We start from the raw sequence: 60,948 nt of genomic DNA, 5'->3' as shown, positions 1-60,948 counted from the left end.
ATGGTTGTTGAAGTTGATGTTGGATCCTCATCATCGGTAGAGTATGTCACGACGGGAATTCCGATAGGTATCTTCGTTGAGGAAGTATATGATGCAGTTGCTTGTTCATCATCATCATCTTGGCACGCGTTGCGTTTCTCCTCCGCTTGACGATAAACTCTCTTAACTCTAGCCATTGTTGAACGGGTGTTCTTTTTTTCCAACGAATGCTGCATGTAAAGTGCAGAGTTTTATCTCTGTATTTAAAGTAAACACTAAGGCACACCCTATTGTTTTCATTGGGTTATTCAAGGTTTAACGATGCTTACAAACACACCCCCTCTATTTTTAATTGGTGCTGATGCCAAACAGTTTCCGATAATACTATATTTGTCTTGTTCTATTTATAACAAACACACCCCTGTGTTTTAATTGACTCATTTAAGGTATTGCCCCTAATGACGACAACCAATCAGCATCCACTGTTACGCCCCCCTTGGACACACCACCTGCTTGACCACGTGACCTCCTGCCCACATGGCAACCACATGGCGCCCATATGGCGCCCACCGGAAATCCCGCCCTCACCGGAAGTCCCACCCACCTGTCAAAAAGTTTGATGAAAGGGTGCACTTAAATTCTCTTATGTGCAACTGAATCCGCTACAAAGACAAGATATGTAATGTTGAAACGGATCAACCTTATTGCTTTTGGTAAATATTCACCTATTTTGAAGTTAATGCTTGCAACATGTTTTAAAAAAAGCTGGAACTGGGGCAATCAAAGACTGGAAATTTTCAGTAATGCTCAAAAAACACCTGTTTGGAACATTCTACAGGTGAGAACAGGTTCATTGGAAACAGGTGAGTTTCATGATTAGGTATAAAAGCAGCTTCTCCGAAAGGCTCAGTCGTTCACAAGCAAGGATGAGGCGAGGTTCACCACTTTGTGAATGACTGTGTGAGCAAATAGTCCAACAGTATAAAGAACGTTTTTCAACGTAAAATTGCAAGGAATTTATGGATTTAATAATCTACAGTTCATAATATGATCAAAAGATTTAGAGAATCTGGAGAAATCTTTGCATGTAAGCAGCAAGGCCGAAACCAACAATGAATGCCCGTGATCTTTGACCCCACAGGAGACACTGCATTAAAAACTGACATCATTCTGTAACAGACAATTACCATGTGGGCTCAGCAAGACGTCAGAAAACCATTGTCAGTTAACACATTTTGTCGCTACATCTACAGGTCCTTCTCAAAATATTAGCATATAGTGATAAAGTTCATTATTTTCCATAATGTCATGATGAAAATTTAACATTCATATATTTTAGATTCATTGCACACTAACTGAAATATTTCAGGTCTTTTATTGTCTTAATACGGATGATTTTGGCATACAGCTCATGAAAACCCAAAATTCCTATCTCACAAAATTAGCATATTTCATCCGACCAATAAAAGAAAAGTGTTTTTAATACAAAAAACGTCAACCTTCAAATAATCATGTACAGTTATGCACTCAATACTTGGTCGGGAATCCTTTGGCAGAAATGACTGCTTCAATGCGGCGTGGCATGGAGGCAATCAGCCTGTGGCACTGCTGAGGTCTTATGGAGGCCCAGGATGCTTCGATAGCGGCCTTTAGCTCATCCAGAGTGTTGGGTCTTGAGTCTCTCAACGTTCTCTTCACAATATCCCACAGATTCTCTATGGGGTTCAGGTCAGGAGAGTTGGCAGGCCAATTGAGCACAGTGATACCATGGTCAGTAAACCATTTACCAGTGGTTTTGGCACTGTGAGCAGGTGCCAGGTCGTGCTGAAAAATGAAATCTTCATCTCCATAAAGCTTTTCAGCAGATGGAAGCATGAAGTGCTCCAAAATCTCCTGTTAGCTAGCTGCATTGACCCTGCCCTTGATAAAACACAGTGGACTAACACCAGCAGCTGACACGGCACCCCAGACCATCACTGACTGTGGGTACTTGACACTGGACTTCTGGCATTTTGGCATTTCCTTCTGCACAGTCTTCCTCCAGACTCTGGCCCCTTGATTTCCGAATGACATGCAGAATTTGCTTTCATCCGAAAAAAGTACTTTGGACCACTGAGCAACAGTCCAGTGCTGCTTCTCTGTAGCCCAGGTCAGGCGCTTCTGCCGCTGTTTCTGGTTCAAAAGTGGCTTGACTTGGGGAATGCGGCACCTGCAGCCCATTTCCTGCACACGCCTGTGCACGGTGGCTCTGGATGTTTCTACTCCAGACTCAGTCCACTGCTTCCGCAGGTCCCCCAAGGTCTGGAATCGGCCCTTCTCCACAATCTTCCTCAGGGTCCGGTCACCTCTTCTTGTTGTGCAGCGTTTTCTGCCGCACTTTTTCCTTCCCACAGACTTCCCACTGAGGTGCCTTGATACAGCACTCTGGGAACAGCCTATTCGTTCAGAAATTTCTTTCTGTGTCTTACCCTCTTGCTTGAGGGTGTCAATAGTGGCCTTCTGGACAGCAGTCAGGTCGGCAGTCTTACCCATGATTGGGGTTTTGAGTGATGAACCAGGCTGGGAGTTTTAAAGGCCTCAGGAATCTTTCGCAGGTGTTTAGAGTTAACTCGTTGATTCAGATGATTAGGTTCATAGCTCGTTTAGAGACCGTTTTAATGATATGCTAATTTTGTGAGATAGGAATTTTGGGTTTTCATGAGCTGTATGCCAAAATCATCCGTATTAAGACAATAAAAGACCTGAAATATTTCAGTTAGTGTGCAATGAATCTAAAATATATGAATGTTAAATTTTCATCATGACATTATGAAAAATAATGAACTTTATCACAATATTCTAATATTTTGAGAAGGACCTGTACAAGTTAAAACTCTACAATGCAAAGAGAAAGCCATACATCAACAACACCAAGAAACACCGCTGGCTGCTCTGGACCAGATCTCATCTGAGATGGACAGATGCTAAGCGAAAAAGTTTGCTCTGGTCTGACGAGTCTGCATTTCAAATTGTTTTTGGAAATTTTGGACATCGTGTCCTCAGGGTCAAAGAGGAAAAGGACTATCTGGATTGTTATCAGGGCAAAGTTCAAGAGTCAGCATTTGTGATGGTATGGGGGTGTGTTAGTGCCCATGGCATCATGGGTAACTGGCACATCTGTGAAGGCACCATTAATGCTGAAAGGTACATACAGGTTTTGGAGCAACATCTGCTGCCACACAAGCAACGTCTTTTTCAGCAAGATGATGCCAAGCCACGTTCTGCATGAGTTACAACAGGATGGCTTCATAGTGAAAGAGTTCTGGTTCTAGACTGACCTGCCTGCAGTCCAGACACATTATGAAGCACAAAATATGACAAGAGATCCTGAACTGCTGAGCAACTGAAGTGGTTCATCAAGCAAGAAGGGGAACAAATTCCACCTACAAAGCTTCAACAAATCAGTTTCCAAACGCTTACAGTGTTATTAATAGGAAAGGTGATCTAACACAGTGGTAAACATGACCCTGTCCCAGCTTTTTATGTACATGCTCCAAGCATCAAATTATAAATGAGTGAATATGTGCAAAAAAACAAAGTTGATCAGTTTGATCATTAAATATCTTGTCTTTGAAGTGGATTCAATTGCATACACACTCACCGGCCACTTTATTAGGTACACCTGTCCAACTGCTCGTTAATGCAAATTTCTAATCAGCCAATCACATGGCAGATACTCAATGCATTTAGGCATGTAGACATGGTCAAGACGATCTGCTGCAGTTCAAACGGAGCATCAGAATGGGGAAGAAAGGTGATTAAAGTGACTTTGAACGTACCATGGTTGTTGGTGTCAGACGGGCTGGTCTGAGTATTTCAGAAACTGCTGATCTACTGGGATTTTCACGCACTACCATCTCTAGGGTTTACAGAGAATGGTTAGAAAAAAAGAAAATATCCAGTGAGCGGCAGTTCTGTGGGCGCAAATGCCTTGTTGATGCCAGAGGTCAGAGGAGAATGGCCAGACTGGTTCCAGCTGATAGAAAGGCAACAGCAACAGTAACAGTAACCAAGGAATGCAGAAGGGCATCTCTGAATGCACAACATGTTGAACCTTGAGGCAGATGGGCTACAGCAGCAGAAGACCACACTAGGTGCCACTCTTGTCAGCTAAGAACAGGAAACTGAGGCTACAATTCACACAGGTTCACCAAAATTGGACAACAGAAGATTGGAAAAACATTGCCTGTTCTGACGAGTCTCGATTTCTGCTGCGACATTTGGATGGTAGGGTCAGAATTTAGCGTCAACAACATGAAAGCATGGATCCATCCTGCCTTGTATCACGGTTCAGGCTGGTGGTGGTGTAATGGTGTGGGGGATATTTTCTTAGCACACTTTGGGCCCTTTAGTACCAATTGAGCATCGTGTCAACGCCACAGCCTACCTGAGTATTGTTGCTGACCATGTCCATCCCTTTATGACCACAGAGTACCCATCTTCTGATGGTTACTTCCAGCAGGATAACGCAACATGTCATAAAGCACAAATCATCTCAGACTGGTTTCTTGAACATGACAATGAGTTCACTGTACTCAAATGGCCTCCACAGTCACCAGATCTCAATCCAATAGAGCACCTTTAGGATGTGGTGGAACAGGAGATTCGCATCATGGGGACATGCAGCCGACAAATCTGCAGCATCTGTGTGATGCCATCATGTCAATATGGACCAAACTCTCTGAGGAATGTTTCCAGTATCTTGTTGAATCTATGCCACCAAGGATTAAGACAGTTCTGAAGGCAAAAGGGGGTCCAACCCGGTACTAGCAAGGTGTACCTAATAAAGTGGCCGGTGAGAGTAGGTTGAACAGGATTTGCAAATCATTGTATTCTGTTTTTATTTACAGTTTACACGACATCAGAACTTCATTAGAATGGGGGTTACAAAATGGATCAGTTTCTTTTCAAAACATTTCATTATAAAACAGTGGAAAGTTTGACAAAATCTAAGGTTAGTTGCATGTCTGAACGTTTTCCACTCCGCAGAGATTTTGTTATGACTGTTTTAAGATGATCCAAGCAGCCTGCAAGAACATACGTACAGACAAACTGTCTGCTCCCCTGGCAAAGATCTGGAAAAGGTCTTCAAATATTTTCATCTTTTATTACAGCAGCATAACATCAAAATGAATACAGTGGAAAACAAAAGCTTGACAGTATAACAAAATTACTGGTGGCACAGTGGTTGGTATCCCTAACAATCCCTTTAAAATTAATGTAACTGAAAACTTTTTTATTTCTACTTTTTGAGTTGAGTAACCCATGACTATTTCCCTGGAGTTTCATTTAGGACATGACACAGAGACCTCTTTCTTCTAGCCCCCAGAACAACCAGCATACTCCATGTGCCAAGCTGTTGTTTGACGTTCCTGTTCTACCATCACAAAATTAAACGTGGTGTTTGTTAAACCCTGCAGCAACCTCAACAGGAACTGTGAGCGTTTACCAGATAAAATTCAAAAAGAGCTTTTCAGCAAAAAAAAATTTAAAACCCAGTTTGTGGGAAATAAAGGATGAATGTGTGGAAAAGCACACTAGGGGATCTACGCTGTGGGTCCAGGGAACACTTAAGAGTGCATGGCATCATGAACTCCCTGAAAAACTAGATTTTAAAGAAAAATCTGGTGGGGTCTACCAGCAAACTGATAATGCTTCTTCATCAGGCTTTTCAACATGATAAAGACTTAAATCACATGGCCAACAAAGAAAGTTGTTGTGTATTAACATCCGGCGTTCCAATAATTATTCCACCAGGGATTTAATTAAAAATTATTAAATTCTTTCCATGGGTTGAATGTATTCAGATAAAAAGATGAGGTTTTCTACATTTTGTACTGTGATATTATGCTGCTGCAATAAGATTATTGTTAAAAACTATTTGTTTCAATGCAATTTGAAAATCTTTACCAGGGAAGCCAGCAATTTTATCCCAGTAGGTACATAAGCAGCATTGATGTTTGGTCCACAGTTGTCCAATTTGCAATTAAAACAAACTAAATGTAATTCAGACATCTAAAAAGTTTTGTAGCAGCTTAAGATACAGTAATAAACTACTCAAACAGATCTGCACACAGATCTATGTTCATCCATGGCAGTGTTTCAGAGTGTGTGATGTTTTTTGGTGCTAGCTGTTAGAATCTTCTCACGATGCTCCTCATACTTGTGCAGCATCTTTTGGAGGTCATGGTCAGCAGGGATGACCTGGAAAACACATTTTTCAGAAATAAGACAAAGAGCAGACAGACTCAACCAGTCCTAAACTACCTCTGCCAAACATCTGCCTTCCATGATTTAACTGTGACATTTCTCCAGAGTCCTCACTCATATAGTTAAAGGATGCCCACAGTGTGAATAGGATGGAACAGAGAGTGGATCAGACAATCTGCTGCAAGTGAGCTGAATGGACAGCAAAGATCTGCCTGCAAGTGATCACTTACTCACCAAAACAGGAGCAGGAACTGGAGAGGAGCTGCCCTTAATGAGCCAGTCCTCATACAGCTGATGAATGGACTCCAGATACTCCTGGTGGACACACACAAACACACACACGGTAGAGGCTGAAACCATGAAACAATTGCCTTGAAGCTGAGTAGATCCAGCCTGGATCAGTGACATGAAGCTATGTGCTCTGAGCTTCGAGAAGTTCTCACCAGTGGAATGACTTTCTCCTCCTCTCTGCATCTCTGCTTTAACCTCTCATGGCAGGTGCGAGGAGATGTCTGCAGGTAAACTAGAGCCAATGAAACAGTCAGAGAACATGTATCAGAAGATATTGGAACCAAATGTAAGAGAAGCATCTGTGTGGTTCTTTAGCCCGATTACAACACAGGTCCTCACACAAAGAGCTTATACAGGGTTACAGAACCTCATGGGCTTAATCTTCTCTTGAAGCTCAATCATTTCCTTGGCAGCCGGTATAATCAGACTGTACCGTGTATTTGTCAGACTGAATCTCCAGCATGCTAAGACTTGCTGTCTTTGTACTGCAGCTAGTTTGATGCTTTTCTTAAATGAGATTTTTTGGCCTCTAATAAAATGTTGATCAACATTCAGTGAAAGTTTAAAGTAAAACTTGCTGATTTCAGAGGAAACAGCTCAGCACCTTCAGTTAGCAAACAGAGTTCATCATAACTTCATCAAAGTGTTTGAATTTCATATATCAAACTGAATTTTCTTACCAATCAGGTCGACTGGGAGGGAAATGTTTGTGGTGATCCAATCAAACCACTCGCTTAGAACAACATAGTCCACCTCCGGCATTTTCCCACTGATAGGAGGGGTAAATACAGAACGATCAGTCCTCTGTCACCAGAAATCCAGAGCCATCTAACTATTTTATTGTCATTTACGGCTTTAGCAGTTTTGTTTGTTTTTTGGTCAGATCAGGTTTTAGAATCTGAGGAAAACACAACAGTACCTCCGTAAAAGATTCTCCACAAAGATGTACTTGGCACTGAAGATAGACCGTTCCATCATGGTGACAGGAGCAGCCTGAAATCATAAAGAATCCATCAGATTTCCTAATGGGTCATTCCTCACCAGCAGGTTTGACACCATTATCGTCTGCCCCTAGCTAGCAGTGCACTTACAGTGGCTGACAGGTGTTTATCCAACATTGTGAGCTGAATGTACGTCTGCAGAGTGATGCCCCATCGCTGAGGGTCCTGGTACATCAGGGCCTGCAGATACAGGGGTGAGAACATGGAAAGTTCCCCTCAATAGACCTAACTGAAGAGGTGCAAGTATGCTTTGGAGGACTTTGACCTTTGCATACTTTCTGCCTAGTAGGTTCATTTATCATGCTGGGCAAAAGTACTGTTTATGCTACAGCCACAGAGTTCAATGCACTTTATTGGGGTTTTATATGGTAGACAAACACATGGTAGCACATAGGTGTGAACAGGAAGGAAACTGATGTATGGTTTTCAATATTTTATAAACAAAAATCTAACCTGGGAGCATTTGTAGTTACCCCCTTTAAAATGACACCCCAAAATGAAATCCCTCTGGCAGATTAAGGCTTAAAGTCATCTTTTAATGTGGCCATCGTTTTCCTTCTGACTGGAAATAATAATAATATTTTGGATTGGCCCAGTCAAATAGAATTAATAGAGAATTTGTGGAGAGATCTAAAGATTGGGGTGATGGTTCGGAGGCCTTGCAACCTCAAAGACGTGGAGCTCATTATCAAAGATAAATCATTAAAATATCAGAGGAAACCTGAAAAAAGCTGCTTTAACAGTTAGAAGAACAGTCATGCAATTTCTGGTTAAAATATGAATAAAAGTTAAATCATTCTTTTCAAAATGATCCTCCTTTTGCATGTCTCCTTTTGCATGTTTTAATTATCTTTTAACAGCTATCGGTTTCATTTCCTTTTAGAATCAAACTTATTGGTTTATTGAAAATCAGTTTTAACTAGGTTGGGTTCTATAAAACAGGGTATGAACTGGACCTGTTCGTCTTGTAAGGCTTGACATCATTATTATTTTTTTCTAATTTAGCGTAGTCTAAATAAACTGAAATGAGTGGAGTTATTTAGAAAAATTATGTAGTTAATTACCAGAGGATTGTGTCCATGGACATCCCTCCATTTAGAAACTGGTTCTGTCTGGACCTGGGACAAAGCAGACCAGAAAACAGACAGACTTTTAAATGAACTTACCTACTGAGCTTGTTCTAAAAGAACACTGCAGACAACCAACTCTGGGGGTTCAAAAGCAACACCTCCAAAGATGGAATCAAGAAAGCTCTCAGAGAAGGTCTGTGTACGAAATAAATCATCGTTTGAGTTGGAATTCCGAATGCCTTGAAGACCACGGCCCGTATTCACCAAGAATCCTAAGACTAAAAGTAGATCCTACTGACGTCATTCTAAGAAAAATCATAGAATTTTTCGAATTCTACAATTTTTCTAAGTATTTTCCCTCGGTAAGATAAAAGTTATTCACGAAGCATGTTAGACCTTAAGAGATCTCCTAACGTGAGGAAATGTTTAGCGTAGCGAGGAGAACTTTTAGTGAGCCCAAGAGCGTCTTAAGCCAAGAAGATGGCGGAAAGACCGAGAGAAAGGAGAGATATTCTCTGAACAATGAATAACAGCGAATTAATAAAACTCTACCGGCTCGACCGCGCAGGGATCCACGCCCTTAGTAGTCAAATAAATAAGGACATAAACTCCTATAACAATCATACAATTATCAATATAGAGATCAGATAAACTTTATCATCCCCCTAGGGTGAAATTAAATTGTTTCAGCGGCAGGACAGAATAAAGGTCAACCTCTAGTGAGGTAATATTAGAAGGGATAAATAAATAATACAATAAGTATTTGCTGTATTGTACATGATGATGTCAGCAGCCTAAATGGTCATCTCCAATGCTCCCCGTCTGTGGAGAAGTTCTCTGGTGTGCTGCTATCTCCTCTCTAGCTTCTGAATGCAGCAGAAACCAGAGCTGCTCACATTCCAGGCTGGTGCTGAAAGCAGAGGGAACGACGCAGTGATCTGCTGGGAATGTCTGTTTGTTCCCACCTGTAACCCAGGACCAAATCTACCTTTCAACACTCCTCTCTTCTCCTCCATCAGCAGGCTCTGCTCCTCTGTTCAGTTCGGTTTTCTCACCTTTTTTCTTCATTTTGTTTTGGTCATTTTACCAAACTAAACCTCATTATACAAGAAGGAGATCACAGTAAAATGCTGATCACTCCAAGCAATGAGTCCTTGGCAGGAACGTTCAGGCTACGCTAGGAGCTCTCTGAGAGACTCGGACAGTCTTGGTGAATATGGGCCCTGAATTCTAACTGGTTTATTTCCCACACAGTGAACACCAGACAGCTGCCATCTAGGCCCATATCCCTCTCCATGTCTGACACATGCAAACCACACTGATTTATTTATGTTTTAGTTCCTGTGAGAAATAAAGATTATATCCTCTAAACTCAGTAGATTCACACTTTCACCATCATTTGACGACAGTGTAGAACCTCTACGTTATTTGAGATACCTCGATGTTGCTGGTTTTGCTGAAATACTCCAAACACGTAGTCTTGCCACTTGCTATATTCCCCTCAACGCAGATCTGGAATCGATGAACAGATACACACGTCAGCATTATGCTGTAGACAAAGAAGAATCAGTGTCAGGGTAACCGGGGGAGGCTCACCACAGTCTTCCTACTGTCTCCGTTCCGCACCAGCTTCCCTTGAAATGAAGACAACATAGTGAGAGAGACGTCTGCTTCTGGACTCTGTTACATCAGCAAGTTACTGAGAAAGGTTCGGGCGTTTTCAGGTTCAGTGAGCCCCGACACACCTGCAATAACCATCTGGTTCCGGCTGTGAGCTCCCGTCCGGATCCCTCTGGTTGTTCCGCTCCGAACAGTCTGAACCACCGGACGGCGAGCTGGCATGAAGTTGAGCAATAACCGGACAGGAGCTGCTGTCATCTTCTACCGCATCCTTTCCTCGCGACTTCTTCTGCTTCGCTTTGTAGGTGGTGGGCAAAACACTTAAGGTGTGCACCACCGCCACCAAGTGGAATGAAGTGTGGTTCATGACGGTTTAATGTCTGAGCTACAGGGGTTGGACAATGAAACTGAAGCACCTGGTTTTAGACCACAATAATTTATTAGTATGGTGTAGGGCCTCCTTTTGCGGCCAATACAGCGTCAATTCGTCTTGGGAATGTCATATACAAGTCCTGCATAGTGGTCAGAGGGATTTTAAGCCATTCTTCTTGCAGGATAGTGGCCAGGTCACTATGTGATACTGGTGGAGGAAAACGTTTTCTGACTCGCTCCTCCAAAACACCCCAAAGTGGCTCAATAATATTTAGATCTGGTGACTGTGCAGGCCATGGGAGATGTTCAACTTCACTTTCATGTTCATTAAACCAATCTTTCACCAGTCTTGCTGTGTGTATTGGTGCATTGTCATCTTGATACACGGCACCGCCTTCAGGATACAATGTTTGAACCATTGGATGCACATGGTCCTCAAGAATGGTTCGGTAGCCCATCTAGCACAAGTATTGGGCCAAGAGAATGCCATGATATGGCAGCCCAAACCATCACTGATCCACCCCCATGCTTCACTCTGGACATGCAACAGTCTGGGTGGTACGCTTCTTTGGGACTTTTCCACACCGTAACTCTCCTGGATGTGGGGAAAACAGTAAAGGTGGACTCATCAGAGAACAATACATGTTTCACATTGTCCACAGCCCAAGATTTGCGCTCCTTGTACCATTGAAACCGACGTTTGGCATTGGCATGCGTGACCAAAGGTTTGGCTATAGCAGCCCACCCGTGTATATTGACCCTGTGGAGCTCCTGACGGACAGTTCTGGTGGAAATAGGAGAGTTGAGGTGCACATTTAATTCTGCCGTGATTTGGGCAGCCGTGGTTTTATGTTTTTTGGATACAATCCGGGTTAGCACCCGAACATCCCTTTCAGACAGCTTCCTCTTGCGTCCACAGTTAATCCTGTTGGATGTGGTTCGTCCTTCTTGGTGGTGTGCTGACATTACCCTGGATACCGTGGCTCTTGATACATCACACAGACTTGCTGTCTTGGTCACAGATGCGCCAGCAAGACGTGCACCAACAATTTGTCCTCTTTTGAACTCTGGTATGTCACCCATAATGTTGTGTGCAATTCAATATTTTGAGCAAAACTGTGCTCTTACCCTGCTAATTGAACCTTCACACTCTGCTCTTACTGGTGCAATGTGCAATCAATGAAGACTGACTACCCGTCTGCTCCAATTTAGCCATGAAACCTCCCACACTAAAATAACAGGTGTTGGACAGTTTCATTGTCCAACCCCTGTATGTGTACATTCATGTACTATATAAACCAATTCGATTAATCAGTTTCTCTTTTAAACTGAATAATAATTGGCATATGTTTGCTCCTTAATTTCATTTGCAATGTGTCTATTATGTAAAAGTTTTCTTTAATCTTTTCAAATTCTCTCCTCATAAATCTTTCTTGCTCATATTTCTGACATTCCGACACAACTTGTTCATATTGTTTATTCCTCCCTACACAGGTCACATTTTCCTGTATTTTGTTTTTGTATTTAAACAAATTATAATTAAGTCCTGTATGTCCTAGTCTTAGTCTTGTTATTAAAATTCACCACATCATCTGGATTCCTGCTCTTCTTTTTCTTCTCTGTTCTGTTCTTCTTTTGCTTTTCTTTCTTTCTTTGATGTGGAAGAACATGCTTTTGGTCAGGTGACTGGAAAAACTAACACCCTGAACACAACATCCTGTTATGGATGTATGATTCTTTGGCCTTTTTCTAATCATCTCTTTGCTGCCCTAATTAAATATATCTGCCAACAATTTAAAGACCTTCACACCCTCATTCATTATGTTCTTTGCAAGGTCTGTAAGCAGAGATCCAGATCCAGATATTATTGTAGCAGGGAAAAGACTTTCAGTGGTTCATGATTATAAATATCTTGGTGTAATAATGGATTCACAACTTACTTTTAAAACCCAGGTTTAAAAGGTTTCTTACAATTGAATTCAATCTGAAGAATTTTAGACACGCCTAATGTGTATATGTGAGACTTCACATATACACTCATGATTCTGTCCACATATGAGTTATTATACAATCTTGGATGGTCTTGCCCCTCCTCCACTGAATAATTTCTTTAATAAAACTCAAAATTGGCCACAAGAGCTTTAATAAGAGCAGACGTTAAGACCTGTGTAGGAAAAGTGCATTTGGGCAGTCAGCCTTCTCTTAGGGCAGTTCATACCTAGAATGCTGTACCCACCAAACTGAGCAATATTACATCTTATAGGCAGTTCTTTAAATCCACAAACAGTGGTTGGTACTTAATCTGTGATCATATGTAGACTGGTTATTGTTGCAATCTGAACGTGTGTCTTTATTTATTTATTTATTTTGTTTTGGTATTTTGTAATTTAACAATTATACTTTTTATAGTTTTTATCTTGTTTTATCTCATAAACCTGCCAAAGCCGCCATCTGAAAAACAGCCTTCATGGCTGGCACATTTACAAGATACACTGTTCATGTTAATTAACATACGTTGTTCATTGTCTAAATTAACTAAACTGTAAAGCAGTTTAAGTTCCTGTAGACTGCAGGACGAGAGATGTAGTGAAAAAGTCTATCCAGAAGGGGGCGCCAGGGTACCCAAGCACACCCAAACTGCAGGGAAGAAAAAGAAAATGATTACAGCGCATGTCCATCTCACTACATGCAGAACCAGCTTCCTGACCAGACTGGGTCAGAGAGCAAAGATTCAGCAAAAATGGCAGACGGATGTGAAGGAAAACTGCAGCTGGTCCATAGACACATCCGAGCTTTCCCAGACTTTCCAAAGAAAGGGATCCTGTTCAGGTAGAACAATAGTCACTGTTATTCAGTAGTATTATTTGTAGTAGTATTTGTCCTTTCCTCATTAATCCAGTTTGAATTTACTTCCTATAACTGGTTGTGAGCAGACTGGTCTGTTCCACACCAGTTCAGTGTAAGGAGGCAGAGATCCAGCTGCTGAAGCTGCACAGACTGCAGACTCAGAGGAGACTTTCCCCACAGCAGGGGGCGCTGTCTGCTCTCTGTACCTCATTCTGTGTTCCTTTGGCCAAAGTTTTAGCACAAACAACTTCCCTTTCTCCCTGAGTCTGCACCAAGGTTTGTTACTGCAGAACTGCTATAACAACGATCCCTCTACAGAAAAAAGGAACATGCAGATTTTGTTGAGTCTCGTAAACATTTAAAGTCTTAATCCTCTTCTCCATCTCAGACTGGGTACAGGAACCAGTGCTCTGTCTGAGAGGGGTCAGTCTGACTACACAGAAAGACCGGAACAAAATGTTGCTAAAGGACATTTCAGATTATTTGCTGTGTGCAATAAATATGACATAACAATTAACTGAATAGTGTGGTGGGCATTTATATTCAATTCCTGCCGCAGGTGCTTTGGTGTCTCTACCAGCTTTGAACATTTACAGACTGTTTTTGCTCATTTTCCTGGCAAATTAGTCCAAGATCTGGATGGAGAGCATTTCTGAACATCAAATTGGAGTCGTGCAACAGATTCTTTATTTGATTTAATCAAGACTTTGATGTAAATTGTCCCATTGTATTTCTGGCTGTCTGTTTAGGGTCGCTGTCTTGTTGGAAGGTGAACCTCCCGCCCAGTCTCAAGTCTTCTGCAGCCTCTAACCGGTTCTATGCCAGGGTTGTCCTGGATTTAGCTCCATCCATCTTCCTTTCAATTCCGACCAGCTTCCCTGTATCTGCATGAGAGAATCATTTCCCCAGCATGATGCTGCCACCACCATGTTTTATGGTGGGAATGATGTGTCCAGGGTTATAGGCTCTGTTAGTTTTCTACCACTTGTCCTTTTAGCACGTAGGCCAAAAAAAAATAAAAAATCTGTTTTGGTCTCATCTGAGCAGAGCACCTTCTTCCATGGTTGCTAGGGGTATAAGAGAAAATGGGGCTTACTACAGCACAACAAACTTTTCAGATTCCTTCTACTTCAAAATTTTGCAGGTCTTGGTGTTGGTGTTTCATATAAAATCCCAATAAAAGATATTCAAGTCTGTGGTTGTAACATGAACACATGTAAAACAGTCAGTTATTTGAGATATGAGCCAGCATTTTAAATTTCTTATAATAAAAATGACTTTTGGCTCTGTGTTTGTTTGAAGACGCCTTGCAGTAACGTATCCTGTGTTAATGCCGCAGAGATATTTGTCCCATCCTGAAGAGTCCAGCTGCTCTTACAGCAGTCATTGACCTGTTTGAAGAACGTGTGAGGAGCCATCACCAGCAAGTGGATCTGATCGTAGGTAAGACAGAACAAAGCATGTGTGCCGGTCTCGTCCCCTAAGCTTACTTTGGAGTAAAAAGAAACATGGATATAAATCTCCCTGAAAGGCTTGTCTGAACGTGTGTTGTAGTTTATTTACGTTTCTTTGTGCTCCACTCCATGTTTTACTAGATAACTGGAATTTCTGGATTTCCAGTTGTATTAAAAGCGGTACTTTCTCTGAGGTTTGTCACCAGTGCTGACCCTTACTATAAGATTCTTACAGTATAATTCTCTGGAGTGAAAGTATAACAGGACTAATACAGCATGATCTGATTTAATGCTATTTAAAAAGGAAAATAAACAGTTATTTGTACGGTTGCTGAAACAGTTGTTTAAAATATGATCCACAAACTTCAGCAACAATATAGAATAAACAGCAAATAAATCAAACGACAGTTTTCATGTGCTTATTGAAGATTACACCGTTTTGCTTTGGATTGAGTCAAACTGGGAGTACCAATACTAGCTAGTGTTTAGACTGCCTGGTCTGGTAGCTAGCCTGCATGCAGCTGCTTATCAGTCAGCTGTATTTTTCAAGCAATGTTACCATGATGAGAGTGATGGTGGTGGTCATGGTGGTGTTTCTGCAGTTTCCACACCATGACTTTCAGAGTTTTCATCAAAACAGTCAGAGTTGTTTTTGTTGTAAATGAGGGGAAAGTGTAGCAGCCCTCTTTCAGCCAGCTGTCAGGCAGTGTGTAGTAACAGCTGTGGGAGAGGCATCACTGGGCTACTCTATGTTCCAGTCACATGCTCACTCCAGCAGTTCCTCTGGTACCCCATTAAAGGGAATTTGACCTGGTTTTATCTGTTTTTAAGCGGAAACGTTTAAACCTCGGCCTCTCCGGATACCAGTTACCCTCCCATGTCTTGTAGTGTGGAAAACAAAATATGGTGAAAGGTGCAGCACCAAGCTGGTTATTTGCACCCCTGATGGTTTGGATCAGTCACGCCTGGTACAGACAGCATCTGTTTATGAACATGTTCCTTTAGAAAACTGGATTATCTGATTGTTTCGCTCAAAATAGTTACCCTGGTGACTGAGCACAAACAACTAGGAGCTGTTTCAGTTGTTTCCCAACCTGTATTTTAAAAGTTTAGATTTCCAGATACAATGCAGCAGGTTGGCTGTAAGTCAGGAAACCTTTGCTTATTGTTGTGCTCAGTAACTATTAGCAATGCAAGCCAATATCCATGTGTTTCTCTGCATTTTCTACATTCAAACACTAAACCGAAAATGTTCATTCACAGATTTCATGCAGTACTTGTGGTGATGTTGGTTTTAATGAGACACAATCTGTCAGAGATGCATATAAACTGTCTATCAGTGCAGATTCCACAGGGTTTTAATCTTTAATAAAGTTGGATATTACCATGGAAAGTCAAACATTTCTCTCAGTGCTACGTTTAAAGTCCAAAATGGCTGCTGTTTATATGAAACGCAGCGAGAGCTGCAGAAACAAAATGGTTGTTGGCACTTCTGGCAGTCTGTATCTCACCATGGATATAAAACCTTCACTTGTCAACATATTCTTTTAGAGTTTGCAAGCATAAATGCTGAAAAAAGCATTATTATTTGCTTCTCTTACTAATAATAATTAACCTGGTGACTGAGTAAAGCTAGAAGCCTCCAACTGTTTTCTGGGCAGCTACTATTAGTAATAACAGCCAATAACAATGTTTATTTCTCTGTGTTTCACACAGTTAAAGAAAACTGAAACTGGACAATACTTTGTGCGACTGATTTAACTGAGCTACCAGCTGTTAGAAGTATGAAAAAAAGTCATAGTAAAAAGTTTACTATGTTCTACACACATGGCAGCCATATAGGATTTTGAGGTTGGGGCTGGAAAGAAATGTACTGCTTTTCCATTTGGAATCGGAGCTTAGGGAGACCTCATGTTGGCATCTTTGAATCAAACCCTCCTAACGGGTCTAAAACTAAAATGTAATGATAGCTGTTCTGTTTTCTTTCGGACTGTTTATAAAATCAGACTCAGTAATGTACAACATCTATTTCTAAACACATTCCTTTAGCGTCTGAAAGCCTAAAAGAAAACTTTTTCTCATCTTGAATTACGCATGGTAGTAACCCTGACGACAGAGCATACCATGGATAAGTTGGGGGTGATGTAATTCCCAGCTTCTGACGTCAGGACTGTAGTATTGGAATGGTACTGCCTTTCTGTTGCCCACCAGTTTGTATTTGTCTGTGCAGGTTTGGATGCACGTGGTTTCCTGTTTGGGCCTCTGCTTGCCCAGAGGCTGGGTGTCGGCTTTGTTCTGGTCAGGAAGAAAGGAAAGCTGCCTGGACCTACTATCTGTGTGCAGTATGATTTGGAGTATGGCACGGTAAAGAAAGCTTCTATCACACCTCAGTACCATGCTCCAACTACAGGAGTAAAGTTCTACTTGGTTTTGCTGTTGTGTTTCATCACAAAGAAACCAAAAATAAAAAACGTTTCTCCTTAAGAACAGAAAGGAGATCATGTTGTGCTGTGTGTTGTTAATTCTAACGAAAAGGAATATCCTCAACTCAGTTCCTGTTATCCAAAGAAAAGCCTAGAACCTAGAAGGTGGACATGATGCTTGGAGCTGTAGCTGATGTGAAGAAACATTAGCAGAGTTGGTGAATCGCCAGTGTGATCCAGAAGATATCTGAGTGCATCATGTCAAGACTTTAAGGATAAATTAGTGCTGAACTGGTTCTGTTTATCCTGACTCTTGCTTGAAGTTATGATGCCATGCTTCCTACAATGCTGTGAAACGAGGCGTGCTTGGTTACCGTGGGCAGCACAGAGCTCCCGTTGATCCGAAGGAATCAGACTCTTGAGTGGGAGCTGTGAGAGAAAAGAGCCAAGCTCTTGTCTTGACTGGGTCAAAGGTTATTTGCACTAAGGGGGTGGGTAGAAGATAGATGAAGAAGCTTCTTCTTTAATGAGTATCCCAGCCATAATTGGTCTGAGTGTGTATTCCTGTTCCATCAGGCAGAAGCAGAGATCCAGGAGGATGCAGTGGCTCCTGGGCAGAAGGTTCTGATTATTGATGATCTTTTAGCTACAGGAGGTAAGATTCATATTTTGTGTTCTCATTCTGTCAGGAATGTTACACATATACACATCTAATATTTTATAAAAATAACTTCAAACAGAAGACATAATGAAGTTTTTAAGGGGAACTATCGAGATCATTTTTCAGGTTTATCCCAAACATTATGGAAACATCACTCAAAGGTGCATCATCCAGTTTCCCGAATGGTCGCCATGTTCTACAATAGAAATGTAGGCAAACTCTAATAATTCACATCTCAGTTAAAGCTTTAGATTTCAGTCAAAAGCTCTCTATTTTAAATTTGACACCAGTAGGCCCTCACTGGCTGCAGGTTTATGGTAAAACTCCAACAGATTAAACTCCTATGATGTAGCTACCTGACTCATGTTTACAGGTCGTAGCCTTAAAGCTTCTCTTCAGAGATTTGTGACTTCCTTTATGATCGCTTCCTCACCATTGTTTTGGGCACACGTTGCAGTTAAAAGGAAGTCAATGGAAACCGATTATGGTCTGGTTTTCATGAAGGACCAGGAGCTGAGATGATGCGTTAACAGGCCATAATATTTGATTTGAGTAGTTTTCTCTGAAAACGTCTCCACTTTACGGCCGTAAAGAGAAAGTATGCAAAAGTTTTCAACCCTTTTCATGTTATGACCAGAGACTTCGGTGTATTTCATCAGGATTTTATGCGATAGAAGGAAGAAGCTGATCATATATACATGAGATGTAGGCCTGAATAAGCTTCTGATGAACATCCAAGCAGGATCAAAATGCTGTTAATAAATGCTGTGAAGATTAAAGATTAACCCTTCTCTGCATGAAGGTTTTATGTGATGGACCGACACAAAGTGGTGTATAATTGTGACATGAGTCGAAAGAAAAGCATCCTCACAGCATAATGCTGCCACTACCATGTTTTACTGTGGACTGTGTTTAGTGTGTGTTTTCTCACACACAGTGTTTTCCATGTAGTCTAAAATGTCCACGTTTGGTCTCCTCTGAGCAGAAGAACTTCCTCCACATGTTTGATGTTTCTACAAACCCGTGGTTTGTGTAATACTGGCTTTTTTAAAACGTTTTCTTTCTTCTTGGCACTCTTCCAGCCTCGTAGGGTTCAGTAGCTGTCCTGTGGACAGATTATCCCACTTGAGCTATGGATCTCTGCTGCTCCTCAAGAGTTAACATAGGCATCTGCTTCTCTGATTAATGCTGTTCTTGCCCAGTCTGTCAGTTTAGGTGGATGTCTGTAGCTTGGTAGGCCTGCAGTAGTGCTGAACAATAACTGGAAAATACACTGCTCAAAAAAATAAAGGGAACCCTTAAACAACACAATATAACTCCAAGTAAATCAAACTTCTGTGAATTCAAACTGTCTACTTAGGAAGCAACACTGATTGACAATCAATTTCACATGCTGTTGTGCAAATGGAATAGACAACAGGGGGAAATCTTTGGCGATTAGCAAGACACACTCAATAAAGGAGTGGTTCAGCAGGTGGGGACCACAGACCACTTCTCAGTACCTATGCTTTCTGGCTGATGTTTTGGTCACTTTTGAATGTTGGTGGTGCTTTCACACTTGTGGTAGAATGAGACGGACTCTACAACCCACACAAGTGGCTCAGGTAGTGCAGCTCATCCAGGATCAATGCGAGCTGTGGCAAGAAGGTTTGCTGTGTCTGTCAGCGTAGTGTCCAGAGCCTGGAGGCGCTACCAGGAGACAGGCCAGTACACCAGGAGACGTGAAGGAGGCCGTAGGAGGTCAACAACCCAGCAGCAGGACTGGGTTTTTGTGTAAAGAGGAACAGGAGGAGCACTGCCAGAGCCCTGCAAAATGACCTCCAGCAGGCCACAAATGTGCATGTGTCTGCACAAACGGTTAGAAACCGACTCCATGAGGATGGCATGAGGGCCCGATTTCCACAAATAGGGGTTGTGCTCACAGCCCAACACCGTGCAGGACGCTTGGCATTTGCCAGAGAACACCTGGTTTGGCAAATTCGCCACTGGCGCCCTGTGCTCTTCACAGATGAAAGCAGGTTCACACTGAGCACATGTGACAGACGTGACAGAGTCTGGAGACACCGTGGAGAGCGATCTGCTGCCTGCAACATCCTTCAGCATGACCGGTTTGGCAATGGGTCAGTAATGGTGTGGGGCGGCATTTCTTTGGAGGGCCGCATGGCCCTCCATGTGCTCGCCAGAGGTAGCCTGACTGCCATTAGGTACCGAGATGAGATCCTCAGACCCCTTGTGAGACCATATGCTGGTGCAGTTGGCCCTGGGTTCCTCCTAATGCAGGACAATGCTAGACCTCATGTGGCTGGAGTGTGTCAGCAGTTCCTGCAAGATGAAGACATTGAAGCTATGGACTGGCCCACCCGTTCCCCAGACCTGAATCCGATCAGAGCACATCTGGGACATCATGTCTCGCTCCATCCACCAACGTCACGTTGCACCACAGACTGTCCAGAAGTTGGCGGACGTTTTAGTCCAGGTCTGGGAGGAGATCCCTCAGGAGACCATCCGCCGTCTCATCAGGAGCACGCCCAGGCGTTGTAGGGAGGTCATACAGTCACGTGGAGGCCACACACAATACTGAGCCTCATTTTGACTTGTTTTAAGTCAAGTCAACTCAAGTTTATTTATATAGCGCTTTTCAGCAACAAGGCCCCCAAAGCGCTGCACTTGAAGAAAAACACCACAATGATACAGACACAGAAAAACAAATCAAATTACACTAATAATCCTTGGGAGTAATAATAATTAATACTCCTTCCGGGTTTACTGGTAGAAATTGGTTCCAAGCCACTCTTAATAATAAAGCATCTTATGCTAAAAGAAGATGATAATATTGATAGTCTCATCATTCCACTGAATTCTAACTAGTGAAGCTGAGTCACTGGTACAAAACACCTTTAATCCACATTTGGTAGTGCTAATAATATATTGCTTTTACTGGTACTGAAGTTGAACTAAGTAATAACAGTCCATTGTAGTCTAACTAAGAAAGCTGGGTCATTGGTGTAAGAGCAGCTAAAGTCCAAATTACTAATAATGTTTGGTTTTCGCTGGTAATCCTTCTGATAAAACAAAAAATCTATGAAAAAGTAATGAAATCACACAATTAGGTGCAGGGCCAAGCAACACAAGAAGAAAAGATTTTGCAAGAGTGCGGTGGAATCCTGGGGTGCGAATAAATAACTGAGTGTGTGCAAGAATTAGACGGTCAACACAGATAGAGCGCCATTGTCCTTGAGGAGAGAGATGGAAGTTTTCTCAATCGGCCGCAAAGTCTTATCTGGGTCACAGCTGTTTGGGGGTTCTGGGAAACAGCGCCATGTTTACATAACATCCAGGAGATATTTTGTCGACAGCCACTTAGCAGAAGTTGCCACGGCCAAGATGGGGCACCAGATTTAGAAAAACAATAAGTGTTCTGGTTCAAGCAGTTGTGTGGATTTCCAACCACTTTAAGAGCTTTTACTGTTATCTCTCAATTGCGAATCCAAATATCCAAATTTCTGGGACTTTCCGGCAGTTCTGGAGCGAACAACCTTCTCCATGATTAAATCCTTTCACCTCTGAGTCCAAAAGCCGCTTCCAGGCTACGATTTTGTTCAAGAACCGTGTCCAACTTGCGGCTTACCTCTCTTAACAATTCAGTCTGAGCATTGATCGCTCTGCAGATTCATCCAGCATCGCAGGCAGCTTTGGGATGCTTTGAACAGCAGCCCACATTTTGCTACTCACTCGATAAGTCAGGTAACTGCCGGCTCCAAAAAGCTGAAATCCTGTTATCAAAAATCCAAATATATAAACGTCTTCTGCGTCCTCAACCGACATTGTAGTCAAGCACACAATCTTCCACGGTTGCCAGGAATCCATTGTGTATACAGAGAAGAAAGTACCGGCTGGGCAAGAGGGTTCTCCTTTACCCTGTCTTCCTGTGGAACAAATGTGACCAATTGCATTGAGAGACAAGCTAACCAAATCCATAATTTGCAAGTTTGGAAGATATGTAAAGTGAGGCTCTGAGAAAAACACAGACAAAAGCAGATGCAGAAGCAGGCAAGAGGAAGGGAGAGAAAACGCGTGCGTCCTCCACCGAGAGCAGAGCAAGCAAAAAAAAAGGACATGAAGGACATTACATCAAAGTCAGAAAACGCCACTAAAAAACTATAAAAGCTATAAAAATCTGAATCAAAAACAGGAATAAAAATTAGAATAGACTGTACTGTAAAGAAAACCCAAATCATAAAAGAGGAGTACTTTTCATTTACCACAATGGCATACCCAGAATAAATTAAATATGCAACATAGTGACTGGAAACCCACAAAATGCCAGTTTCTGGCGGTGCTTAAGAAAAAGAACAACTGACCATTCACAGAAAAACTATAAAACAATAACATGGATGTAAACACTTATTGAGTTTGTTGGGAGCAGCGATGTTATTTCCATGTTTGTTATAGTGATTCATTTCACATAGAGTAAAATATTTCTGCCTTTATTTCTTGTTATTTAAATGATCATGGCTTACAGAGAACAAAAACCCAAAATTCAGTGTCTCAGAAATTTGAATATTGTGTAAAAGTTCAATATTAGAATCAGCTAATGACCTCCGAACACCTGCAGAGTTTCCTGAGCCTCTAAATGGTCTCAGTCTGGGTCAGTTAGGCTACACTAACATGGATAAGACCGTCACTGACACCCTCCACCAGGATAAGCCACACAAGATCATTGCCACAGCTTTGACAAGGTTGTCAAGCCAAATCCATTCATGAATTTGGAGGAGCTTCACAAGGAGAGGACTGAGGATGGAGCCAGTGCATCAAGTGCTAAGGAAAACGGTAAAACTGCTAGAACGGCCCAGTCAGTTCAACTTGTGTCTCATTGAAAATCCATGGAAAGACCTGAAGATCAGAGTTAATAGAAAGGACCTCTAGAACCTTCAAGATTTAAAGATGGTTTGTGTGAAAGAATGGATGAAAATCACACCTGAGCAACGCACGTGCTTAGTTTCTACATACAAAAGATATTTTGAAGTTGTTACTACCATTAAAGGCTTTGTAGAAAGTATTTCATAAAAATCTATAGGTACTGTTTCACTTGTTCTATAGGAATAGAACAGGTAAAATTTTTTACCTGTTCTTTTTTACTCATAACTTTGTTTGTGGACTAATTTATATAATTTTTAACCTGGCGTGAACTCATTGTCAATAGAGACAATCGAAATAAATATACTGAGAAAAGCATTATGTTCAGTATTTATTTAATCTTTTCTATAAGCAGGAGATGATTTAAAAAAACAAAATAAATAAATGCAAAAGGTACCAATGAGTTCTATCACTCCTTGCCCCGTCATCAGGATTCAGGCCAGTCACCGACAGACTTCTGGGATGTTTCAACTGATTTCCATTGGTATGAATGTGTGTGTGTGTGTCTGTTACAGGGACGCTGTATGCAGCTTGTGAGCTAATGAAGAAGCAGCAGGCTCAGATTCAGGGCTGCATGGTGATCATTGAACTCAAAGACCTGAATGGAGCTGATCGTCTGAAACCACACAGCGTGTTCTCCCTCCTTCAGTACTGAGGACCACTGCAGCCTCAGCCTGGTTTACAAGGACCCGGTACATCTCCTGATAATTACTGGCAGGAAGACAAGTAAGCCTCCAGGAACAAATCAAAGTATCAGTATAGCAGGACACATAAGTGGAACTAGTAATCCGTAAAGTCTGTACATTTCAGTTTTTATAACTATTCCCAATTCCTCTTTTTCTTTTGGACCAAATCCTTCTTTGTTCATGTGAGATTTTATTCCGTTCAAGATGCTGTATCTTCTTTCTTCTTCTTGTCACACGTCTCTGCTGTTGCCTCTGCCTGACATGTGTCAAGTACCAGAAGAAAACCGTTTTTTAATCTATAGGATATAAAAGAAGATGTTTGAAAATGACTTGATTTCAGGCCTAACCCATGCTTACCATGTAATGTCACCAAATAAATTCTGTATTATTTGAGCCCTGGTTCATTTAATTTTTTTAAATAAATCTGTATTTTGGAGATGTTTCTCATATCAAACTCATGTTTTTTTTTTTCATCTTATCTTGCAATAGCCAGTTTTGGCCTAAATGACTGATGTGGTTTATGGGTTCACAAACTCACAGAGATGCACCGATCGGACCATTTTTTGTTAAGAATTGTAATATAAGAAAAGTATTTAATTTTTTTTGCCTCTAGACTCTATTCCCTTTGAGAGATAAGTTATCCACAGTGATGAAAACAGCAGGTCCCTTGTCACTGTATTTCTTTAAAACAAGCTTCGTTGTTCTTTTCTTCTTGATCTTTCTGCTGCCTGTTGGACGCCACCCTCTGAGTGAGGTTATTATTGTCCCTGTTGGCATGGACAGGGAACGTCCGCAGAGACCCTAGTAAGCATGTATTTATGAGAAAAATGACATCACACAGGCTTTGTGGTCGCGCAGACAGTAGAACGACTGGGAGGTATGAGTTAAACTTAAACAGTCTTGCTCTCTCTCATTCTCTCTCAGCCCGATTGAGCTGAAAACATCTCTCTTCCTCTGACTTTATTTTAAACACCCCACTGATATTGACAATTAATAATCTTTAGTCCTCTTCACTCAGAAACAGCATCCACAGTGGAGTCTGGTTGTCAGTTGGACTCGGTAGTGCCTGGTAGGTATGGTACAGTCACTGATTGGAAAAGGCAGAAAAAGAAAATATATTTTACATCAGCTTACCACCTCACAGCAATAACACATGTACAGACTTTAGGCTGTAAAAAGGTGTGCTCAACTCCTGGACCCAACAGCACCAAGCATCCCTACCTTACTTTTTGCCAGATAGGGTCAGGATTCCAGCGCTGGCTCTGCCCCATGCTGACACACAACTGCTTTTTTAAGGCTGTCTTGTATTGCTGTAAGAAACTGTTCACCTTTGGGCTCAGGTGCAGAATCACATGAAGAATCCTGGACAAGCCCCCAAGAAACTGGTGTAAGGAAAAACACAGCCTTCATAATGTGTTGTCATGCTCACAGATGTGGCAAAGAATTGCAATTAATCGCTTTTAGGGTGCATTTGAAGCTCACTCAGCATGTTACAGAGATGTTTTATAGAGACCCGTCTTCCAAAAGCTATTTGATATTTTGCATATTTCTAACTTTTTGAATTTCAAAACAAACAGAACAAACACCTGTGCAACTCAGCTAATCTGAAAGGTATTAGCTGTTGTATTAGCTATTTTACAACATGGTTATTTTCAGTAATGTAATCTATGTAACAGTTTGTTATTTAACTCCAATAAGGATGTGTGATGTTGAAATGTTTTATAAAGCTAATGACTCAGTTTTCCTAGCTGAAATAATCTTCCACTTTAAACAAGACACCGGCTATCTGCAAAAGCCAGAATCCAAAACATACAGTGAATAAGCTTTTATGGTGTCATGGTTTTATTACAGGATGCAGGATGTGCCATCTAAAAGTTTCAAACTTCAGCCGAGATGAGTTTTGAACATAGTTGTGTGCGTACACACCGATGCAGTGTGTATATATGGAGATGTAAACTATTCCATTAATTTGGGGAAGAAAAGCTTTATCACCCATAAGTAGCTGAAGAACCCTTAGTGGTTCTCCTGTGGGATCCAGGTCACTATTTTAAACTTTAAAAGTAAGCAATAAATGATGAAATCAATCTGCAAACAGGAGCAGCAGTGTTCCAGACACATTAATTTCACTGCAGAGATGACTGATCTGAACTAAGGTACAATGTTACAACAGTCAAGGTGTGTAAGAAATGTTTGATTAACCTTTTAAAAGGTTTGACAGAAAGAAGAGTTAAAAAGGTTTCATTGATAAGTTCCTCAGAGACTGTGTAAAATAGTACTTTTGTTTGTTGTCCCAACCATGGTGCAGTTTTCATTCTGTGCCTTTTACAGAGTCCTGCAGCTTTTTCAGTTTTACACAAATGACCAGGCAATAAACACTAAAGCTTCATTCCCTGTACATATTGGGGATGGATGGATGGATGTAGAAAACATGGTTTTATAAATTTTCAATCCTTCTAATTTTCTGATAAACTGGATTTTGGGTTTTCATTTGGTTAAGACAAAATCATTTAAATTTTACAGGAATAAATGACACACTGGGCCCACCGACCATTTCACTGTCATTTAATTGGAACTTAAACCTGTCCTGTAAAACAAACTGGCAATACAACACTTGGCAACGCACACAGTGTGACAATGACAGCAGGCTCAGACTGTAATGAACTGCACTCAGAAACATGTGGCACACCATTCCTAAACACTGCTGAGCAGTTCACTTTTAAAAAATGATTCCTAAAGGACACAAAGTCAGCAAACCAACACTACCCTTTTATAGGAAGCATAAAAAAACATCACAACCAAAATCTGGTTAAAAACAACATTTTCAAATACAGGTTGATCACCAGAACCTGGCAGGGTCAACACAGCATGAAGTTTAGAAAAAGTCTCACCACTGCAACAATCTGCAGATAAACCAAACAAACACTAGTAGTTTAAATATCGAGGCTGGTTTCACAGCAGAGTTCATCAGAATCCCTCCTCTTTGAGTCTGCGGTTCAGTTTGTCCAGAACGATGCTGACCTCCTGCATCTTGTTCAGCTTCAGGTAGAAATCCTTCCTGACGGGATGAATGCTCAGCCAATCAGGAGCCACTTCTGCCAAGAGACGAATGTGTTTCTCCATTTCACCTTTAATAGGAGACAGGACAGTAGATCAGTTCTGTTCAGGACAACAAATACAGAGTAAATGCTGGAAAACAATAGAACCTTTTCAACCAGTTCCCAGTGTATGGTTAAAAGTCATAATGCTTGAAAGTTCTCACATTTTCTCAGATCGCCACCACAACTGTAGCCTGTCTACGCTGAACCGCTGCTGGCCAATCACAGCTAACAGCGGCCAGCTAAACCCTCAGTATTTGCTGCAGGGCAGAAACTACGAGGGCAGGAGGATTGTGGGACAGACTGATTGTTTGTGTATGTGTGTGAGTGTGTGTAGCTAACTGTGAGGAAATGGCACATACAAAGTCATGCTATCGGTGCAGGTTGCATATATTGTTAGTTGCATTCAGTTAATTGGACAAATGGATGTTGCATGTCTAGCCATCAGCAGCTGATGGAGGTTTACGACAGGTTCATTTGGATTTGTTCCCTTGTATACATGCTTACTTCAGTAAGTTAGGTTACCTTTCACATATTAGTTCGTCAGTGAGGTTTAATGACCTGTTTATACATTAGAATGTGAGACAGATGTCCTGTTGGTTATTGATCAGTATTAAAACACATACAGATTCATTTCTACTAAAATGAACCAGTCTTTAGTTCAATTTTTTTGGGACCGCAGACAGAGAGTGAAAAGCTGAAGCAGTAGGAATACTTTAGCAAGGTTCTGAACACAGAACTGATTGATCCATCAGTGATATCTGTTTCCTGACTGAACCAACCTGGACTCAGAGCTGATCTGTAGCTCGCCACCATGCGGTTACACGCCACCTCCATGATTAACGCAGCTTTTGCCTCTGCAACAAACACATTTCGAAGGATCCTGGCCAGCTCGCCGAGCCTGGACATCATCAGCAGCCGTTCCTCCTGAGCAGGGTTTCGGGTCATGGCTGCCTGCAGCTTCTGGGCCTCTTTTGCCCGAATCTGTTGGAAGAAAAAGAAAAATTGGAAGTAAGGCTGCTGAACAATGAGCCCAAAAGAACCATGCTAACAATACCCACCTTGTCTAGCAGGGACTGGGGCACCCCTTTAAGAGAAGATGGAACCTGGGCTGCAGCAGAAATTGATGCTTGAGGAACTGTTGGATTCTGTGAACATATTGGTTTGGTACCTTCCCCATCCTTGTCTTCTGTGTTTCGGGCCAGAGAAACCAGAGCCTTCTCCAGCTGAGCAACAGAGAAGAAATGCAGCAGTTACATTTAGAGCAGAGTGTGGCGAAGTGTGGGAGCTCAGCATGAACAGGGTCACGGTTAGCTCTGAAACACTCCCCAACCTAAACAGCTTTATCTAACAGCTCTGGGCTGCACATCTGACACCACTGGCACCGCACCTTGGGGGTGATGAGCGAGCGGGCATTCTCCAGGACCTCCTGAACCGTCGACAATTTCTCTGTGTGAGGAACCTGTGGCAGCGAGCCAACCTGGATGGCGGGAACAGTGTCTACATTAAAGCGAGGATGCCAGCGGGTCAGTTTGTCTTCTGGAACAGAGACTGGAGGCACCAACAGGGACAGGAAGGTCTGCAGAGAGCAAAGGTTTCAAACAGAGGTCAGAGGTTTCCCAGAACAACAGAACAGCCATCATTACATCACTGTGCCAAGGTTGGCACCTCTCCTAAAAAACTGATTCTAGGCACACTGCACAGAACCAACCACAGAACCCACCTTGTGATGCTGTTTGACAACAGAGATCAGGTTCTGGTGAAAGATGTGTCTTCTCTCCAGGAGACGGGAGGCAGAGAGAACAGGTCGAGCTTCATTGTGGTCTGAAGGCAAATGTACACAAAGCCCAGGAGTTAACACAACTGTGGGACACATTTTAAGCCTTTGTTAAACGTTTAAGGCTGAAAGATCATGAATGCATAGAACCTCCAAAAAGGTGAATAAATAAAATGTTAAGCTGCTTCTGTCTTTTCTTTCCATAGAAGATCCAGTTGGCTCGGATTTTCTGCACAAAGCCAATGCCATTAACCCTGTTTACTCTTTTTCCTCATCCATTGAGCCTGGTTCAGTGGAAGGTTTCTCCCCACAGGCACCGCATGCTTGCTTAGGAGGAGGGATTGCTGCAGAATCAATGCCTCAGTCAACTGGGCTTCCTTCTATAAATCACTTGTATATAAATCCATCTATATGATCAGATAGTACTGGGATAAATGTGTGTGCTGTAAAATCCCAGGAGACGAAGTAAATTAAACTAACCAGAGCTGAGGACAGGCTCCAATGTGAGCTGGTAGCTTCCCTTTGAGATGTTGCGGTTGAACGTTGGAATGTTCTTCTCCTGTTTGAAGGTGTATGCTTCAGGAAACACAGTCTTTATCTGACCAACGTGGCTCTCCTCAAATCTCCTGGAAGAAAAACAATCAGACCTTTAGCAGCCAATCAGCTTCCCCAAACCTTACAGTAACACGATAAAACATCCTGCTCAGCAGACCCTGAGCAGGATCTATCCACCACCTACTTGTGCATCATGTCCTGAACTCCCTGCTTGACCTTGGCGAAGGTGGCCGTCTCAGAACGGTTGTACAACATGGCCACCACTGTGTCCATGCTCCTGAACATCTCAGCTAGTATCTTGTAGTGGTAAGGCAGGGACAGGCCCGGGGGCATGGCCTGGGCGAGGGTGTGATACCGCTGATATGCTGGCTTTTCAGTACTAATTAAGGAGGAGAGAAACAAAGGAGACATACTGGATTAAGCACCATGTTGTAAACAGAGTTCATATTGTTTATGGCTGAATTAACTAACCTGTCTGGATTCTCAGCCGGCTTGATCTCGCCTGCTTCCCTCTCTTCCTTCATCCTCTGGGCTTTAGCTGCCAGCTCTTTGGCCCGAGCCACAGAGAACCTGGGAGGCCTAGCCTCCGTGGTGGAGGGCCCGTTGGCTGTAGGAACAGGCAGGGCTGCATTGTTGGAGGCAGCTGGAGAGGAGGAAGCAGGGGGTGTGGAAAGAGGAGCTGAAGAAGTGGGGCTGGCAATGTCCTCTGCTTGTTTTTTGATCCTCTCAAGGCGAGACTTGAGCGCTGTGATGTCCTCCTTACAAAGAGCCTGTTAAACAATTTACAGTGAGATAAAGGTCAGGTGGTCGGTTCACGTCTACACGTCTTCTTCAAAGTCACATATGACCTAGCCCAAAATTATTCACACCCCTGGCAGATTAACAATTAAAGCCATCTTTTAATGTGACCATCAGGTTCCTTCTAGAAGTAATTTTAACATTTTGGAGCGATCCAGTCAGAATCCTGACTTCAGTCGGATAGAGAATCTATGAAGGGAGCTAAAGATTAGAGTGATGGTAGGTAGGCCTTTCAACCTCAAAGACTTAAAGCTCATCCCCAAAGATGTATCATCAATCCATCAAAATGGTGGAAGCGCAGGTCTTATGGACTGAATAAACAGAAAAACAAAACAGGTGATTCAGAATGTGACCTACTGATCCCTGATCAGAGCCGAGCCAGAATAAGATTAAAGGTTTTCCATCATTCCCAGTCTCACACCATAACGTCACTGCCAGAATAAGATTAAAGGTTTTCCATCATTCCCAGTCTCACACCATAACGTCACTGCCTAGAACCGATTTCGTTTGGATGATCTAAAACTAATGTCGGAAAAGTGATATTCTGTCCAGGAAAACCCAAACAAACACGTTGATCAGACGTAAACAGCACAGATGATGGAGCTGATGGTGCTTTCAGAGCAGAGCTGCGTCCTACTTACCTGTGGTGTCTCATCATGGAGGACAAGCTTCTTCCTGACTGTCCTTGATGTTTTCTCAGATGTGTTCGCCTCGGCCTGTCTGATCCCTCCGGCTTTCCGTCTCTTTTTGGCTAAAAACACCGCAGCCCCGAGATCAAACCCAGCATCGGCCGAGCTCCTCTTGGGAATCCGGGGACTGGACAGGTCTTTGCTGGGTTTGGTAGATACAGACTCCCCGTCATTAATCAGCCCCACTGCCTCGTCGATAACCCGGACAAACTCCTCATGGACCGCGGAGGAGCAGAGAGCATAGTCTTCAGAGGCTGAAGAGCCTCTAACGCCACCGCTGGGCTGCTTTCCTGCCTCCTTCGCTGCTCCTCGGATTCCCTTCTTCGTGACCCGAACCCGAGACATGCTGCTGTTGCCACCTTTTAATGTGACCATCAGGTTCCTTCTAGAAGTAATTTTAACATTTTGGAGCGGTCCAGTCAGAGTCCTGACTTCAGTCGGATAGAGAATCTATGAAGGGAGCTAAAGATTAGAGTGATGGTAGATAGGCCTTTCAACCTCAAAGACTTAAAGCTCATCCCCAAAGATGAATCATCAAAATGCCAGACAAAAGCTGCTCAACAGCTAGAGGGTAAAAATGATTTGACAGCTAACCTTTTAAGAAATCGCAGATAAAAATAAGAAGGATACAATATTAACTTTGTTTTATCCTTAGAGAGATGCCCGTCTTCTTTTGCATCAGAAAACAAATTTGATGGTTTAATGAAAACAAGGTATGAATAATTCTGGTGGCTAGCAACACTAAAACCAGATCATGGTAAATCCTGCTGACAGAAGTATTCATACCTCAACATTTCACCTCTTGTCTTGTTCCAACCACAAACTTGCACTCTTTATTGAGATTTAATGTGACAGACCAACACAAAGTTCATAACTGTGTGCATCTCTACTCGATCTGAATATCTGACTGAAGGTTCGCAGAATACTCAGTTTCAGTCAGACTGGATGGAGAACATCAATTCTTAAATTTTGCAACATTATTTTCAGTTAAATCCTGGTCTGGACTTTGACTGGGCCACTCCAATACATGAATATGCTTTATATCTGGCTGGATGTTCAGGGCGGTTGTCCTGCTGAAGGTGAAGCTCCACCTCCGTCTCAAGTTTTCTGCAGCATCTAAGAGGTTTTCTTCCAGGGTTGTCTGGGATTGAGCTCCATCCATCGTCCCATCAACTCTGACCAGCCTCTCTGTTCCTGCTGAACCTGTCTGCACAGCCACACTGTGCTGATCCCAGATCTGCCTCATTGGGCCAATATGCTTAAAACAGACCCTTTCTCTAAAAGGGCAAATATGGTCTACATTTATTGGCTAGATGATAAATTGGTCCAACATACAGAGGGGTCATGGAGCGAACCAATCAGAACCCACAAGAAAGCTTCTCTAGAGATGGGACCTGGATGCTCCTGTAAGTCCTGCGTTTTTCATTCATTCTGAAACCAGATTCCCTTTTTTGATGGTGCTGCCAACTGCTGTATGCTGAATAAACAGAACTAACAAAAGACAAAGCTGTCATGTCAGACATGAGCAGTGCTTCTTACAAAGGTTTTGTCTGGGTTTCCTTGTCAACAACAGCTTGTTTTCTCTGGGGTCTGCCTGGCTGAGAACCATAAAAAATAAAAATGTGCTGCAGCTTCTTTGATAGAGGCAGCAGACTGGAGTCCAACAGAAAGGCAAGGAATTACAATATAATCCCCCAGTTCTGCAGTAAAGCATGTGTCAGAACCCTTTAGCTGATTTCTTGAACTCAAGTGCTTCTAACTACATGTTGTTGGCTGGTGTTTGTAGACTCAAAATTGTGACAGCGCAGGTCTTATGGACAGAATAAACAGAAAATCAAAACAGGTGATTCAGAATGTGACCTACTGATCCCTGATCAGAGCCGAGCCAGAGAAAACTGGCTTCTGGGTCAGCTTTTATTTACTGCCATCATGGGTGCATGGTCAGCTCTAAGACTGGTCTGCAGCCCCTGCTGTGCTGCAAAGGTTATGAGAATATACAGGTCCTTCTCAAAATATTAGCATATTGTGATAAAGTTCATTATTTTCCATAATGTCATGATGAAAATTTAACATTCATATATTTTAGATTCATTGAATACTAACTGAAATATTTCAGGTCTTTTATTGTCTTAATACAGATGATTTTGGCATACAGCTCATGAAAACCCAAAATTCCTATATCACAAAATTAGCATATCATTAAAAGGGTCTCTAAACGAGCTATGAACCTAATCATCTGAATCAACGAGTTAATTCTAAACACCTGCAAAAGATTTCTGAGGCCTTTAAAACTCCCAGCCTGGTTCATCACTCAAAACCCCAATCATGGGTAAGACTGCCGACCTGACAGCTGTCCAGAAGGCCACTATTGACACCCTCAAGCAAGAGGGTAAGACACAGAAAGAAATTTCTGAACGAATAGGCTGTTCCCAGAGTGCTGTATCAAGGCACCTCAGGTGGAAGTCTGTGGGAAGGAAAAAGTGTGGCAGAAAACGCTGCACAACGAGAAGAGGTGACCGGACCCTGAGGAAGATTGTGGAGAAGGGCCGATTCCAGACCTTGGGGGACCTGCGGAAGCAGTGGACTGAGTCTGGAGTAGAAACATCCAGAGCCACCGTGCACAGGCGTGTGCAGGAAATGGGCTACAGGTGCCACAATCCCCAGGTCAAGCCACTTTTGAACCAGAAACAGCGGCAGAAGCGCCTGACCTGGGCTACAGAGAAGCAGCAATGGACTGTTGCTCAGTAGTCCAAAGTACTTTTTCGGATGAAAGCAAATTCTGCATGTCATTCGGAAATCAAGGTGCCAGAATCTGGAGGAAGACTGGGGAGAAGGAAATGCCAAAATGCCAGAAGTCCAGTGTCAAGTACCCACAGTCAGTGATGGTCTGGGGTGCCGTGTCAGCTGCTGGTGTTGGTCCACTGTGTTTTATCAAGGGCAGGGTCAATGCAGCTAGCTATCAGGAGATTTTGGAGCACTTCATGCTTCCATCTACTGAAAAGCTTTATGGAGATGAAGATTTCATTTTTCAGCACGACCTGGCACCTGCTCACAGTGCCAAAACCACTGGTAAATGGTTTACTGACCATGGTATCACTGTGCTCAATTGGCCTGCCAACTCTCCTGACCTGAACCCCATAGAGAATCTGTGGGAAATTGTGAAGAGAACGTTGAGAGACTCAAGATCCAACACTCTGGATGAGCTAAAGGCCACTATCGAAGCATCCTGGGCCTCCATAAGACCTCAGCAGTGCCACAGGCTGATTGCCTCCATGCCACGCCGCATTGAAGCAGTCATTTCTGCAAAAGGATTCCCGACTAAGTATTGAGTGCATAACTGTACATGATTATTTGAAGGTTGACGTTTTTCGTATTAAAAACACTTTTCTTTTATTGGTCGGATGAAATATGCTAATTTTGTGAGATAGGAATTTTGGGTTTTCATGATCTGTATGTCAAAATCATCCGTATTAAGACAATAAAATACCTGAAATATTTCAGTTAGTGTGCAATGAATCTAAAATATATGAATGTTAAATTTTCATCATGACATTATGGAAAATAATGAACTTTATCACAATATGCTAATATTTTGAGAAGGACCTGTAGTGACTACATACAAAAATTCCTGAAGAGATCCTGCTGAGATGAACCAAACAAACTCAAATTATTACTAATACCAAATGTTTCTAATTAATAAAAGAATTAACTGTTGTAATGGAAAATTATTTCAAAGTGCTCTGATATTCCCTTCACCTCTCTCATTTGATTCTGTCTTTTATCACCCACAGGTGACCTTCCATCTACCTCTCACCTCTGTGTTTTATTAGTGTTCTGTTATTTAGAGCAGATGGACTCTAAATTCAAATGCTGGAGAGTTTTATGGTTAACACTTCCTGAAGTGTATATTTCAAGGGAAGGTAGATGGGTGCCCTCATAAATAACTTTGTTAACTCTGACCCGGGGAGGGTCTAGGGGCCATATTTCTAAAACTCTTTGAAGTTGAGATAACACCCTCATTTTTGGTATAAATACTGTTTGTGATTTCTGTTCGGGGCTCTGTTTCACTGACTAACCTCAGTGTCAGGGTCTTCATACGCTGAATGTCTTTGAATAAAACTTATAAGACAAAGTCCGGATTTTCTCTTGTTATGAGTCAACTTCTACCCACTTTGATAAGAAAATTCCACAACAATTTTAGCGTCACGAACAGGATCTAACGTGCCAGGGGAGACCGCAGGAGGGGGCCACGGACGCCTGGCCAGCCTGAGAGTTGTTCTCAGTCCACTTCTATATTACGGAGGGGAGTCCTCATGTCCGCCTGCGGCTTCTGGCTGGTTAGATCCGAACTATTTGTCTTCAAATATATCTGGGTGAGAAGTTGCTCTGTATGATATAATGTATATTATTATTTTTATTACACATTAACCATCATCTCCTAACTAATTAATTAGGTTCCAGAGTTGCGAGAGGGAGGACATCAGCTGAGGGCCCGGTTACCCTGCAAAAGGAATTGCAGGGAGGTTCTCATTGGTAACGATGGGATAAAGCAAAACACAGGGTTTTGCGGGTGGTTTTTAGCAATTTTCTACACCTCATAAAGGAGAAAAGCCAGTGGGCAGACGTGCCGCTGAACAGGTAAAAAAAAAAAAAAAATGGTTCCGGAACCTTGAGGCATCAGGGGTGTCTCCTTCTTCAGACTCTGATTTATAAAATAATGAAAGGAAAAAGTGGGGATGATTGTGTTAAATGTGCTTTAATTTGGAAGATAAGTTTGGTTTTTCACAGCGTGGAAGTTTGAGTGTAAATAAGTGAAATAGTTTAAAAAGTTTCAAGTAAAACAGTTGATGGAAAAATAAAAAAAAACATAAGAAAAGATTAAAAAGCACAGAGTGCATCAATTAAGGGGTTAAAGAGTTAAAACTTTCCTGAAGGAAGTTTTGTTTGTCTTAAATATTGCGATCAGTCGGAAAAGAAGGTAAAAGTGAAAAGGGACATTAGAGATGCGAAAAGAAAGTTGTTTTAGAAAGGAGTATAGTTCATGTTGTGGAATGGAAGTGACAGGCAGGTGGACAACTGACTGACTGACTGATAATATTTCTTTGTGCAAAATCTGAACCTATACTAAACTTTTTCTTCTGCCTCTCTCACACACAAATACACACATATATGGGATTTGAGTTCAACATCTGCGTTTTTGAGTCTGAATTTTAGAAACCTGCCCTTCTCCATGGCTACTCCGCCAGAGACGCTTCTCCAGTACGGCCTGAAAGAGAGAGATCTGCCTTCCTGCATGTTGAAAATCGCAGTGTGACTTTCTACAAGAAAAAAAAAACGAAACTCAGAAGAAGTCTGGACCCTCTGAGATGGACAACAATCCATGCTGTTTGCAAGAGCCAGAAGAGTGATACACTGGATTTATATTGAAAGCATCTTATGCGGGCAGAAGAGAAACCGGAGCAAAGTTTCTTCTTTCTCCCTCCTGGAGAAGTTAACGTGGACAAAGAATGAGTGAATGTCTCACCAACAGACCGGGGAAGGGCCTGGTTGTTTTTTGGACTGATAGAGGACTGTGTGCCTGACAGTCTGACTCTGGAGTGATTTAGAAACTGATGGGGGTAACGTACAAACACACACACATTTGCATAAATCTTTTCCTATTTTCTGCAATGAAGAACGCTTATTAACCGCTGCTCATGTGACGCTTGCTTGACGTTGACAGATATAGCGGGTTAAAATATTATTTTAGGGTTAGAAAAGTATCTTTAAAAGGGTGATAACTTAGTACATTTGATACTTTCCGGTTAATTCTTTCAGAGAAGCAAGTTCTCTTTCGTCGTGGAATATTCAGGGTCAATTATTCTAGTTATTAAAAGTTATTAAAAGCAGAGGAAGTTACAACATCTCCAAAACTCAGCAGTAACCATGTGTTTCTATGTTATTCTCAGGACAGATCTCATGAAGGAGCATTTTTAAAACCCAGCGCATGCGTAAAACCTGATGGGTTTCTCCTTCAGATATTATTTTCTGTTGTCAGATTTTGTATTCCATAAATCTAATGGGTAGAGACCTCATTAAAACAGGCTTAGTTCTACTGCAGATGGTCTTCATACAGTTTCTGACACAGTATTTACAGTTTGGTGCAGTTTTTTGTCCGCAAGTGCTAACTGACGCTTATGGAAAGTACAAATTCATTGTTTTTCACAGCAGCTGCTGGGAAGAGGTTATATTAGTGTTTTTTTTCTTCCCTCTTCTGATTCATGCAGCGTGTTGATTTACACTGTACCTTATATCAGGTCCTGACAAAAAACTATGAAAGGTTTGGTTCTGCAGGTTCTTTTTTCTCCCTTTGGAGAAGGAAAGGACACCTAATCAGTTCTGTGTTGCATAGAAATATTAAAACACTTGTTGTTTTCTAAGATATCACCAGCTAAAAACTTTTAAAACTTTTGAGAGTAATTGGTTTTGTTAAACACATTTTCCTTGGTAAAACAAACCTTTAAAATGAGTATGAAAAAATTGGGTTATTTAGAAAGAATCTGATTGGACAGTGGTACCACACAAAAATTAAACTAATCTCATGCTTCCTAAAAGACTGCATGAAAAGGCCTTCAGAACCGTGGAGTTATTTTCCACCACAGTATCAAGTTTTTAAGGATGCTTTTTCTTTATTTTAAAACAGATCTGTATTTTCTGTTTTTGGCTTTTTAGCATAATGTTTGTCTGAAGCTTCTTATGAACTGGGTTAGGAGCAAATATGATCTGAGGTAAATTAGGAGCTGTGAACTAATAATTTTAAATCTGATTATGGTCCAAGCAGAAACAATATATTTAGCCAATCCTTCAATCTCTGCCGAAAGTTAACACCATTGTTCAATGCAGTAGTACTCAACTTGTGGTTCCTGGACTCCTGAAGCCTGTAAGCCATAGATTTTGGGTCCATGAAATTATAATACTTAATTAAAGGTAGACCGATTACCTATTAAAATAGATCTAAGTCAATGATGAGTTCCAGTCATTTTGGTGACTTTGAAATGCAATAATACTCAAAATTTCTACTCTGGGGAACACAGATTGGGGTTGAAGAGTTTAGTTTTGGAACCAAGGTTAGGATTTTTATAACAGAATCAAGACAAGTAAAATCCTTTATTTTAGGAAAAGAAAAGAAATAAAGGCTCTCTTAACAGTAAGAGGATGGTCGGCTCAAACTCAAGTCTCCTTGTTTGATTTCTTAGGGTTTAAAGATTAAAGGAATACATAGGAGTACAAAGGTACACAAGGTAATTTCAGATTACTAAGAGATAAAATATTGGAACATTTATCACCATTTGGATTGTAAAAGAGGGGTTCTAGTAATAAGTTCTCCCCAACTCTCAAAATTTAAATAGCCAAATTAAAGAAAATGATGTTTGTTCTTTTTGAAACACTATGTGGGAAAAAGTTCAGTTTGGAGACAAGCTTCTTATCTTAATTTATGATTAAGTCAGACACTGCAGTTTTGTTTTATTTGGGTATAACATGAAAATGTCAACGCTGACTTTTCTAATTTCCCCTCGGGGATCAATAAAGTATCTTTGAATTTGAATTGAATTAAATAAAAAATACTTCTTTGCATTTAACTTGAAATTCTGCAATGCAGCTGCGATCAAATTGAGCCAAACAAAAAGAGAACTATAACAATAACTCTCAGGATTGTAGTTATTATTACAGAGTTACAGTACAAAGAATTAGCAAAAGGTTTCAGCATCAGTAAATTTGGATTCATTTAAGAGAAAACTGTTGCTGTGCTTCTAAATACACTGAGATATCTTTGGACTATGTGCACTCATTTTTAAAAAGGATCCTGACGATTGTCATAACAAAATTGATCAATTATAGCATTAAAAGATATGGCTGAGAAAACATATTCTGAAAAGAGATTGTTAAAAATTTCTTTGATTTCTTGAAGCTTCAAATTTGGCCATTTGTCTGTCTCTGATGTTTTGTCTTTGTTTTGTTGGTATGAATGTTTGATTATATGTTGCATGAAACAATAATCCATGTTTGGAATAATGTTTCTAAATCTCAGATTGATTAAACTTTGAGTTTTCAGGAGAGTTAAGAAGCAGCTTGTTTCTGAGGTAGGTGCATGTTAATAGCTTTGCAGTTTAAGTTACACTAATGTGGGATGGGATGAAGAAACTGTGGGTCCGCCCATAGGCTGTCAATCAGAGGTTAGTTCTGCCTGACTCCGCCCACCTACTAGATTGGTTCATGCCTTTGCTGTCATGGTAACGCTCAGCACCTCCCTTCCTGAGTTTTAACACTGTTTAAGAGACAATAGAATCAAAATGCTTGTATTGATTGTTGCCTTAATAACATGTTTTTTTTGTATAATGATTAAGGATGTAGCATGACTTTTAGATTTATGTGTTTTATTATTAAAAGGTTGATGAAATAGTTTAAACTAGTTTGAAGAATTAGTTTTGCATGCAGAATCATTGGTGATTTATTAGATTGAAAGTTTCCCTGGTGCCATTAAGCTAGCTGACAATTCAAGATATGCCAAAAGTAAGGAATATATTTTTGATAAAGAATCAGAGTCATGCCTTTATACTTGGTGGGAATTATTTATTGGATTCAATTTGTAGGGTTTATTCATCCAAATTACATTGGATGTCCATTAATCTAATACTCATCTTTGTACAAGACAAATTAGGATGATATGTGACTAATTTCTAAGTGAGACATTGATGACGTGAATAACTAAAGTTTGTGTTTAGTTGTTGATGGAACTGAATTGCAGTTAAAAACATCTGGATTTTCTTTATGTTGCTTTCGTTAAATTCATAGTGACACATAGTTATGTCAGAATTCATTTCTTTGGTTCTAGGTTATGTGATCTTGGTTACTAAAACATTTTTGTACAAACTTTTTGCTGGATTGTCGCATGGGTTGGACCCTGCGTCAGAAGAGGGGAATGTCAGAATAAAGTAACATGGGGTTCCAAACGTTTTAGCACTCATGGGAAAAAGGGTAGTTCATACCTCCAGTGAAGACTTAGAGACAATGCGAGAGAGACGTTGTACTTTGTTTATATAAATGGTGCATAGCTCCCTAAGACCACATTCTGAAAACCTCTCTGAAATTATGGTGTTGATTCTTTTGTGAAATTTTATATCTCCACAGATTAGACCATTTTTGAAATTCTTTGTGGGTATTCTGAAACTATGAAATGTTGACCTGTAATCAGACCTTCCTCAAACATCATGTCACATTTTTGATATTCAGAATATTTAGCTGATGGTCATTGCTAGTATATCAGGTGAAGTCAGAAGATCAATTATTTGGATTTTGTTGGATGTTTTGATGAAGTTCATGTAGTTAAGCACTTAGGTTTGAGAATGGGACTTTGAATTGAAAATTAGCCAAGTGTTGTGAAGGCTCTACCTATTGTTCTCACTTATGTGAGATTGAGAAAAATGACACAGGCAAATCTCAGTCCTTTTGAAGTGCTGTGTGGCAGGTCTGCTAATTTGGACATGGGGATATTGCCAAGATAATTTTCTTCCACATCTTTGTGTGAAGATAGGATGTTGTTTTACTGTCAAAACCTGTCCACTGTGTTTTCTCAAGTTTCACAGACGGTGAAGGCTGCATTACCAGAAACAGCCACTTCCACCCTCCAGTTCTTTATTCCTGGCGACTGGATTCTGGTCAGAGAATTTAGGAGAAAACACAGGAAGTCCAGGTGCTGGAATGGCCCATATCAGATCCTACTAGACACCCAGGAAAGCTGCAGGAAAGCTGCAGGAAAGCTCCAGCTCCTCCAGCTTCATCTGGCTTCCAGGACACAAGTCATCTTCCAACTGGATCATCAGCGGACCACCACAAGATAAAGAACTGTAAGCTGATCACTGGCGAGTGATTGAACAGGTGGTTGAAGAACACTGTTCTTACAAGGGCACAATAATCCCTTGGGCAGTGCAACGTTATTTCAGAATCTACTTAAGGCCATCGCATTGCCTGAAAGTTAGAAATCATAAGGTAATTTGCCTCACTGTACACACACCACAGTGAGAGATTCTTTCCTCCCACTTTGACAGCGAGACTGACTCTGAGGAGGATATCTCGGATGCTTTTATCTAACTTTTATGTTTATTGCTTGATATTTATCATTATGGTATTATTACAAATTTGAATGTGTTCATTTCCACCGTTGTTTAGTTGGACTATGGAAGCCTAACTTCCAGCAGGTTAGAGTTCCTGTTTCTAAATATATTTCTAGAGGAGCTTCCAACGACCGCCCACCTGTACCAGACTGGTAACAGGGCAGCTTGAAGCCACTCAGGAGAGACAGCAGGATTTTTTGTTTTTTAAGTTGTGTTTATAATTTGTTTTCTTTAAAAAAAAACTGTTTGCTTTCAGTACCAGAAGAAAGGACATTCCACTTCAAGGTCACGATGCAGTTAAATGGAAGATGGTCTGTTCTGATGCTAATGATTGGTATTTCAAGTATTTTTATAACTCTTGTGTTCATTTGGGAAAAGGTGCAGCAAAGACAATGTAAGGCTAATTTGAGGAATTGTGTTAATAATACTCATCAGCTGATTCGAAGAGAGATCCATCACTTTTCTGACTACTATGATCATGCTGATAATGTCTGGTGGCAACTGATGCATCAAACCGTGAGGAAGATAAGAAATGATTGTTGTTATGTTTGTTGTTTGATTTCACGTGCTATTAATGATCAACCATTTTTGGTACCAGTTCCTATTGATACTACTTATGCTCTAGCTACTTTCTTTCCAGATAACCGGTTGGTGGAGGTCATTTTTCCTTGGGTGATGGTTTTGTAGAATTTTCTTTTGGTTATGTGATTATCTTGTAATCAGAAGAAAGGAGTGTAATGGAAAATTCTTTCAAAGTGCTCTGATATTCCCTTCACCTCTCTCATTTGATTCTGTCTTTTATCACCCACAGGTGACCTTCCATCTACCTCTCACCTCTGACCTCTGTGTTTTATTAGTGTTCTGTTATTTAGAGCAGATGGACTCTAAATTCAAATGCTGGAGAGTTTTATGGTTAACACTTCCTGAAGTGTATATTTCAAGGGAAGGTAGATGGGTGCCCTCATAAATAACTTTGTTAACTCTGACCCGGGGAGGGTCTAGGGGCCATATTTCTAAAACTCTTTGAAGTTGAGATAACACCCTCATTTTTGGTATAAATACTGTTTGTGATTTCTGTTCGGGGCTCTGTTTCACTGACTAACCTCAGTGTCAGGGTCTTCAAACGCTGAATGCCTTTGAATAAAACTTATAAGACAAAGTCCGGATTTTCTCTTGTTATGAGTCAACTTCTACCCACTTTGATAAGAAAATTCCACAACACTGTGAGAATTGATGCAACTTTGCCTGACTGCAGGTCTGTGTATAAACCTTTATTTACTGAAATAAAACCTCACAGATTTCAGGACAGCACCAATGTGATCTGGTTTCTTTGGGTCAAGAAAAAAACGAGGGAGCAAAAAAATAAGTTTAAAGGTTTTCCATCATTCCCAGTCTCACACCATAACATCACTGCCTAGAACCGATTTCGTTTGGATGATCTAAAACTAATGTCGGAAAAGTGATATTCTGTCCAGGAAAACCCAAACAAACACGTTGATCAGACGTAAACAGCACAGATGATGGAGCTGATGGTGCTTTCAGAGCAGAGCTGCGTCCTACTTACCTGTGGTGTCTCATCATGGAGGACAAGCTTCTTCCTGGCTGTCCTTGATGTTTTCTCAGATGTGTTCGCCTCGGCCTGTCTGATCCCTCCGGCTTTCCGTCTCTTTTTGGCTAAAAACACCGCAGCCCCGAGATCAAACCCAGCATCGGCCGAGCTCCTCTTGGGAGTCCGGGGACTGGACAGGTCTTTGCTGGGTTTGGTAGATACAGACTCCCCGTCGTTAATCAGCCCCACTGCCTCGTCGATAACCCGGACAAACTCCTCATGGACCGCGGAGGAGCAGAGAGCATAGTCTTCAGAGGCTGAAGAGCCTCTAACGCCACCGCTGGGCTGCTTTCCTGCCTCCTTCGCTGCTCCCCGGATTCCCTTCTTCTTCTGACCGAAGAAGTTCGTGACCCGAACCTGAGACATGCTGCTGCTGCTGCTGCCGCTGCAAAACCAAACACCGTGGGACCAGATCCCGAATACATATAAACAGCACCGCTCCGGATATGATCACGCTTCGAAGGAAGAAGAAAAGAATTTTCGCGCGAAATCCATAAAAGCCACGCCCCCATCCTGTCCGCCTCGTCGCGCATGCGTATCCAAGGCTGATTGACATTTTTTTCATAAAAAATTCTTCGAGAAGCTAAATATGTCCTCTGTTATAAACTTGAGACACACAGATCTGTATACAAATGACTGTCAGTATGTAACGACAAGCACAACACACTAAAATGAATAAATGAGTTAAACTGTCAAAGGCAAAAAAAAAAAATCAAGAGGAGCTGAAGTGAAAAAATCTTCATAAAATCTTGTAAAGTTTGGATTAACATATTTAAAAAAAAAAAGAAAATCTTTCTCAGCATAAATATGATTAAAAAATACAGTGAGTCTCTTTGACTTTAAGAGGGAGTGGAGAGGAGGGGTTCTGATAGGGAGAGAAACCTCAGGTTCTGTTAATGATTCACAAACAGCTCCAGTCTCTGAAAGAAACTGGTTTTTAAGGTTATTTATTTATAAAGTGTAAAAGTACAACAAAGCTCTTCACAGACAGGTTTAATTTATATGAAGTGATATAGAATCCAATCTGGTCCAAATTCTTTTCATATTAATCCAATTCATTCATATCTAATTTAATCCTAATTATAATACAGTCTAATCAAAGCCGGTTGATTATGTAATGCCAGTTGTAATAAGTCATTTGTCATTGGTTGCATCAAGTCATTGACCTTACAGCCATCTCTCATCCTCAGCAAGCATGTGGCGACAGTGGAAAGGAACCCCTTCCTTGTAAGAGGAAGAAACGTCCAGCAGAACCAGGTACATTATTAGTGACAATCTGTTGCAACAGATTGAGGATTGTGAAAAATGAAATCTCTGAAAATATATAAGCAGTGATCCAGGAGCACTTTCGACAGTAACCCTTTAAAGCCCGATAAGAAGGAAGAATTACCAGAAACATTCGGATTTTTAACCATTGAGCTGTATATTGAAAATGTTTCACTAATTTAAAAAAAGTGAAGCATTTCATACAAATTCTTACTTGTTTTATGTGTTACAATTGATATATTAGGTTTTTGCAGTAATATAATTATAAACAAAAAGATACAGTTTTTCAATGACTTTTTACTTATGAAAAATATCTTTAGCAATATACTCAGTACAACAGGTTTTGAGAAAAGTCCTAACTTTATAAAAGAGATAAAGGTACACAGAGATAATGGCAGCAGAAGCTTTATTCCTGACTTGTGCAACAGACAGGGAGAGACATTCATATTGGAATCCCAGTATGAATATGTTATATATTACAGAGTAAATACAATTTTATAGGTAGTGCTTTATGTTGAAACCTGAATATCCCCACGTGCTTGTGTGGAAGCTTTACATTGAAACTGACATTCTTATTGAAGGGGGTTCAAGAAAAGAGAGGCAGAGGTAATAATTAATTAGGACCTTCTGATTAATTATGTTATGATGAACTGCAACAAGCCTCTAGACCCATTATTCTTCTCATTTTTCCATGTAACTGTGGGATTTTCCACTGCATACATGGTCACCAGCTGTAAAAAGGAGCACTGCTGGAAACTGTTACGGAATATGTGGTGTTTTATTGTTCAAACACATTGAAAATAATACTGAAATGAAGATGAAAGACCTAACAATGACTAATCACCCTGATCAACAACAGCAATTTTCTCTTTAAGACAGAAGTACCCTCACTCTAACAAGTTAGTTGAGTGATTACTCAATGTAGATCGCCTGTTAATCAGACCTCCTAAGAAAATTGTAAAATGATAAACGATTTAAGTTAAGATTAAGTTAAGATTAGTCAGCTATTCAACACTCCCTGTCCCCCCAACCCCTTGCCTTGTTTTACAAACTGCATTAATTTTTGTAATGACAGTTCACATTATTTTCAAATTACTGTGCAGAGTGATCTGATGCACATTATTATATTGTAAATAACCTTGTTATCTTAAAGGGATTGCTTTACAACAAAGCGCATTTTCACCCGCTTCTAATCTTCACAAGAACAGCCCATTTAATTTGTCTGACTGAAGATTTTGTCACATAATCTGTGTTTCTGACAGCAATAACAGTTTAAAGGGCAAAGCAACAGACGTATGGCAAATACTGTCTGTGCTTACATTCATATATAAAGAGAGGTAGCTGTTTTAATCTCTGGCCCTGTCACCTTCATTCCCCAATGAGATGGATTACACGTGAGGCAAAGAAAATAAATCCTGAAGTAACATGTTATGCTCTATATCAGTATCAGGATATGGCTTGATATATCTAAATGCCTGGGTAGGAGGAATGTGAAGTCTTTACTGTCTCCCATAACCTAAAACCCTGACTTTATTATGGGTGTCAACTTACCCACGTTCCTTTATTATAGGGACAAGGGAGTTCATGTAATTGGTGATGTATTGAGGGATAATACCTTATTGTCCTTCCAGCAACTACAGGAGATCTTCAGTATTCCCAAACACTATTTATTTGGGTATTTACAGGTAAGTCATTTTTCAGGTTAGTCTTTTTGTGTCATCCACCTCTTTCTCTACCAACACCTCTTACAGTGAGGCTGAGATATTTCTTTTAGAGAGCAAGAACAGAAAAAATTTCATCACATTGTTTTCCTCACTTCGTGGTTCCTGTAACATGCACCATTTACCAGACATTTCTCATAGATTTAAAAAAGGGGATGTATTTCCATTACTTTAGGGATTGTAAAGTGATTTCCAGATTTTGGACTCCTATGTCAAAGGAGTTTTAAAATATAAAAAAAAAACATAAGAAAGACCCTGAGCTTTTCCTCCTATGCCTTCCCTCTATTGACATTATCGCATTATATGCTCTTTGAAAAACTCCTCCTAGTTGCTTGAAAGTGTATACGGCTAAACTGGACCAAAACCTTTCCACCTATCACCCTTTGGTACAGGGAGATCTTTAACATCCTCCCTCATGAAAGGTGACAGACTGTTGAATAGGGCAAGGACAAGCTCTTTCTAAAAGTTTGGACACCCTTCCTGGATTGCATACCTATAGATCTGAAAAATTTACTATTAATAGGCACACAACTTTCTGAATGGAATAGGGCGCCTATTCCATTCAGAAAGTTGTGTGCCTATTAATAGTAAATTTTTCAGAGGCAGGCAACTCTAAAACTGGAAGGACATAGAATATCGGTTGCTGTTAACTGGTTACCCTCAACTCATGATTACATATGGTGGACTGGAATCAAACTAAAACTATTATTATTTATTTGCTTATGCATTTTCTTATTTCTATTCATCATTATGTCACTATTATAACTGTATGGGTCAATTTGATTATTTTGCTCCTTTTTTTTGTCAACCTCTATTTCACAAGTGCTGTCTGAAATGTTGGGGTTGGGGGTTTATTTCTGTATTTTGTCTCTCTCATAATGAGGTGGGACCAAAAGTGCAAACAGGAGTTTGCGACGTGCATGGTGAGTTGAAGTCTTCAATAAGAAAAACTGAACAGGGAGTTAGAAGGAAAGCAGGACACGGAACATAGGCAGAGAGACAGGCATGGAACAGGCAGGCAAACAGGATAACCCAATAATCCATGAGAACAACCAGGGAGCGTATACACAGGGAGAAGTGAGGAGAAAGGCATGACAAGCAGGTGAGAGTCCTCAAGAGAGGATGTTGAGCAACTGAGACCAATGAAGAGAGAGGGAGCTGAGGGAGAAGAGAAAGTAAACAGGCAAATACAGAGAAGGAATCTCACATAATATAATACATAACCAAGAACCTAATCCACAATGAAAGAACTAAAACTAAAAGAGAAGAAACAGAGATAATAAAAAACTAAAACTCAAAACACTTAACACATGCGGATCCTGAAATGTATAAAATAGAAACCTTAAACAGCACAAATAGAGCTTTCAGCAGCCCAAATGTAGCCCAAATATTTGACACCAGTTTTGCTTGATTTGGATAATGCGGGGGTGCTGGCTGACCTTTCACCTATGTAAACCTTTAATGTATTTTAAACAGAAGCAGCACAAACAAATATTTTTGCTGCACAAAAAAAGCACAAGGGGTGGGGCGGGTGGGTTGAGGTGGAGTGGCAACTTTGTTCATGTACCTCACCTGGCAGACAGCAACCCTATAAGCTAAGGTTGAAGACTCTTTCTGGTCACGAGAAACAGAGACAAGAAAGCTGCCAGAACCTGGAGCATAGGCCTAAGCTGGTTCAGAGAAGGTAAACAGCATCTGACCCAACAGGAGGTCCTCCCGTCTTCTGAGAAAGCTGTTTCCTGGCAACCGACTCCCTGACCTTGCTCTGTTGGGACCTCTGCTTTAAATGGACTGTGTACCTCTAGATTCATTATTTCAGTGACTAAATGCAATATATTAATTCAATTTCCAATTGAAGTATTGGTATTTTGATTCTGAAAATAACTATATTTTCATGATTTTTATTATTTCTTTCATGAGGTTTGAAATTTAGGCCCACTGATGAAGAGAAACTATTTTTCAGACAAATACTGATATATAAAAATATATTACAGAGTTAATATAGTTAATTTAATGAGACTGGTATGGGGGCTGCACAGCGACGCACTTGTTAGCACTTTTGGCTTCCAGCAAGTGCTGGGTTCAACTCCTGGCCAGGGGTCTTTCTGCATGGTTTGCACATTCTTCTCCTTGTTGTCTCAGGGTACTCCGGCTTCCTCCCACAGTCCAAAAACATGACTGTAAGGTTAATTGGTCTCTCAATTGGCCTTAGGTGTGAATGAGTGTGTGCATGGTTGTTTGTCCTGTGTGTTTCTGTGTTGTCCTGCAATGGACTGGCAACCTGTCTAGGGTGTACCCCGCCTGTCGCCTATAGACCGCCGGAGATAAGCACCAGCTCCCCCGTGACCCTGTACAGAAGAAACTGGTATAGAAAATAGATGGATGAATGGAGACTGGTATGATTTGTAATCCACACTGATGCTATCCTGATCTTTTGGTTGTTAGATTTTGGTTCTCATTTGAGTTTGTGTTCATCATTTAATTTCCCTATTCATTATGTTCTCTAGTTGTTGCCATTTTAGTTCATTTTTCTGTTTCTTAGATGTCTTATTCATTCTTGTGTTCTTGTACATTTAGATATTTCTGTTAGATTCCTTATACAATGCCTTGCGAAAGTATTCGGCCTCCTTGAACTTTTCAAACTCTTGCCACATTTCAGGCTTTAAACATAAAGATATAAAATTTAAATTTTTTGTGAAGAATCAACAACAAGTGGGACACAATCTTGAAGTGGAACGAAATTTATTGGATGTGTCAAACTCTTTTAACAAATAAAAAACTGAAAAGTGGGCCGTGCAATATTATTCAGCCCCCTTGCGTTAATACTTTGTAGCGCCACCCTTTGCTGCAATTACAGCTGCAAGTTGCTTGGGGTATGTCTCTATCAGTTTTGCACATCGAGAGACTGAAATTCTTGCCCATTCTTCTTTGCAAAACAGCTCGAACTCAGTGAGGTTGGATGGAGAGCGTTCCTGAACAGAAGTCTTCAGCTCTTTCCACAGATTCTCGATTGGATTCAGGTCTGGACTTTGACTTGGCCATTCCAACACCTGGATATGTTTATTTGTGAACCATTCCATTGTAAATTTGGTTTTATGTTTTGGATCATTATCTTGTTGGAAGAGAAATCTCCGTCCCAGTCTCAGGTCTCTTACAGACTCCAACAGGTTGTCTTCCAGAATGGTCCTGTATTTGGCCCCATCCATCTTCCCATCAATTTTGACCATCTTCCCTGTCCCTGCTGATGAAAAGCAGGCCCAAACCATGATGCTGCCACCACCATGTTTGACAGTGGGGATGGTGTGTTCAGGGTGATGAGCTGTGTTTCTTTTACGCCAAACATATCGTTTTGCATTATGGCCAAACAGTTCGATTTTGGTTTTATCTGACCAGAGCACCTTCTTCCACATGTTTCGTGTGTCTCCCAGCTGGCTTGTGGCAAACTTTAAATGAGACTTTTTATGCATATCTTTGAGAAATGGCTTTCTTCTTGCCACTCTTCCATAAAGGCTAGATTTGTGCAGTGTACAACTGATTGTTGGCCTATGGACAGACTCTCCCACCTCAGCTGTAGATCTCTGCAGTTCATCCAGAGTAATCATGGGCCTCTTGGCTGCATCTCTGATCAGTCTTCTCCTTGTTCGAGATGAAAGTTTAGAGGGACGGCCGGGTCTTGGTAGATTTGCAGTGGTCTGATACTCCTTCTATGTCAATATGATTGCTTGCATAGTGCTCCTTGGGATGTTTAAAGCTTGGAAAATCTTTTTGTATGCAAATCCGGCTTTAAACGTCTCCACAACAGTATCTCAGACCTGCCTGGTGTGTTCCTTGGTCTTCATGATGCTCTCTGCGCCTTGAACAGAACCCTGAGACTATCACAGAGCAGGTGCATTTATACGGAGACTTGATTACACACAGATGGATTCTATTTATCATCATCAGTCATTTGGGACAACATTGGATCATTCAGAGATCCTCACTGAACTTCTGGAGTGAGTTTGCTGCACTGAAAGTAAATGGGCCGAATAATATTGCACGCCCCACTTTTCAGTTTTTTATTTGTTAAAAAAGTTTAACACATCCAATAAATTTCATTCCACTTTACAATTGTGTCCCACTTGTTGATTCTTCACAACAAATTAGAATTTTATATCTTCATGTTTGAAGCCTGAAATGTGGCAAGAGGTTGAAAAGTTCAAGGGGGCCGAGAACTTTCGCAAGGCACTGTATGTGTTTATGTTGGTTCAGACCCTGTTCATCACTCTCCTGTCCTCAGCTCCCTATTGTAATTCTCCTCAGCTGTGTCTCATTCTCACCTGCTTGCCCTGCCTTTCTCCTTATTTCCCCCTCTAAATAAGCTCTCTGGTTTTCATCTCTCACTGCTGAATTCTTTTGTTAGATTGCCTGGTACTCCGCCCAGGCTCCATGACATGTAAGTTTACGGTTTCATTTTTACATAAAATTATTCTACTTACCATGCGGCTCCCAAGTTCTATTTGAACTTTGGATCTGCTCAAAACACACACTACATGACAGATGGTACCGATGCATCGTGTGTAACCCTTGGTAAAACATTACCCCAATCCCATTCCACAAATAATAATAATAATAGGTTCAATAATCTCTACAATAAACAAAAAATACCATGTGTAATAACTATACAGTAATGATTAATTGGAAAATGTATTTTTTAAATTCTATGGCCATGTTGCAATAAAGTTTATTTGTGCAAATTGTTTATATTTTGTGTAAATAGTCGATCTGTAAGAATACTGAAATTAGTGCCAAGAACAAGTATGAACATAAATCCTTTATTTTTGGTGTACTGGGATCAGTAGAGGTCATACAGTCCAGTTGTAGGGGAGGTATGATGCGTTTTTGTGTATGTTGGGTACAGCAGCTGGTCACCGAAAGAGCTCTGCAGTGCTGAGTCCTGAATGGGGTAGGAGAGATGTTCAGGGGGGCTGATAGCTACAGTTCTCCTGTCTCCCACTGCCTGGACTGGGTCAATGGAGTGTCCCAGGATAGCGCTTGCCTTTCTGATTAGCATATCTGGTCGTCTCCACTCAGCTGTTAAACATCTGCTCCAGCAGACCACACCACAGAAGACGGCTGATGTCACCAAAGTCAAAAAAGATCTTTAGAAGTCCCTCCTTAACTTCAAAAGGCCTTAAGGCTCCCCAACAGGTAGAGCAACAGGTAGAATCTGGTCAGTGTGTATCAGCCAGGACTGGGCCCAAATTGATGTCCAACATGTCAGACAGAACCACACAGGTTACATGAAAACGGATCAATGCTGGATATATTCACTCTTTTCATAAAATGAATGCTTTTGATAATAATTGTAATGTATTATTATTATTTTACGGTAATAATTATCTTTAATAATAGTAATATTATTTTCTTTAATATTGCTGTCCTCGCCATAACTGTACTTATGCGCTCACATAACGTCTGCACATAGGGGGCGCTAAAACACACATAATGTGACTTTTTAACGTCAGGTGTGGCAGACACAGTGTGGCATCAGGACAGATGTTTTAGCGCCAAACAATAAGCAGCAGATCAGATCACAGTGACACCCACCGCAGCAGCCCGTGGGCCCCCGCGGCTGTGCCTGAGTGGGCGCTGCTTCCACACGCTTGGTAAAACAGGGAGGTGACCAGCTGCAGCTCAGTGGAGAATAGCTCCTCTATGAACGCCCCTCAGACTCACTTATGTGAATCACATTTTCCACTTTGAGCAGAGTTACTTCAGCCTGGGCCTGTCCTAGAGGAGCCGCGCTCTCAAAGTTTTCTTCCTCCCTCAGAGCCGCAGAAAAACGAGCGGATGCGCTGCTGGCACATGGTTTGCGGCTGAAAACGCCCCGAAAAGACCCATACAGCCGAGGAACTGCACACTTTTGAATAACAAGCTGGACACATGTTGGAGTTTTTCTTCGTTTCTTGTTTGACAGGATGTTTGGATCGTGACTGACGAGCTGTCCCGTTTAATCAGTCAGTCTAAATGGAGCCAATTAGACGGTTTTTGTCCAACTCTGATCGCTGATTGTCTCGGTCAGCGCAGACAGACATGGATCTTCAGGTGATCGTCTGGCTGGTGTACTGCTTTCTGCTGCCAGCCGTCCTCCTAACAGGTAGGCACACGTCTTCTGTCGGCCTGGGCTGTTTAAGGACAACTGTAATGAATGCTGTGGGGAAGTTTCACCCGCGATGCAACTTTTCCCAACCGTTGCGCTGAAACTCGTGACAGGGTGGTAACTAACTGCAGCAGCAGCTGGAGAGTGAACTTTTCACACACTGGATCATTTTTCCAGCAGATCCAGCCAACATGAAGGCAAACGATAGCCTCCTCCTGATTTCAGTTCAGTAGTGCGAGGGAACCTGAGAGATTCACACATACCTCCTGTTTAAAATAGAAGCTCAGCGCTGTTTGTGTCGCTTTGCGCTCCTGTGGTGAGCCTGCGTTAATTAAAGGGAAGGGTGGAAACAGCTAACCTGTGGGAAGAAATGTATTCAATGAAGTGTCTTAGAAATTTTACTTAGATCAGTGAATGTTTTGCTTCCTAGGTGCGCACTGGACATTTATGCAAACACCTTATAGATGAGTTGAATTTATGCCTGCAGATAAGACACTGCCAGCAACAACCTGAAACTGCCTGACTCAGTTTAACCTGTTAAAATATGTAGGAACAAGCAGTAACCTGACATTCTTGTAGCTCATCATAAGTGCACAAAAACAACTTTCAGAGGCCCAAGGCATGGGCAAACAAAGCACTTTATGGTTGAAAAGTTATCAGTAGTCTAAGATAAAACTATGAAAGATAAGAGAAGGGTGTTTAGACATTTAGCAGTCGTTTTAAATGTAAATATGCAACAAGCATGAACACACAGGAACATGCTCAGCTCCTCTGGTTTACAAGAAGTCTGTCTTAACCAATTGACCCATCCCAGGTTCTGAATTATACTATGACTCACTGTTAAAGCGGGCTTTATTAAACAGACTGCTTATAATCTTCCATAAGTCTTTTAATCTTAATGTCTGACATCAACACATATTTCTGTAAATCATATTCAGCCCGCAGGTTATATGACATGAACCACACATTCTGATGACCCTCAACCTACAACAAGAACAAACCAACACAATGGATCACATTCATAACAACATCATCATCACAGAGAGGTAGATGTTACCACCAAACAGCATTTACAGCTGATCCGTTCTTCACCAAGAAAGCAATGCTCCAATGATTTTAAATATCAGCCATTTGTCTTAAGAACAACATGTGTCCTTAAATGAGTTTACCACTCTTTTTAGGTGCAACAGGCCTTTATTCAGCTACTGAATCAGACGTTATGAATCATATAATATTATAACATCTGTTAAAAGGAGTTGGGTAACAATATGTAGTGAAATGGTAACCTAAGAAATAGAAATGTTAGTTTTCACCCTCAGACTACATATTAGTAGGGAGGCTCAATTTTTGCTTAATTGGAACAGAACAGCAGGTTCAGAGTTGGTACGGTCCACTTGGAGGAGTCTAAAAGCCTTCTTCCACACTTACAGCAGGGAGAACAAGTATTTGACACACTGCCGGTTTTGCAGGTTTTCCCACTTGCAAAGCATGTAGAAGTCTTTAATTTTTATCATAGGTACTCTTCAACTGTTAGTGACAAAATCTAAAACAAAATTCCAGAAAATCACATTTTGTGATTTTTAAGTAATTAGCATTAGCATTTTATTGCATGACATAAGTATTTGATCACCTAACAACCAGTAAGAATCCTGGCTCTCGGGGCGCAGCACTGGTGGTGTAGGGGGTTAAGTGTGCGTTAGGGGTTAACCATATACAGAGGCCTTAGTCCTCAACGGGGCTGTCCCGGGTTCAAGTCTCGGACCTGGCAACATTTGCCACATGTCTTCCACTCTCTCTTCATTCCCATTTCCTGTCTATCTACTGTCAAATAATACTGGAAAAATAAATGCCACTAGTGTCGCAAAAAAAAAAATCTTAAAAAAGAAAAAAAGAATCCCAGCTGTCACAGGTCTGTTAATTCTTCTTTAAGAAGCTCTCCTGTTCTCCACTCATTACCTGTATTAACTGCACCTGTTTGAACTTATCTGTATAAAAGACACCTGTCCACACACTCAATCAACCAAACTCCAACCTCTCCACAATGGCCAAGACCAGAGAACTGTGTAAGGACATCAGGGATAAAATAGTAGACCTGCACAAGGCTGGGATGGGCTATAGGAAAATAGTGAGAAGGCAACAACTGTTGGCATAATTATAAGGAAATGGAAGAAGTTCAAGATGACGGTCAATCTCCCAGGGTCTGGTCATGAGGAAGGTGAGGGATCAGCCCAGAAGTACACAGCATGACCTAGTCAATGACATGAAGAGAGCTGGGACCACAGTCTCAAAGAAGACCATTAGTAACACACTATGCCCCCATGAATTAAAGTCCTGCAGCGGACTCAAGGTCCCCCAGCTCAGGCCAGCACATGTCCAGGAATGGGAGAAGGTCATGGGGTCTGATGAGACAAAAATAGAGCTTTTTGGTCTAAAACTCCATTCGCCGTGTTTGGATGAAGAAATCATCCCAAGAATAACAACAACCCCAAGAACACCATCCCTACCGTGAAGCAGGTGGAAAAGTCATTCTTAGGGGATGGTTTTCTGAAAAGGGGACAAGACAACTGCATAATAAGGGGAGGATGGATGGGGCCATGTATCGGGAGATCTTAGCCAACAACCTCCTTCCCTCAGTAAGGGCATTGAAGATGGGTCGTGGCTGGTTCTTCCACCATGACAACGACTTGAAGCACACCGCCAGGGCAACTAAGGAGTGGGTCCATAAGAAGCATCTCAAGGTCCTGGAGTGGCCTAGCCAGTCTCTAGACCTGAACCCAATCGAAAATCTTTGGAGGGAGCTGAAGGTTCTGTATTGCCCAGCGACAGCCCCAAAACCTGAAGGATCTGGAGATGGTCTGTATAAAAGAGTGGTACAAAAGCCCTGCTGTAGTTTGTCCAAACCTCATCAAGAACTATAGAAAACATCTGAAATCTGGAATTGCAAACAAAGGATTCTGTACCAGATATTAAGTTTTGTTTTTCTGATGTATCAGATACTTATATGATGACATAAAATGCTAATTAATTACTTAAGAAACACACAATGTGATTTTCTGGATTTTTGTTTTAGATTCCATCACTCACAGTTGAAGAGTACCTATGATAAAAATTAAAGACTTCTACATGCTTTGCAAGTGGGAAAGCCTGCAAAATCGATAGTGTATTAAATACTTCTCCCCACTTTATATAGATTTACTGCAATCCTCTTCCAATTGGTTAACTTTTTCTAACCAATAGTAATTAAATTCTGTTCCTTACCTGCCTTAGAGCATTTAACTTCAGAGGTTCAGAGGTCCTGGTCTCTATTGCCCCTTTTCTACTGGCTCGTTTTGGGTGGCACGGCTCCGCTCCACTTGGTTTTGCTGTACTCGGTATGGTACCTGTTGTGTTTCCACTGACCCACTGACAGCTGATGCTATAGCTGAAGCCCCGCCTTCAGCCGTCAGTGTAGAGCGCTGTGCTGCCATTAACTTTACTGTGTTACATTGTTACATTAAAGTAATCTGTGTGAAATCATAAAATATAAAAGCGTAAATAAACTAAATACCAATTAGAAAAATTTCCATTTCCTGCGAAAATGTAGTGTGAATGCTGAAAGCTGAATTTTTAGCTGAAAGCTGGCAGAAACAAGCTGAAATTGACTGCAAAAAATCTGCTGACATTTAATGAATTAAAAGAAATCAGAAATGCTAAACTCATGTTGAAAGCTGGCAGAAAGTGGCTAAGGCTGAAAGCAGAATGTCTGCTGAAATCTGATAAATTAGTAGAAATAGCAGAAACGGCAAAGAAAAACTGTCATCTGATCTGTTTAAACAGGAAGACTATTAGCTATAAAACAGCTTAAAAAGTTACCTCAAAACTACTTGTTGAAAGAGTTGTTGAAATGCAAGAACTGACAAAAACTTTAAAAAAGTAGGAAAGAGCTGCCATAGATGAGCTGAAAAAGCATAGACTGAAGCAAAAGTATAGCCTAAGAAGTTGAAGTCAGTGCTAAAATACATAAAAAATAGCAGAAATTTCAGAAAACATGAACTGACAACAAATACGGTGCAGAAACACAAAAACAAACAAGAAATTGACAAAAAAACGCAAAAGTGTACTCGTACTCGTCGTCTTCCGCTTTATCCGGGACCGGGTCACGGGGGCAGCAGACTCAGCAGAGGCGCCCAGAGGTCCCTCTCCAGCTTCTCCAGGGGGAGCCCAAGGCGTTTCCAAGCCAGCCGAGAGACATAGTCCCTCCAGCGTGTCCTGGGCCGTCCCCTGGGCCTCCTTCCGGTGGGACGTGCCTGGAACACCTCCCAAGGAAGGAACGCAAAAGTGTTCTTCAGCTAATTCAATTCAATTCAGATTTATTTATATAGCGCCAATTCACAACACATGTTGTCTCAAGGCACTTCACAACAGTCAGGTACATACATTCCAATTAATCGTAATCATTGAACAGTGCATTCAGATTCAGTTATTTATTCAAATCGGATAAAAAGTTTTTCTATCTAAGGAAACCCAGCAGATTGCATCCAGTCAGTGACTTGCAGCATTTCCTTCTCCTAGATGAGCATGTAGACAGTGGACAGTCACTGGCGTTGACTTTGCAGCAATCCCTCATACTGAGCATGCATGTAGCAACAGTGGAGAGGAAAAACTCCCTTTTAACAGGAAGAAACCTCCAGCAGAACCAGGCTCAGTGTGAGCAGCCATCTGCCACGACCGACTGGGGGTTTGAGAGAACAGAGCAGAGACACAAAGAGAACAAAGAAGCACTGATCCAGGAGTACTTTCTATGGGAAGGAAAAGTAAATGTTAATGGATGTAGCTCCTTTAGTCGTTTCACATAGAAAGAAAGAACAGAAACTCTGAGCCAGTTTAATTAGTTACAGTTAAGCTAAGTCAATCGCCATGTCTAGGAGAGAGAAAGGGCTAAACACTAAAAGACAGGGCTATGTGGATCATCGATAGAGGGTGAGCATTAAGTTGTTGCCAGCAGAAGCTTGGATGATGCCCCTCTCCAGAAAGGTGTCACAGGTAGACACAAAGCCAGGCCAGTTGTAGCTAAGGGAGAAGAGAGGAGAAAGAGAAGCTACAATGCTAACATTAGCATATTGGCTATCACTAGCATGAAGGCTGATATTAATTTAACCCATCTACCATGCAAAAAGCAATGTATAAGCTAAAATTAGCTAAATGCTAATGCTTACTACAGCGTATATTAAAAAGTCTATGAAATTGCCTTTTAAAATTATTCACTCTTCAGCATTCACACAATAATAATAATAATAAACTAGAACATTTTGGAAGAAATTTTGACGGGGCCTGCCTCATGCTTCTCGGACCAGAGCCAACAGTTGGGGGCTGAGGTACGGAACCAAAGCAACAGAACGGTGTGCATCATGATTGAGGGTCGAAGGTTAAGATGTCTATCTAGACCTGTTCTTGTTTCACCAGTAATCATGCATCCTTGCATTGCTTTGGCAGTCACCAATAAATAAAGAGTCCAGTTTAGAGATGTGTAGTAATGGTACCACAAGGCAATGGCATGGGAGTCAGGCCACTCACTGTTCTCCGTTCATTGCTATGGCAGGCCCCAACTAAGGAATGTTGAGACTTTTATTTTGTAAATATCAGTGAGTTTATTTTGAAAGGATAAAGTTGATCCATTTCCATCACAGACTCCCAACAATAGTGTTAAGACCAATGCTGCAATTATCGCTGTGTGAAATATGAAGACATTTATTTTGTAGGGTATGTCTAGGTGTTGTTTTGAAAGTCCAGTATAGTTGTCCTTTTAGGTCTGGTGTACTTCCACTAGATATAAAGAACCTGCTGGCTATTCTAAAATCATTGTGTATGCTATTATCAGCTTAAAAAATCAATACAAACTATGGAACACTGAGGCTTTTATTTTGTAAGTTTCAGTAAGCCTTATTTCAAAGGACCAGCATAGTCCCATTTACAACACTGGGTGAAATCCAACAGTAATGTAATGCCCAGTCCTGCATTGATATATAGTTTAAAATGTAAAGACCTTTGTTCTGTAGAGCATGTTTTGTCTTATTTTGAAAGTCCAGCAAGGTTGTCCTTTCAGGTCTGGGTTAGTTCAATTAGTTGTTCTAAAATTGTTGTCTATGCTATTATCAGCTTAAAAAATCATTAGTAACTATGGAAATTATTTTGAAAATTTCAGTAAGCCTTATTTTAAAGGGCTGACCTGGTCCTATTTCCTACACTGGATGAGTTCCAACATTATTGTGAAGCCCAGTGCTGCAATTTTCTATAGTTTAAAATGTTAAGGCTTTTATTTTGTAGAGCATGTTTTGTCTTATTTTGAAAATCTAGCAGGGTTGTCCTTTCAAGTCTGGGTTATTTCCATTGGTCATATAGAACCTGCTTGCTCGGCTGAAATAATTGTTTATGCTATTAGCTTTAAAAAAATCTTTTGTAAATGTGCAAGGTTGATGTTCAGTGTGAAAAAAAGGCTTTTATTTTATAGCGTATGTGTAGGTCTTATTTTGAAAATCTGTTGTGGTTGTCAGCTGTGACTGACTTATTGTGATCACTCATGGAAGCTTCTGGTCTGAGCTCAGCCTCAGAGCCACTCTCTGTCAGTGGTTACTTAAGTTCACTGGCAGCTGTTGCTATGGTAACTAATGAGCGCCAAACACCTGCTGTTTGTCACTCACGCAGCACCACACTTTGTGTCTCATCATGGCCTGGCTTTATAACATGGTGGCACATGCTCCCGAACTACTGCCCATAACTCGGAAACCGTAAGGGCTATCAACGTCATTCTTGGACCGTCCTTTTCAGAACGAACAGGGCGACGAGAATAATAACACCTTTTTCTTGAAAATATAATATTAAAGGCACAACACTAGGTGAAAGAAAAGGGAAAAATTGAGAAAAACATAAAAATGCCTGAACATGCTCTCGAACAACTTCTAATAACTTGGAAACTATAAGGGCTATCGATTTGATTCATGCAACGTATGAATTAGCAGGCCTTGCTAAACAATTGTGGAGCTTCTCAAGTTTCTACAAAAATCTGTCTGGGAGATGTGACCCTGTGAAACAGTGGATCATTTTGACCAATTTTAACCTTAGTGAAGGTGAATTTTTCACTCTCAAACAAACCTATGCCACGAGGAAACGATAAAAGGTATCCAAAAATTTTTTGGGTATCAGCAGGGATTGGTGAATAATCCTGGAGATTTTGGTGTGTCTACATAAATCCATGTAGGAGATATGACAGTGTAGAAAAGTGGATAATTTAGAAATATTTCAATTTTTAGCGATTTTGGGAAGGACAGATTTAGTACACCTAAACAAACCTTTTTTATGACAAAACGATAAAAGGTATCAAAAAACATCTTTCACTGTGAGCGCCAGCAAGGTCTGAAGATCAATCTGCACAAGGCTCATGTCTCTACCTCGAAAGGTTTACGAGAGGCAGCGATTCGAAAACGTGTGAGTTTAATCCTTTTTTGCTCAGATTGTTTCTGAAATTCCTATAGATTTCCTATGCAGGGTGTGTTGACTTTGCGTTGCTTTGGGGCTTGTTGCTGGAAAACTGTTAGTACCACGTCAATGAGGGTGACATTTTCTGAATCGCAAAAGAGTATCCTACGTTTTGATGTATAATTTGTATAAGTAGAGTGAAAATTGAGCAAGTGAGGAGAGTTTGTTTGTTCTTTCTCAGGTTGTTCAAAAACCTTGAGTGCACACTCTAGCGACTGACGAATTCCACCATTGGATTACATTATAAAACTGAAAATCTGAAAAAATTGTAATAAAGTTTGAATCAAAATTGTAGAAAAACTGTAAAAGATATCAAAAAGTTGAATTAAACAGTGAAAGCATTTTAAAAGTTGAATGGTGTTTCTAGCTGAAAGTATGCAGAAGTAGTTAAATGGCACAAACAGTGAAGTTTTAGCAGAATTTTAGCGGAATTTTTGTAGTTTTCCATTCATTTCAATGGGGCCAAAATTGGCAGAAAAAGCGTAATATTTTAAAAAGTATAAAAGGTATAAATACCAAGAGATATATAGCCGGAATGTCCTTAATGAGCAGAATATTTTAAAACTTGAATGGTAAAAAAAGCAAAAAGTATGCAGAAGTAATTAGCAATCAAAAAAGCAACTAGAAGAATAATAACTAGAAAAAATAGCATTTCCTGCGAAAATGCAGTGTGAATGCTGAAAGCTGAATTTTTTTAGCTGAAAGCTGGCAGAAACGAGCTGAAATTGGCTAAAGATAATATGCTGAAATTTAATGAATTAGAAGAAAACAGAAATGCTAAACTCATGTTGAAAGCTGGCAAAAAGTGGCTAAGGCTGAAAGCAGAATGTCAGCTGAAATTTGATAAATTAGTAGAAATAGCAGAAACGGCAAAGAAAAACTGTCATCTGATCTGTTTAAGCAGGAAGACTATTGGCTATAAAACAGCTTAAAAAGTTACCTCAAAACTACAGGTCCTTCTCAAAATATTAGCATATTGTGATAAAGTTCATTATTTTCCATAATGTCATGATGAAAATTTAACATTCATATATTTTAGATTCATTGCACACTAACTGAAATATTTCAGGTCTTTTATTGTCTTAATACGGATGATTTTGGCATACAGCTCATGAAAACCCAAAATTCCTATCTCACAAAATTAGCATATTTCATCCGACCAATAAAAGAAAAGTGTTTTTAATACAAAAAACGTCAACCTTCAAATAATCATGTACAGTTATGCACTCAATACGTGGTCGGGAATCCTTTTGCAGAAATGACTGCTTCAATACGGCGTGGCATGGAGGCAATCAGCCTGTGGCACTGCTGAGGTCTTATGGAGGCCCAGGATGCTTCGATAGCGGCCTTTAGCTCATCCAGAGTGTTGGGTCTTGAGTGTCTCAACGTTCTCTTCACAATATCCCACAGATTCTCTATGGGGTTCAGGTCAGGAGAGTTGGCAGGCCAATTGAGCACAGTGATACCATGGTCAGTAAACCATTTACCAGTGGTTTTGGCACTGTGAGCAGGTGCCAGGTCGTGCTGAAAAATGAAATCTTCATCTCCATAAAGCTTTTCAGCAGATGGAAGCATGAAGTGCTCCAAAATCTCCTGATAGCTAGCTGCATTGACCCTGCCCTTGATAAAACACAGTGGACCAACACCAGCAGCTGACACGGCACCCCAGACCATCACTGACTGTGGGTACTTGACACTGGACTTCAGGCATTTTGGCATTTCCTTCTCCCCAGTCTTCCTCCAGACTCTGGCACCTTGATTTCCGAATGACATGCAGAATTTGCTTTCATCCGAAAAAAGTACTTTGGACCACTGAGCAACAGTCCAGTGCTGCTTCTCTGTAGCCCAGGTCAGGCGCTTCTGCCGCTGTTTCTGGTTCAAAAGTGGCTTGACCTGGGGAATGCGGCACCTGTAGCCCATTTCCTGCACACGCCTGTGCATGGTGGCTCTGGATGTTTCTACTCCAGACTCAGTCCACTGCTTCCGCAGGTCCCCCAAGGTCTGGAATCGGCCCTTCTCCACAATCTTCCTCAGGGTCCGGTCACCTCTTCTCGTTGTGCAGCGTT

General features: G+C 41.1%; 4 protein-coding genes across 7 annotated transcripts in view; 2 read left to right on the top strand and 2 right to left on the bottom strand.

Moving 5' to 3' along the window:
• Window positions 1–4,842: 4,842 nt before the first annotated feature.
• Window positions 4,843–10,524, bottom strand: tk2 (thymidine kinase 2). Its single transcript, XM_047350661.1, has 10 exons — window positions 10,336–10,524; window positions 10,187–10,224; window positions 10,028–10,102; window positions 8,585–8,638; window positions 7,611–7,700; window positions 7,439–7,512; window positions 7,200–7,288; window positions 6,672–6,751; window positions 6,463–6,543; window positions 4,843–6,222 (listed from the first exon to the last, which is right to left on the bottom strand). The coding sequence occupies exons 1-10, from the start codon at window positions 10,466–10,468 to the stop codon at window positions 6,121–6,123; spliced, it is 816 nt and encodes a 271-aa protein (XP_047206617.1). The 5' UTR covers window positions 10,469–10,524; the 3' UTR covers window positions 4,843–6,120.
• A 2,715-nt stretch (window positions 10,525–13,239) lies between these two features.
• On the top strand, window positions 13,240–24,024 carry aprt (adenine phosphoribosyltransferase). The gene is made up of 5 exons (XM_047350868.1): window positions 13,240–13,411; window positions 14,769–14,872; window positions 17,114–17,247; window positions 17,883–17,961; window positions 23,400–24,024. Exons 1-5 carry the CDS (start codon window positions 13,269–13,271, stop codon window positions 23,537–23,539), a joined length of 600 nt encoding a protein of 199 aa, XP_047206824.1. The 5' UTR covers window positions 13,240–13,268; the 3' UTR covers window positions 23,540–24,024.
• A 2,091-nt stretch (window positions 24,025–26,115) lies between these two features.
• Window positions 26,116–42,704, bottom strand: cdt1 (chromatin licensing and DNA replication factor 1). 3 transcript variants are annotated; one of them, XM_047350866.1, is made up of 10 exons: window positions 42,542–42,700; window positions 30,437–30,778; window positions 29,469–29,767; window positions 29,182–29,376; window positions 28,923–29,068; window positions 28,389–28,489; window positions 28,056–28,244; window positions 27,727–27,891; window positions 27,448–27,649; window positions 26,116–26,695 (listed from the first exon to the last, which is right to left on the bottom strand). In XM_047350866.1, the coding sequence occupies exons 1-10, from the start codon at window positions 42,608–42,610 to the stop codon at window positions 26,535–26,537; spliced, it is 1,869 nt and encodes a 622-aa protein (XP_047206822.1). In that variant the 5' UTR covers window positions 42,611–42,700; the 3' UTR covers window positions 26,116–26,534. The 3 variants fall into 3 exon arrangements, with proteins under 3 accessions (XP_047206822.1, XP_047206823.1, XP_047206821.1); XM_047350867.1 differs by having other exon boundaries at window positions 30,437–30,792; window positions 42,556–42,678; XM_047350865.1 differs by lacking the exon at window positions 30,437–30,778 and having other exon boundaries at window positions 42,200–42,704.
• A 7,323-nt stretch (window positions 42,705–50,027) lies between these two features.
• Window positions 50,028–60,948, top strand: part of piezo1 (piezo-type mechanosensitive ion channel component 1) — a 123,747-nt gene continuing 112,826 nt past the window's right edge. For both annotated transcript variants that reach the window (XM_047351184.1, XM_047351185.1), the window contains exon 1: window positions 50,028–51,367. In XM_047351184.1, the coding sequence (XP_047207140.1) occupies window positions 51,304–51,367 (64 nt within the window). In that variant the 5' untranslated portion in view covers window positions 50,028–51,303. The remainder of the gene's footprint in view (window positions 51,368–60,948) is intronic.

The sequence above is a fragment of the Girardinichthys multiradiatus genome, chromosome 22 (assembly GCF_021462225.1).
Source record: "Girardinichthys multiradiatus isolate DD_20200921_A chromosome 22, DD_fGirMul_XY1, whole genome shotgun sequence".
Lineage (NCBI taxonomy): Eukaryota > Metazoa > Chordata > Actinopteri > Cyprinodontiformes > Goodeidae > Girardinichthys > Girardinichthys multiradiatus.
Note: the sequence above shows the minus strand (reverse complement) of the source record. Positions and strands in the feature narration are given on the sequence as shown.

Coding starts and splice junctions, on each gene's coding strand:
- tk2 (XM_047350661.1), bottom strand. CDS start 10,468: ATGACAGCAGCTCCTGTCCGGTTATTGCTCAACTTCATGCCAGCTCGC. Junction 10,103..10,186: donor GAGACAGTAGGAAGACTGTG/GTGAGCCTCCCC, acceptor CATCGATTCCAG/ATCTGCGTTGAGGGGAATAT. Junction 7,513..7,610: donor ATAAACACCTGTCAGCCACT/GTAAGTGCACTG, acceptor TTATGATTTCAG/GCTGCTCCTGTCACCATGAT.
- cdt1 (XM_047350865.1), bottom strand. CDS start 42,610: ATGTCTCAGGTTCGGGTCACGAACTTCTTCGGTCAGAAGAAGAAGGGA. Junction 29,377..29,468: donor CCGGCTGAGAATCCAGACAG/GTTAGTTAATTC, acceptor CTCCTTAATTAG/TACTGAAAAGCCAGCATATC. Junction 29,069..29,181: donor GTTCAGGACATGATGCACAA/GTAGGTGGTGGA, acceptor TTTTTCTTCCAG/GAGATTTGAGGAGAGCCACG.
- aprt (XM_047350868.1), top strand. CDS start 13,269: ATGCAGAACCAGCTTCCTGACCAGACTGGGTCAGAGAGCAAAGATTCA. Junction 13,412..14,768: donor AAGAAAGGGATCCTGTTCAG/GTAGAACAATAG, acceptor TTAATGCCGCAG/AGATATTTGTCCCATCCTGA. Junction 17,248..17,882: donor ATGATTTGGAGTATGGCACG/GTAAAGAAAGCT, acceptor CTGTTCCATCAG/GCAGAAGCAGAGATCCAGGA.